This window comes from Phoxinus phoxinus, assembly GCF_949152265.1.
Source record: "Phoxinus phoxinus genome assembly, chromosome: 22".
Taxonomy (NCBI): Eukaryota; Metazoa; Chordata; class Actinopteri; order Cypriniformes; family Leuciscidae; genus Phoxinus; species Phoxinus phoxinus.
The window spans coordinates 11867664-11928611 of NC_136897.1; the positions used below are offsets into that span (position 1 = coordinate 11867664).

Consider the following 60948-nt stretch of genomic DNA (forward strand, 5'->3'; position numbering starts at 1 on the left):
TCTCCCCGTTCAAGCTCCATGCTCATCTTTGCAACTACAGGGTGTTAGTTTCCATAGCAACGCTTACGCCCACCCTGTATGTAGTGTTCAGACAACCCCAGGCAAGACTGTCAGATCGCTGCTGTGCAGTGGATGTCGTGCTCATAGATAAGGCTATTAAAGTGTTTCCCACTTCCCTGAGTCAGCGGTGCCAACACAGGCCCCTGATGCCGCAGTCATGCCGCAGTTTAACTGCTCTAACCATTCAATCATCAAACTGTTGTGATTGATAGTCAAATGCTGCGGCTTTGTGTTGGTATGTGGTTACATCAGTCCGCTCTACACTGATCCTCTGTCACTCTCTTCTCCCTTCTGGGATCTGAAAGTCTTTGTTGGTTGACTGATATGTTGCAGAGGTCTAAAGAGCAGGTCGACCAATTGCTGATATACGTAACGACAAAAAAAAAGTGAACAAAATTAAACGTTTATTATCTATAAACAGTGCTGTTGGTAGATTTGAAGCTGCAAGAAGGTATCTTATCAGCCGTGGGCAATAATATTAAAATGGACCAATTTTGGCTGATATTTTGGGATATCACTACTTTAAACATGTTGCGTTGATGCTGTTTGTTATTACAGTGTCTGGGAATCCAATTCTGCCACTCAATCATTTTTTTAATTAGTGTATTAAATAATGTTATCAAATGTCTAGTGTTATAAAATCAGTCAATAATGTAAGATAAGTGCAAATGATCTGAAAAAAATTACATAATAAAGGTATACAGTTGGAATAAAAATGTATCTATCTGATTATAAGTAATTTGTACTATTTAATATCAATATGGTGTTTAACTTTGTAGTAGATAATACATATTTCATAAAGTTACTAAAACTATCAAATGTATTTCCAGGGTTAAATCCGTATTATCAGACTTTTCGAAATCTGTTTTATTTTTTCACTTTTTATTTTTTAAATTTATGAAATCATAAAATTTTACAACAATTTATTAAGTTTAACAATTTTATTTCTGGGCCCTATAAAATCTTATATTTTCCCCCAAATTCCGTTTTAATGGTTTAATTTGATCAATTGTACTGTCCTACTTTCTGCATCACAGAAATTGTTAACATGCTGTTTCTAAGTTCATCATTTTCTCAAATAATTATTGTATGTCACAATACCCCATGTTAAGCATGGCCCTTGATCATAAATAGATTGTAAATTTTGACCTGGCATCTTTGCTCATGTAAACATAAGGAGTCGGATAGCTTAAAGCTGGGCATCATTATAAAGCTCCGTGCTGCAGGGGCACAAGTCACATTCAAGTCTGAGCTAGAGAGAGAGAGAGAGAAGGAGAGAGAAGGAGAGAGAGAGACTCGCAGCCTGCAGTGCTAAAAAAGGAAACAGTTCATTGTTTTGATGTGACGGTTCGTGTCGAGTTAGAAGCATCCATGTTTCCCTCACACCCCTCTTGCAGTGGCATTTGGCTGTCTGCGAGACATGAGTCACACATCTTATCATGCTATGAGGCTCTTTAATGCTGATTTGAAAGCATGTCTCCCTCACTTTGTTCAGCTTCATCAAATGCATGAAAATGCAGTAATTTTAGTTTGTCGTAGGAGTCGCCTGACCGAGCTTGATCCCTTGTTTACTCAGCTTTTCACCTAAACAACCTTACGCGAGGAGACAGCAGCTCAAGATAGATTAAACTGTTTTATGTGCTCTGTCGCAGACTCTTGGTTTAGGATATAATACCTGAATAATGTTTCGATGTCCTGCTCAATCTTTGGATTTTGCAGTCTAATGCATGTTAAATCCAGATTCAGTGAGAATGCAGAGTTGATTAAAATGAACACAAGTGCCTGGAAAGGATTTGATCCTGTAGCACCAGAGCTTAAGTAGCTCATTACCTCCCACTCCCACATCCCACAAGCCAGCAGATTCCCCTGCACAAACAAGAAATAACATTCCAGTCACTTCGCCAAATACTGTCCAGTGTTCAGGACGGACACAGTGTTCTTGTGTCTTTTGATGACTAGCACAGTATGCCTTATTAAATTAGTTTAATAAGTTTTGTGACATTTTAATTTCCCCCTGAGGTCCACTTATTATGTTAGACAACAATTAATGCTCAAAACAGTCGTACTTTCGTTTTTCCGGTTTCCACCCCGCTTTTTTTTTGTGCTACTGTACCTTTAAGACAAGTAAATGTATATGACCTCTTATGATTGTTTAGGGCGAGCTAAGTAACTAGATACTGAATAGTTATGTACACAAGGGATGTTGAACTACTATTCAACTTTTAACTTTGTTTATAACAATATTAAGCAGCACAACTGTTTTCAACATGGATAAAAATAAGAAAAGTTATCATATTTGAATGATTTCTGAAGGATCATGTGATACTGAAGACCTAGAAAAAAAAAAATATATATATATGTATATTTACCTCAGGAAAGCCTGAGGTATGGCTATAGCTTGTTAGTAAGCTAGTGAGCAGCATTTTGCTTAATATATGCACTATAGTACTTATTATTATTTTATGGATAATTACCATAATTCTTTTATGGATGTTTGAATAAATCTGTCATGAAAACAAGTTATTACAGACACTATTTAGACACTATGAAGTATTTATATTTCAACAAGGAATTGGAGTAGAAATCAGTAAAAATAAGTTGATATAACACTTTTTCTTTTTCCTTGTGTGCAATTGAAATGTTTACATACAACTGTTTTTATGCCAGTGTTGATTATAAAATAAATTTTTGCTTGGCTCTTAGCTGAATGAAAACTTAAGTTTCATTTTTTTGTGTAACAATTTTATTAGTGCGGTTTCGATCAACTTTTTTGGGAAAAATGTTTTTCTTTTTTTCGGCCAATTATGGTTGGCTTAAATTTTGGTGCATCACAAGATATCTCTTACATAGAACTTTAGGAGATCATGCAATGGCCCTTTAATATAGCGTGTGTTTGTCTGTCTAAGGCTCTGGAGCGCTCAGAGAGTGAGGAGGTTTCAGTGATCACACAGCTGGTGAAGAAGATCCTCATCATCATCTCACGTCCTGCACGACTGCTGGAGTGTCTGGTGAGATTCTGCACCTACACTGATTCACAGCCCTCCCGTGAATGTTCCTCACGGCCTGAAACTCCTGAAACTGCTTCTTATTTTTTACTGTGTAGGAGTTTGACCCTGAGGAGTTCTACCATTTGCTAGAGGCTGCAGAAGGTCACGCCAAAGTCGGCCAGGGCATCAAAACCGATATTCCCAGATATATTATCAACCAACTTGGGCTCAACCGAGATCCTCTTGATGGTGAGATAGCCGTCGTTTATCTCATGATGGTTTTGTTTGGAAAGCCTGTCAGTTTCGCTTTAGGCTCATTATGTTGTCTTTTATCTGTTTTGGCAGAAGTTGTGCAGTTAGAGGAGCAGTACGACGTTGGACACACACTGACAGTTGATTCTGAAGAAACGGCTGAGGTAAAAGCACAACAAAAAGATACGGAGCATTAAATAGCCTTTCTAGGTTTCATAAGACGTTACTAACTATACATCTCTTCCTGTTGCTTCCAGCAGAATAAATCTTCTCCCACACCGCTACGAAGAAAACCGCTGGAGAGCGATTTTGAGACCTTAAAACTCATCAGTAATGGGGCTTATGGGTAAGCAAATCACATCATGACTACAGGTAAAAAAGGGATTACTTTAGAGACGGCATGAGGACAATCTCAGCTGGCAAAACGTGATTTGAAGCAGAACCAGTGATTAATTTGAACTGGATCCTGTTCCAGAAAAATGTCAGCTATTGGATTTTTTCGTTCCGGTATTTGTTTTATAAATGATCCGGCATTAACAAGCGCATTAGTCAAGTCACCTTCATTTAAATAGTGCTTTTAACAATATAGATTGTTTCAAAACAGAGAGACTAATAATAGCGTAGACGCCATTCTTCTTATGATGTAACGAGTACATCAGGATTTATGGGAATTGTTCCCGGTTCCGGCTGACCTAATCTATGCAGCCTAACATTGAATTATAGAAGTCTGTAATGTGTTATGTGTGAGTGCTAGGTCAAAGAGATGTGTTTTTAGTCTAGATTTGAACTGACGGAGTGTGTCTGCGATTTTTGATTGAGATTGTGTGCATGCGTGTGAAAATATAAATAATATTCTTTCATGGGCCTAAACCCACCAGTCATCAGGCCACAACTCAATACTTTATTTTAATATATTTGTTTATATGAAGGTCTTTGATGCATCTTGCTGTGTTCTCCATCTATCCTGCAGGGCTGTGTATCTGGTAAGGCATAAAGAAACTCGACAGCGATTTGCAATGAAGAAGATCAACCGACAAAACCTGATTCTGCGAAACCAGATCCAGCAGGTGTTTGTGGAGCGAGACATCCTGACATTTGCAGAGAACCCTTTTGTGGTCAGCATGTTCTGCTCCTTTGAGACGCGCAGACATCTGTGCATGGTCATGGAGTATGTGGAAGGTAAACTCAAACATACATGTTCACAATAGAATTTTGTTAAGTACAAATTGCCATTAAACAATCAGTCAGAAATTAGACCGATTTAAAATCACCATGAAATCAAAATGGACAATTCCTTGTTTTTTTTGGTCAGTGTTTATTATAAATGATTTATCTGTGCAGTGTGCACATCATTATTTTTTGTTAAATTTATGCCCTCGTATTCTTAAAAAAATAAAAAAAATAATAATAATATATATATATATATATGTATAGTTTGAATATATTCTATTGTATATATTCAGTAGTCAACATTTGAAGTGGGTCAAAGCCTTTCATCAAAGTTATACATGAATTTTGAACAATATCTGTACTTTTAACTTTTTTTATCCACTTCAAATGTTGACTTCTGTGTGTATATATATATATATATATATATATATATATATATATATATATATATATATTAGACGCATGCATTAATAATAATAATAATTAATAAAACATTTTATATGTCATACACGTGTATAAATGCTAATATGATCTTCAGGTGGTGACTGTGCCAATGTGCTAAAGAACATGGGCCCACTTCCTGTGGAGATGACCAGGATGTACTTTGCGGAGACAGTTTTGGCACTGGAGTACCTCCACAGTTACGGCATTGTGCACCGAGATCTCAAACCAGACAAGTGAGAAAAGAGCTAAAAACCTCTTAGGCAACTGTGTGTAAATGTAGCTTGTTAAACGGTTCTGTTAACCCTTCACAGCCTCTTGATTACTTCAATGGGGCATATCAAACTCACCGACTTCGGGCTCTCCAAAATCGGCCTCATGAACATGACAACCAATCTGTATGAGGGCCACATTGAGAAAGACACTAGGGAGTTTATCGACAAGCAGGTTTGCAAGAGCACAATACTCCTTGGATACAATTTATGTTGATTTTTAAGAACTGTTATTGATATTAATGAAGAGTCAATCACTATGTTGTAGGTTTGTGGCACTCCAGAGTACATTGCTCCAGAAGTGATCCTGCGGCAGGGCTACGGGAAACCCGTCGACTGGTGGGCCATGGGCATTATCCTGTATGAATTTTTGGTGGGATGTGTTCCGTTCTTCGGGGACACGCCAGAAGAGCTTTTTGGGCAGGTTGTCAGCGGTGAGTTCAGATGAATGTGTTTTTAACAGCTGGTGAGACACATATTGTTCAAAGAAACAGGAAGCTTTACCAACTGCTTTAAAATGAAACTGTGATCAAAGGATTTGATACACGCTGTTCCTTACGCAGATGAGATTATCTGGCCAGATGGGGATGATACTCTTCCTGTAGAAGCCCAGGACATGATCACACGATTACTGAACCAAAGCCCGCTGGAGAGACTTGGAACAGGTGCATTGTCATTCATTCATTCATTCATTCATGCTTCAATTGTTGTTAAGAATTGTAGCTATATATAGTCCGCACAAAAATGCAAATCCTCGTGTTGTTCCAAACCAGACATATGACATTTCATCTGTGGAGGAAAAAAGAAGATATTCTGAGAAATGTCTCAGAATTTTTTTGTTTTTGTTTTCCGCCAAGTCAGTGGTCAGCAAAACCAACATTCAACAGTTTGGTTACCAACATTCTTCAAAATATATTTTATCTTCCACAGAAGAAAGTAAGTCGTATGGTTTCTATGGGATGTCTGGGATCACACAAATTACCCGCATTTACATATTCACGTGTACATGTCAGTGACATGTAATTGTCCTTCACAAAAGTTTTTTGCCACATGGTAGACCGCTTGAGAACATTTGTATTTTTGTGTAATTAAGCTGTTTTTGAATTTTATATATATATTAGTTTAGTGCTGTATTTTTGTGTAATTAACCGGTTTTTGAAATTGATATATATATATATATTAGGGCTGTCCGTTAAACGCGTTATTAACGGCATTAACGCAAACCCATGTTAACGGCGTCAATTTTTTTATCGCGAGATTAACGCCTAGCAAACTTTGTTGTTTTTTTCACATCCTTTTGCAGCAACTAGTAACGTTATTAAAACTACAACGCCACACCGGATCTAGCTAGACCAGAAACAAAACAAAACAAAACAACAGCACGCCGCACACACTTGTTTGGGCTTGCGAGCCGCCAAAGAGTGGACGAGAAGCGCAGCGCCGAGCCGCGTCTAGGACAACTGAGCGCGTCTAGCACATCGGACACGCACTTTCTCCGTTTATGGCCAGCAATAAAAACGCAGAATGGCGCCGCCGGTGTGTGTACACTCATAGAGAATAATGTGTTCGGATTTTAAATACGAGGCGCTGCGCTTCTCGTCCGGTGTGCGACCCGCTTTAACGTTACGTTTTGAGTGGATGAATGATGAGCGCGAGACGCCGAAATGGATGCCAATACGATTCTGAATGGAAAGTTTACTTTTAAAAAGTTGCCAAATGGGTTAGTTGACAAGACCAAAGTGATCTGTGTGTTTTGTCGTTGTGAACTGAGCTATCATCGCAGCACGTCCAGTCTGAAATACCACTTGATGGCCAAGCACACACACACACACACACACCGCTGATGCGATCTCAGCACACTCGTCACTATCAGTAACGTTACCTCGTCAGTATTTCTGTCTCCCTTTTATTGATGGACAGAGTTACATCGTGTGTGAGATTATTTGCTCCAAGTGAGAATGTCAGTGTGGAATTGAACAGTATATGCCAATCTTGTTTTCAATAAAAAACATTTGCACAAAGCAAGCCGATCCACTTTTCCATGTTGATAAGAGCATTAAAATGAGAAAAAATAATGGGACAAAAAGAAATCAAGAGACATTTAGAATAGATAAAAATGTGCGATTAATCGCGAGTTAACTATGACATTAATGCGATTAAATATTTTAATCGTTTGACAGCCCTAATATATATATATATATATATATATACTCTTAAATGTGTATAAATATATCATTTTTAATTTTATAAATTATTAGTGCTGTCATAAAAACTAATTAATCACACATTTTTCTGTAATTAATCATGATTTAATCAGACCTAACATTAAAGATGTCTTTTAAGCTCTTTATCTTTTGTATTATTCAACAAAGACGAGCAATAAATCATCGTATAGTAGTGGTGGGAATCTTTAGGCACCTCATGCTCCGATTCCAAAACGATTCTTGATTACTTTTTTCCCCTTATTAATTCATATTATTTATTACATAATATAATTAAATTCAAAAAAGTCCTTTTTAAAATAATTGCACATTAAAAATGTAATTAAAACAATTGCATGTTTAGAATTTAAAATGTATAACTAATATAGCTTCAAAACATAAAAGCTAGTAAATAATAAAAACATATTACAACCAAACAGAGTGCTTTCCGTATTTTAGAGTAGACCGTATCTGAACGTTTTCTATTCAAGAGCTGTCAGTGATTTTTCTCTTTCTCATCTTGTTGGATTATCACTGATGACATCATAGACAGCGGGAGATCTAATAAGCTGCTTTCACACCAATGCACAGATTTCTCTTGAAATATAAGATGTGGTTTGTCCTGTCTGTTTTAAGGACATAACTGACTGTTTACATTAATTTCGCATCATAAAAGCATTGTTAAAGGATTAGTTCACTTTTAAAATGAAATTCTGTCATCATATACTCACCCTTAAGTTGTTTCAAACCTGTATGAATTTCTTTCCTCTGCTGAACACAAAGGAAGATATTTAGAAGAATGTCGGTAACCAGACAGTTTTTGGTTCCCATTAACTTCCATAGTATATTTTTTTCCTACTATGGAAGTCAATGGGAACCAGAAACTGTTTGGTTACTGACATTCTTCGAAATATCTTCCTTTGTGTTCAGCAGAGGAAAGAAATTCATACAGGTTTGAAACAACTTAAGGGTGAGTATATGATGACAGAATTTTCACTTTAAAAGTTAACTAATCCATTAAGACACAAGTACACATTTAACCACTTACACGGAGTCTCACACAGATGCATGCGCGAGCGCTCTTCACAAAGCACCCGCGAGCATTTGAAATTGAAAGCACACCGCACACTGCAAGCGTAACATTTCTAACAGCACATCCTGTGCAATGACGCCCGTGAATGTCCTTGTAATCCGCTTCAAACTTTACGAAAGATTATTTTATGGTTCATGTGTGTGTGGCAAGCAGAATACGAGTGTTTCTAAATCGTGATCACCATCGGTCACCTGCGGTTAATCCAGAATCCCACTCCTATTGTATAGTATGACCAACACAATATTAGATAGATTAAACATAAACTGTTCTTTCCTGCAGGCCAGGCCTATTATGCTTCCTCTCCAGACTGCTTTACTCTCGCGTGTCACGTGACCAGGTTCTAATCGCATCCTTTGCGGTTAAAAAAAAAATCTTGTTTTATCATATTGCGATATTATTGTAAATGCAATTAATCGTACTGACCTACATTTACCTAAATGCCTATTGGCCCAGTCAGACCAATTCAGATTTGTACTTGCTCTGGTAACATTCACAGAAAGTTGTTGTTTTTGACCCATGTAACCTTGTAAACAGTGCTTTAAGACTTTAAGGTAGGTCTAACAGGTAGAAAATATACAGAAATTGAATAAAGTTATCTAACAGTCTTCACTGCATAAGTATAAATTAATTTGCATTAAAGTTACAAACGTTGTTCAGTCAAGAGCAGTAAGAGATTTTTCTCTTTTTCCTTTTTCCTTTGTTCTTTGATTAACAGTAATGACAGCAGCAGGTTTATTAGGCTATTATTAGACTATTTTCTCAACTCTTTACATACATTTAAGACTTAACTCATTTAATAATGTGCTTGTGAGGATACTCAACAAAACATTTTGGCATAATTTTGTGCGTTTTCGTCAGTTCAAGCGCTGTCTGAAGTGGCGTGTCGTGTGCATGTCTCAGACAGGAGATTCACAGACGTGTGACAGCACCTCACTGAGTTATCGTTTGTGACTTATAACGCTTGAATGGTTTTTAAAGCATATGCATGAATAAGAGCGCAGTCATGCAACGCTAGCCAAAGGATAGCAGGAAAATTGCCTCACATAATTTTAGCGTGTTAAGCTGAAAAAATTTATTGCATGCGTAAACGCGTACATTTAGACAACACTAATAATGATATGTAATTAATTAATAATTTTTTTAATTGTTATAGAATATTTAAGCTTTTTCTCTCTGCATATTTGTGAGACGGTTTAATTTGTCACTCACACGATCATGAGATGAGACAATCTCAGTCTCTGCTGAACTGCATCTGTCACAAAAACACTGATACATTGTGATTTTAAAGAAACAAAAACATCTCGTTTTAATTCAGAGAGTGTCAAAAACTAAAAATATAAAAATATAATTGCTATAAAAATATAATGGTATGAAAAACGAACATTACCTCGAGTAGAATGCAATGACTAATAAAATATGATATGACCTATTTAAGTTCAACAAATTCTTTAGAGTTCGATATCCTTCAAACCTCATTTATACCACTATTTTATGTAGAGATTTGGACAAGTATGACTTCTTCCCGTGTGTTTGTAGGTGGGGCTCCGGAAGTAAAGCATCATTTATTCTTCAGTGGCCTGGACTGGAACGGACTCCTGCGTCAGAAAGCTGAATTCATCCCTCAGCTGGAGGCCGAAGATGACACCAGTTATTTTGACAGTGAGTCCCACTAATTCAACCCTGGAAAGAGGTTCTGCGAGCTTCATAAATGCCTGGAGCAAAGCGCTCTGGAAATATCAGCGCATTCTTGTGCCTTGTCCAATGAGGTGCAGTTATTATTTCTTCATTGTACTTGACTATTACCCCCTAAATCCTTTGGTTTTCTTTCCTCTGTAGCACGATCTGAACGCTACCATCATTTGGCCTCCGACGAGGACGATGAAACCAATGATGAGGAGTCTTCCCTAGAAATACGAGGGTTTTCCTCTTGGTCAAATCGTTTCAGCAAGGTTGGGTCCTTTTGCTGTCTGCGCATTTTGACAATTTTGAAAGCTTTTTTTATTACATGTGTGTGACTGAACAGTCATAATCATATTGTTTATTTCTTGTAATTGCCACTTTCTTTCACTGACTTTTTTTTTTTTTTACTTAATTTTATTTGATGTATAATTTTTTTTGTTGAGGCAGAAACATGCTTCCATAAACCACACATTTTATCACGTTAAATAAAGAAATTAATTGTATTAGAGTAGTCAGACAAATGTTTGAAATGCGCACACATGAGATGAAGGCTCGTATCTTTATCACAAGGGTTTTACTAGGGCTGTCACGATTCCTCCATTAAATTGGAGTACTCATTTAGAAAAAATCCTGGATTGCAATTTACCCGTGTCGAGTAACTGGCAAAATAACAGAAGTGGCGCATTCCACATACGCAAATCCGCAAAAAAAAATTCTAAGGCTGCACAATGTATTAAAACCATTTAAAACCATACTATAGCATAGTGCTATTGTAAATGTGATTAAATTAATGTATACGCTGCGGTTTTAATATGCGTTTTAAAAATTTGCATGCGTGCAGGTTATGTGTGGCTCTGTTCACAGTAAATGCTGCTCCACATGAACTTATCATTTACATGCATGGAGCGCATCTCAAACTCCATCTCTGCATCTGCTGTGAGTTTGGGTTACTTTACAATGTTTATTTGGGAACGCAATGTGCGCCATTTCATTAAGTTTGTAACGCAAATCATTTATAAACATTATAAATATCCGAACTGTTCATAGCGATTTAAAACAAAGTTTAAACCCTCACTCTGAGTTTGCATGTTTTGATGTCCATTTAGTCTTAAGAATCACTTCTATCGTAAAGAAGTGGCCAAACATGAAAGATTAAGTAAACATTTGAATTTGGATTATCCCGCTTATACCATGGTCATTTGCCAGCATTGATAACTTAAAGCAGTTATCGATGTCTGCAGCGTAATATTTAACCGGAAGGGTAAAATTGACATTATTTTCGTCAGTTAAGGCTCGGTAGATCTAGCATTCTGCCCTCTTTGAATCAGACACAGAGATGTAAGTAAGTATGTAAGATTGCATTTATTTGATGAATAAATTATAGCATTTAATTGAATTAATTATCGAGAGACCGATTCATACCTGCGTCTGTTCAGCTTCTCTATTAATAATGAAGCTGTACGTTTAATTACTTAAAAATAGCAATGTAACCCCTAGTTTATGAGAAATATAGTGTAGCAATTCAGCAGCGAAGCTGTTTTATTACAAAAATTGTAATTGCCCCTGTGGGGCAGCGTTAAGTTTCTGTTCTCCTCCCTGAATGATTCTGTGTGTGCGAAGCGTGATGGGTGAGTGGCGTATGTGCCCTTCAATGAAAACCGTGCATTAATATAAAATATGAAACTGACTTGGCCTGTGCATTAAATGTATTTTTTGCACACCTTCCAGCCAATCAGAATCAGGTATTCAGTCAGACCATGGTATAAATGTTTCAAGTCCGATTACTTGATTAATCGTCAAAATAATCGACCGATTACTCTATTACCAAAATAATTGTTAGTGACAACCCTAGGCTATACCTTTTACTATATGCCATACATGATTCATTTATTAATTTTATAATAACATCTGTAATTAAACCTTTTTGCTTTTAAATAGGTTTTTTTTTAAACAAGACCACTGTTGTATTGCCCAGCTAAACATATGGAGAGAAAAAAATCTGTTGTGTGGCCATTTTTCTCTCTCTCTATCTCTGACATTTCTTATCCACAATTGTGTAGGTGTACAGCAGCACTGAGCACCTGGCCACCCCATCCCTGAGCTTCTCCTCTGACCGCAGTCACAGTGAGGAGATAGAGGACCGGGCAGACACTCACTCTCCTGGAGAGATCCGACGGCAGGCCTCCACTGGAGACAAGAGGCTCTCGGCTCAGAGGGCAAGGTGCGTGTAGAGGAATCAAGAAATGCATTCACCCCAAAATAAAAATTGTCATCACGTGCATTTACGAACAGATGGAACATATTATACAATACAGAAAACGTTATAATACATAGACATTAATTCGAAAAATAAAAACTATACCCATTATAGTATTACGTTCTGGTTATAATATTATTCTACTTATTGCATGGTTCTCTGAAATGCTTGATTCTGATCAGTTACGACGTACCGAGGTCAGTTATTCCCCTGTAATGATAGTAATGCTGTATAATGATCTCTCATCTGGGTATGTGAGGCCAGTGCTGCTTTCATTTTCCTCGTATCACACTGCAGACACACTCATGTTATTCAAATGTAGCTGCTGGCATCTTGAGCCAGTTTTTTTACTTTACTTACTTTAAATTAGGATTTCAGTATTAGTAATTGGCATAAGAAATATTTTTGAAGTGTTCATCTTGTTGCCAAAATGATTGTTTTGTACACTCGAATGGATTATAAGAATAAATGGGTAAGATTTTAGAACTGTTTCCCATCCATACAATGGCAGTGTATCACAGAATGATCCATGCGTCAGGTTTCAGGTTGTGTACGATAGGGTTTGATGAAAAACTGAAATTGAATGTATTATTTTTTTTAAATCCTGACTTTGGTCTTCTGTGAACGACTGCGCATTCATGAGAACATATTAGTGCCGCAGTTCACTCCGACTCCCCCAGAAAATCACAAACACGCAGTTGTACACAGAAGACCAGTCTAGGCTCAAAGCTGCTTGTAGGACTGGTTTTCTGTGCGGAAGTGTAGAGTTTAATGAGCTAATAAAATATTTCAACTCAAATATTTTTTCTAATTCCATTGTCTCATTTTTGGCGCAAGTAGCCGTGTAATAAGTAGGACCCTGACATTGTTGCGGTTTACTTTGCGGTAACAACCAGCTGTATGTACATTATTCCTTATGTATGTTTTCATTGAGGCTCAATCACAGTAGATGTTATTTACCAGCATTTTAAATGCGTGTTTGATTATTATTATTATTTTTTTTCAGCCTGCGCCCTCGAACTTCATCCAGCTCCTCTCAGCCCGAGCGTGCCGTGAGCCCCCTAGTGGTGAGCAGCACACACAGCCTAGAGGCCATGCCACGATTCGCCCTGTCCACCGATGATGAGGGTAAGTTGACCACATTTGTGGAGTTTTTTTGTTACCAATTTATTGCCCTTCACAATATTCAAAACACTGGTGGTCTAGTAGTGGATACGTTGAAATGAGGGTTCGATCTGTCATGTTCCAATCCTATTTGATTATTCTTATGCTCATTTAGGATAATCCTATACTCATTTCCTTTTCTCTTTTTGTCTTTATATGAAATGTCAAAAAGGACCCATCAAAGAAAATCTCTTGCTATGATGCATATTCATACAGAATGATATACTGTAGTAAATGTGTCCCCTAGCAATCAAATTCAAGTCCTTGTAAATTATAATAATGTTGTGCTACATTCACTGGGTGGAGTGTTATTTTGATGCAAACCTTTTAATTCTGCAGCTGAAGTTGTTGTATCCAGCCTGCGACGACTCCGACTTCGTAGCAACAGCACAGGAACGAAACACTCGTCGCCAAGGGAACAAGGGACTCCTCACTGCTTTGGAAACCAGCTGGAGACGCCTGACAGACAGCGACTTTCTCCAGGACGCAAGGTCCCCAAGTCTGCATCAGTGTCCACCCTCTCGCTCATCATTACGCCAGGTCAGACCCCAAACATAGTTACCATAGCAGCTCTAAAAGAAAAAAAAAAGGTGGTTCTCTTCACATCTAGAGAGTGGATTTGTAGATTTTATGTTAATGTCATGGTTATGTTTTAAGATGTATAAAACCACGTTTTTGTGACACTTTTTTTTCTTTTCCCCAGATGACGGGAGTGGAATCCGCTCCATTTCCCCTCGATCATTTTCCTCTAATCCATCATCCCGAGACTCCTCCCCCAATCGAGACCTGTCACTCAGTGTCAGCAGGCTCCGCCCCCCAATCATCATCCACAGCTCTGGGAAGAAATACGGCTTCACCCTGCAGACCATTCGTGTTTACATGGGGACCAGTGACATCTACACCATAAACCACATGGTCTCGGTGAGCAGAAAATCACTTCTATCGGAACACGCTCGGTTTACACCTGGTATTAAGTTGCGTTTTGTTAGATCGGATCACAAGTAGACAGGGGAAACACATTCCCATTTACACCTGGTGTTTTAATCCGTCTCTTTTGTTCACTTTCAACCTCTTCTGTCCTGATTTGTTCAAGGGGAGGGTACATGTATGGTTTTTTTCAGATCTTTCGAACTTATTGCGAAATAAGCACACGCAATTTACATATGAACGTGAAAGGAGACAGAAAAACAAACGGGGAGCATCAGCTTCCGTTTCTGCTCCGATAGTTGCAAGACCAACTGAGAGTTAAGAGTTTAGACCCTGTTTACACCTGTATTTAACATCGTCCACTTGTGATCCGATCTACCAAAACGCGTCAATACCAGGTGTAAACGGCCCCAGACATTGCGTTTTAAAGATGGACGGTTCAGTCTGTTTATTCTGATTCCTTTTGTTGTTTTCCTCGGTCAGGGTGTGGAGGAGAGCAGCCCTGCCCATGAGGCTGGACTGCGGGCAGGTGATCTGATCACTCATGTGAATGGAGAGTCTGTGCAGGGTCTACTGCACACAGAGATGATGGAGCTTCTCTTGAAGGTATTTGAACAGCAGCATGCTGGGATTCCCTGAACCATTGTTTAATATTCTGAACTAGAACAAAAACAAAATGTCAGTTGAGGAATTTTTGAAAAAAAATTTGAAATCCTTACTTGAAGCTGCACTTGATAGTGAATTTATTTTAACCATGGTGAAATCTTGAATAAAGTTATTAAAAAAGCCTCAAGTGGCTTTTTAGTTGTATTAAATCGTGGCAACAGTAATATGATAATAGGTCAAATCCAATGTTTAAAAAAAATGAAAATTAATGAAATGCAGTTAATGATATATAATAAATGCTCATAGCGTTACTAGTTAAAATACATTTTGAAAAAAATTATTTATAATAGTAATAATGCAGTTCAAACTACTTTGAATGACTAGCCAAACATTTCTACTAGTAATAATTGCACATTACTAGCTCAAATTGAGTTATAGATAATAACTCACTTTAAATGGAATTACAGATGTCAACATATTTATGTTTTCAGAAAAAAATACATGTTCGAATAATTACGTGTCAAAATTGCCTTAGAGATATCTAAAATAGTAGTTTTGACTAGACATTATTGAATGTTTTAGTTATCTGTAAGGCAATTATGACTAGTAATAATTCATATGGCAGGTATTGATAATGTAATTTGTGAATTGAAAAAAAAAAATCTAACATTTTACTGTGTTATTCTATTCAAGGCATCTGCAACTCAATTTGGACCTGTAAAATTAAATTCTTTGTAGTAAAAATGTCTTTAACTAGTCTAAATAAAATTGCAGATGCCTTTAATTGTTCTTAATAGTTCAAATTGCACTATTACTAGTCATATATTTTTACCAAAATTGAATTCTGACCAGTTAGGGGAGATAAATAGATCCTCTTTTGTGTAATAGATTTCTTTAGTGTAATTTGTCAACTTGTTTCATCTACTTTCATTTGGTCTTTTTAATATACAGAGCGGTAACCAGGTGTCCCTGCAGACTATTGCGCTAGAGGACACGTCTATAAAGATTGGGCCGGCACGCAAGAGCAGCTGTAAAGGAAAGATGGCCCGCCGCAGTAAGAGGAGCAAATGGAGGGACAATCAGGACCGGTCAGGAAAACTCTAGTTTTAAAGCACTCATATTATTTTACATCATTACATTACATCATTAGTGGTTGATTTTTAAATGGCTGATCCCAATACTCCATGCAGGGTAGACTGAGTAATGCAATAATGCAATTTAATGAGCGAAAATTAGATGCACAATTAATTGTTGAAATTGAATTAAGTTCCTGGCTGAAATATTTGTCTATCGCTAATGTTAATAAGGACATTCAGTTTGATGACGCTTGCAAGAGTTTATCATTCATCGATTTTTGCCGTTACCCTGAATGATCTCGTGTTCACCCAGGAGGCGCAGCAGCATGCTGAAGAAGCTGTCCAAACAGAGCACCGTCATGCACAGCAGCCGTAGTTTCTCCTCCGGCCTGCATCACTCGGTGTCCTCCAGCGAGAGTCTGCCAGGCTCTCCCACCCACAGCCTTTCCTCCGGACCCACAACACCCTGCCGGAGCCCCGTTCCCGACCACACCGCTGGTATGGACACACTTATAGATAGAAAACATGAAACTTTGTCAACCAGTAATTAATCAGTTTAAGTTGGAGAATATACAGTCATGGCCAAAATTGTTGGCACCCCTGGTAAATATGATCAAAACTGGCTGTAAAAAATAAATCTGCATTGTTTATCCTTTTGATCTTTCATTCAAAAAATTGCCAAAATTCTAACCTTTCATTGAAGCAAGAGAATTGAAAGTGGGGCTAAATCACATTATGAAATAATAAAAGGGTGCCAATAATTGTGGCAAACGTGTTTTGGAGAAAAACATTTATTTCATAATGTGATTTAGCCCCACTTTCAATTCTCTTGCTTCAATGAAAGGTTAGAATTTTGGCAATTTTTTGAATGAAAGATCAAAAGGATAAACAATGCAGATTTATTTTTTACAGCCAGTTTTGATCATATTTACCAGGGGTGCCAAATATTTTGGCCATGACTGTATAATAATACAAATTTAGGAATATTGAAATATTTTCTTAAAATCAAATATTTATTTTAAACCGTTATATTATAAAATTAAGAAATATTTAAGGACTGGGTTGAAAATTTCTCAATTTTAGTCGATTCTCATTTTGATGAACCAATATCGATTCTTAATTCCCAAGATTGATCTTTTAGTCTATGCTCTTTTTAAGTTGATGCATGAACACAACTTCACGAAATATTGTTTGTAGCGCACTTCCCGTCCAATAAAGCGCAATAAGCTTTGTTACTTTTGATATATGAAACGCACAGAATTTGAACACTGATACTTGATCACAAATGTCATAAGTATTGCTGTGGTGTGACAGATCGCTGTAGCCTCAGTTCAAGCGAAGCAGCAGCACGAAGCACATGTGAACCAATTATCTTACTTTTTACTACTAGCTAGAGCTCAACATAAAAATAAATTAACATCTGAAGATACAAGATACTTACTGAAATGTATCATGTAATTAATTTTTCGGAAAGATGTCAATACGGTTTGTAAACAGTGTCACGCAACTCTGAAAAGCAATTTAATGACCGGAGCTTGATAATTGACTAGAAAAATGTACTTTAGAGAGAAGCATTTTGCTAAATATATGTAGTATATTACATATTCATTTATAGTTTTTATGACAGCTACGGTTTATTAATTTATTGTACTGTACATGATATATAATCTAAATGAATTTTAATTAAACCGAGATCAGAATTAAATCGATTTTCAAGCTTGTGAATCATAATCGAATTGTGAAATTTGTGTCAATGCCCAGCACTACTATTTCTAGGTCACTTAATTCAATCAGAAAATGCCCAAAAACTTTTGCTTATTGTATATGTTGTTATATCATCAAATATGTTGTTTATTAATTATGTTGTTAAAATTGTCACAAAACATTGCAATCTGTTCAGAAGCCAGCCTGCCCCAGAACGCCTCTCCATGCTCCAGCTCTCCCAGTTCACCAGCGGTCCAGATGCGGCCCAGCTCGCTGCACGGCCTTGGCTCTAAACTTGCCAACCAGCGCTACACTAAAGTGGGGAGAAGGAAGTCCACCAGCAGTATCCCACCATCCCCTCTGGCCTGCACCTCCTCGCCACAGGCCCTGTCCCCCCAGCGCTCCCCCTCACCCTTACCCAGTATCAGCAAAACCCTCCACTCCTTCCACGGCAAGACCCTCTCGCCCCCCACGATCATCCGGCACGTGGTCAGACCCCGGAGTGCAGAACCTCCACGTTCCCCTCTGCTGAAGAGGGTCCAGTCTGCGGAGAAACTCTCAGGGGCCTTATTTGCTGACAAAAAGCCCCACGCGCCCCGCAGACACACGTTGGAAGTCCCCCACTGCGAGGTGGATGTACTGGGAGATACCGAGGCAGAGGTGACCTGTGGTGCAACGTATTCGGTGGATCACGGCAGGCTGGGTGTGTACTTTTGCGGCCAGAGAATGAGGGACTGGCCTGGTGACCGAATGGAGCAGATCGTTGTGATGCGCAAGCTGAATCTCTCCGAACGCCGAGATTCCTTCAAGAAGCAGGAAGCCGTGCAGGAAGTGAGCTTTGACGAACCGGATGACAGGGCCGCCCAGATTCCCGCTCAGTCAGCCAAGCAGATGATGGGCGAAACGCAATCGGAGGAGGAGTGCATGGCGAGAAGGAATCCGCTGGTCCCTCAGATCGCCGTGCAAGGATCCGAGAGCGAGGAAGCAGACGATTGGAGGCTTTGTTCAGATGAAGACGAGGAAGAGATAGAGGAAAACGTGTCACAAAGTCAAGCCGAACCTCAGGCTGACTGTGCTGCCAAAGACACCCAACGCTCCTCAGCAACTACACATGAAGCCGGCGAGACCACTGCAGATGCAGCAAAGTCAGGAAAGCATCAGAGTCCCGGAAAAAATGAATTGAAAGAGAGATAAATGAGTAAAGGACTGTTGCAGCACGTTATCCTCCCCGCGGGCTTCACGACGCACCCGGCGTGAGACGTTTGTTGCCACGCAGAGTTCAAACAATTACTAAGTGGAGTATTTTATTAATGTGTAAATGAAAGTACGATAGTCTTATGCAGGGAATATGTATGCTTTTTTAATTTATAGTGTACTGGAGATGTGCTGTTGGCCAAAAAAAAAAAAAACTTAACGGTTGCTAGTACATTTTTCTCACCTTCTGTGAACGGGTTGAGGAGGGGATTTGAATGAATTTTTTTCTATGAAAATGTGCAAAAGCTTCGAATCCATTTCATCCTCCAAGAGCTTTTCATTTTTGCACCGACATTGTGTGTGATTTTAAAAGCTGCAGGTTCAAATGATATTTGAATGGAATTGTCATGTGGCCCTTTTCATGTATTATTCCACAATCTCAAAGGGTTTCCAGAGCGTTTGAAATGCTCCGTGTGAAGGAAAAATAGGATTGTGTGTGTGTCGACCATTTGGGCTTCAACTGTGGGAAAACCCCACAAGTAATTTGAAATGAAGTTACATGTTGGTCAAGGTGTCAAAAAAACTATTGTCTATGTGAATTTTATGCATCAAACCAAATGGATCAGTTTTACACCTTGTTTTATTTTAGCATTTTTGTAAAGATGAATTCAGATTTAGAATATTTTAAATTAAATTCCTTTCCAGATACTCTGCTTAATTAAATTAAGCTAAATTCATTCATAATTCACTTAATTCATGAATTTATAAAAAAAATGTTCTCTACTTAAATATCTAAAAACCAAACATGATCCCTTTCTGGGTTCAATTTTAAGGTAAAACTTTTCATGTATTTTCACAGTTCCCACAATTAGTTTTTGCATGTTGTTGTTTATTTTTTACTTAAATATTCTTCCTGTACTTTTCGTTTTCACCCAGCTTTGTTCAGTTTACCTGCAACCTAAAACATCTCAAATTTTCACAGGTGCTAAAATGAACGGGCTCACAGACACACCTGAAATATTTGAAGAAATAGTTAAGCATGCAGTCACACACCACCTCACACTAGCCGGAACTCATTTGCTTGTGCACATACACAAGAGATCACTGAGTAACAAACCACATCGTCATGAGTTTTTTGACCATTGGCCTGTCGCGAGTGCTCAAGTTTTTGTACTTGGAAAAATGTTTACATTTTATATATATATATGGATTTCTACTGTGCGAAGGTAACTTAATTACAAATGTTTGCAGAACTGGAGTCAGTGGGTGGAGGCTTTAGCTAGATTATTGTTTTAAAGTTCGGTGTGATGTCATCGTTAATAGACACTGCACAGATCAGACTGGATGTTTTTGTTCATATGCATGACTCTTCCAAAACTTTTTTTTTTTTTTACTTTGTTATTATTTGGATCTAATATGACAGTATTTTTATTGCATAGAAACTGCATGAGAAGGTTTAACAGTCAATTGGATGCTATCAGTCAGTCAGGACTTCATTTATATTGGACCTTCAGGAAAAACGGCACATGCTTGACCGATCCAAGAAAACATTTCTGTTGTATTTTTGAGGTTTGTTAATTGTGACCTCTCCCTGTAACTTTATGCACCAGGCTACTGTAGTCGTAAACACTCTGTGTGACACAAATTGGTGTAAATTTGAATGGGCTGTATTTTCCTGGCCGTCAGCCGAACGTTTGCATGCTGCATGTTAAGTAAATGCACCGTTCACTTTGGCATGGCAACCTGAGTGCAATGTTTAATGGTCAAGTATAAACAAGCCTTTGAATTACAGTAATGTTATTAAAAGCTTAATGTTATGCAGACCCAGTTGTGACATTTTTATCCCTCTGTAATCACAGAGTTTAGTGGATGAAGTGTTTGTCTTGTGGATGTCAAACCCACTCTTAAACATGTTCAGACGAGACGGGGTCACGATCTACTGTCCACTGATGTTGCATTCGCACTAATGCTTCACAGCACTGAAAATCCAACATCTATATAACCTGCTGTGCTGATGGTTTCTTCCATTTTTCCAGAATTGTCAGGACTTGGTAATTGGTATGTTTGTAAAAAAAATAATACTTTTTATAAATATTTTTTAATGTTAACTGTTTGTCTGATGATGTTTTGTAATAAATCATTCACTGGTTAAGATGGATTATTAATGACTTTTGTTTTTCTTCGTATTTATATACACACACACACAGACCCCAGACAATAGTCATGTGCTTGTCACTGAAAACAGCATTTGATCACTGGATCTACAGAAATCATTTCACTCTAAGGAGTGTTTTCTCAACATTGCCTATCTAATCAGCTCCTGACAAACACATAAATTATTATTTGAATTCTCACCCAGTAAGTCTGTGTACAAATTCACACCATTTCATAAATTTATATGCAGGGATTTCTGAGATTTCACCAATAGTTCTGCCAACTCTCATGAAGTGCTGCGAATGACATAATCAAGCCGGTCTCCCTACCAAATACTTAAATATTTGTAGTTATGCATATTGCAATGCCTCATGGGATTGTTGTTAAAGGGATAGTTCACCCAAAAATTATGATAAAACTTGTATTTTTAGGTGAACCAACCCTTTAAAAATTGATAATTTCAGATAGAGGGTCAGAATGAGGGTGGAAAATAATACTTTTTCTGGATATACAGTTGTTATTGAAATTATTCAATCCCCATTGCAAATCGGGTTTATTGGCTAAATGTACAGACTTTCAGCTGTTTGCAATGAGCAAATCAAACTAAAGTACTTGAAATAGCTCAAAACAACACGTGGTTTCCCCAAATTCAACTGAAAATGCAACTTTTAATGACTTCTGCAGTCTCAAAATTATTCAACACCTTCATGGCAAGCATTAGTACAGTTTAGTAGAACATCCTTTTGCTGTTATGGGTTAGACAGCAGCTTCTGGGAGAATTTCTGAGGAATATTAGCCAATTCCTCATGAGCAATGGCCTCCAGTTCAGTAATATTCTTGGGTTTGCGTGCTGCAACTGCCTTCTTCTAATCCCACCCGAGATTTTCTATGAGGTTCAAGTCAGGTGAGTGTGATGGCCACTGTAGGATCTTCCAGGACTTCTTCTGCGACCAAGCCTTGGTGGATTTTGAGGTATGCTTGGGATCATTGTCCTGAAGGTCCGATGATGCCCAAGCTTCGGCTTCCTCACTGTGACGGCATGACGTTTTCTCCTAGGATTTCCTGATACTTTCCAGTGCCAGAGGATGTAAAGCAGCCGCAGAGCATCACCGAGCCCCAACATGCGTAACTGTAGACAGAGTGTTCTTTTCAGCATATGCTTCATTCTTCTTCCTCCAGACATACTGCTCCATAGGGACGAAAAGTTCCAGTTTTGTTTCATCGCTTACCAGAACAGAATCCCAAAACTTATGTGGCTTATTTATATGATTTTGAGCACTTATCTTGTGCTTTTGAGTCAGTAGTGGTGTACGTCTTGGAGTTCTGGCATGCGTTTAGTACGTGCCTTACTGTGCAAGCCGAAACCTCAGTGCCTGTGGCCACCAAGTCTTGCTGCAGGACCTTTGCAGTCACTCAAGGGTTTTTCTGAACCTGCCTTCTCAGGAATCTGGTTGCAGCCATTGATAGCTTCCTTTTTCTGCCCCGTCCAGGTAGTGTAACCACTGTTCCTTTAACTTTGAACTTGTGATCTATGCTTCCAACGGTGTCTCTAGGAACATTTAGTACCTTCGCAATATTTTTGTATCCTGTTCCTTGTTTGTGAAGGGCAATGGTATCTTCTCGTAACTTTTTGGACCATTCTTTTGACTTTTGAGCCATATTTACAACATGCAGTCAAATGAGACACTCAATAAACATAGCCAGTTCAGATATTTCATGTGTTCTGGCTCAAGCACACCTTGTGCAACTATTGAAGCCCTTGTTTAGTTGCACCAGCTGTGCTTGAGACAACACCTGTTTTGCAGATTTGTGCTGTTGTGAGGGATTATATTAGGGGGTTGAATAATTTTGAGACTGCAGAAGTCAGTTGAATTTGGGGATTACAACTGTATATTTGTGTTTTGTATGAGTGTGCAAAAATCTTTAACATTATAATTGAACCTCAAGAAACATTAAAATAATCTTAAAAAACATGTCGTTACTTCATGTACATGGCATACAGGAAAAAAATAGTTGCATGAATTATGAATTTGTTAATGATTAATTTGTGCCCACTTTATTAATTTGTTGGGGAGGAATTTATAAATCATGGGAATGGCTCCGTACATTACTGATCTTACCTCATTTTTTTAAAAACGTAGGCCTATGTACTTTATGGATGAGAGATACACACATTTAATAATTCCCACATGGGAAAAACCTACTGGCCTACACAAATGGCTATGCCAAATATCTGGTGTTCTAATCTTTTGGTAGTTACCAGATTCGCAATCGAAATTATGTTAATGTTTAACCTGACTTTGTCACATTGTTTGCTTTTGTACGGATTAAACCGTGCACTTTGGCACTGTCCTTTTTCGCCCATTTCAAAACAACTGGTCTCATTTCCACTGCACTAGTATCTCTTCATGTTCTGACCAACTAAGAAGACCAGAATAAAACATTTTAAACATGGGAAATCATCCCTGCACCCCTACTCCAGCAACTATAGACAGTATTTACAGGGTTGCCCAGGACAACGGGATCCTCCCAGACATCACTCTTGATGGGACGGTGGCAAATCTACTGTCCCTCAATTCCAGCATTGCGCTCAACCTGCAGTATGCGACTGTCCAGCAGAGCCTGACCACAGACCAACTGGGAGCTTTAGACACCAACCTGACCTCTATTTTCGGAGAGAGTACTAATGTATCTTACGGAGGTGTCGGAGTTGTGGCGCTTGCTTTATCTTTCCTGCTTGAAGCTCTTGTGTCCAGTATCGTCGGTCAGACGGATGGTGTGACCACAGACCCATTTAAAAAGGCGTTTGGATCAGATAACTCTTTGGAAATCGGCAGCATTGCGAGTGAATACCTCAAACTGGTGTCTACGAGGGCTAATAACTTTGAGGAAATGGGAGAAATAACTGAACTCTATGACCAGAAGCTGAAATACGCTCTAATCGAGCTCTACGAGAGCATGACTTTGGATCAGCAGCTGAACACGTATAGTATTAAGCAGTGGATAAACGGAGCAGCGATCCACCTGCACATGAGGATTCATGGGATTCGTTTGGCTTCTGTCCCTAAAGGTACAGCGGAATCGCTGCGTTTGTCGTACCGAACAGGTTTGGCGAGGTTAATTCAGCTCTACACTGCTTATTTGAGGCAGTACGTAAGAGAGCGGTCCTCCACGCTAGGTCCTCCGGTAAAGGCGGGATTTTTAATCGTTGAACCCGGTAAGAAGGTTAGACACCGTGTGATCCACAACACCTGCCAATCTCAGGCTATCGCCACTGCTGTAGTTGCCCGAATTTTATCTGCACAGAATATTGGAAAGATAGAAAGGTTTTTTGATGAAGCTGGTCAAATCTTAGACCGCTTGCTTCAACAGAGAGAGACTTTTGAGCCACACAGACAAGAGCAGATTAAATCTTAACTGGATGTGGATTTCCTTCTAAAGTGACTTTTGAGCTATTTTTCCAAATGAAAAAAATGAACATAAAGCAGGATAGAGAGAAAAACAGTCAATAACTGCAGATTGATCAGAGATGCATCAGTAGAAGGGAGACAGATGGCATCAAATATGTATGCCAAGTGATACTGTAAACAGATTACCATGGTAGAGACTGCCACATTACTGTAACTCACCCTTCATCTGTAAAGGTCAACTACAGTATAGAGTCATATTTGGTATACAGTGAGAACATTTACTGTATTGCCAGCTAACTCTATTCTACTGTAGCACAAAACCTCATGGCAGTTTCATGCAGTAACTTTATCACACCTTTTGATAACACACTATAGATACTATTACAAACATTATGGATTTAATTCAGTTAGGTTAGGTTATATTTTCTAATGTTGCAACTGTAGCCTGTATTACTACTGTAATGATTTCAGGTCCTGGGTGAATTGAAACATGTATCTTGCATTGTTTGCTGTTGAATTAATTAATTGTTAAAAGTACTAAATCGAAAGAAGATAATACTGTTGTGTTTCGGTGATTAAACCAATGTTCTCATTACATATTACAATAATCCTGTGTTTGAAACAATGATTATTTGGACTGAAATGTGTATAACTGCAATGAAAGCATTACATCAGGTTTCAAGTGTTACAAGTGTGATTAGTTTGGATTTTTGTACAAAGAGTTTTGAAAATTTACACCTTACAAAATGTGCTGTAAGTGATACTAGACATTTAGCTTTCACATTTCAACCTCACAGAAGCCCCATGTAAGAAACAAATGGTTGTCACGAAAAATTCATGTGCTCAATTTAGGCGTATATATTATTTTTTTACCTTACTGTATAAATACGGTAAGGAATGCATAAACTAAGATAGAAACACATTTACCACATAAATCCCTTGATCCTCAATAAAAAAAAATCTTTGCTTCAACGGAGGATGTGATTATAACTGGACTCATTGGAATCATCATAAGATGTTGGTTGCAATATTTTTAATGAACTGTTAAAACTATCCCCACCCTCAAACAGGCATACCTTTCTGTTTTAGCATGTGGGTTAAAGTTAGCATGAATGCAAAGCATCAAATTAAACTAGAGAAACGGTTTTGTGGTGAAAATCAAGCTTTTAATGTTGTTTATTATTTCTATGTGGTGTTTTTATTATGCTTTAAGACAAACCATGTGGAAATTCATGTCAACACCATTGCTGAGTATTTTCTCCTTAAAACTGCAGTGAACAGGTTTTTCACTTTCAGAGGTTTGAAATCGATGGTGTTTCTGATGTAAACAACCACATCAACATGTGATCATCAAGGAGTGGATCTCTGAGCTGGTGTGAGTGAGTGGAGGCGGGGCTAATCTGCATATTCATAGAACCACATAAATGAGGCAAGGGTGTAGAGTTACATTCAAGCTATTTTAAGGCATGAAGAAAAAAATTATAAAAAATAATTTGGCCGATTAAAGATGATTTTAGGGGATACAATTATTGACGATGGGGACTTTAAAGTTATTCTACGTCAAATTTCAGATTTAAGTGAACTTATTAAGGCTGATCTGAATGATCTGTCCTGTTAGGGTAGAATTGTTCTCTATATGGCCATTCAAAAATATGATAGAAAGATTTTTACAAGCAACATATGAATTTCAAATATTGAATTATACAGTACATGTTTAACCACAGACAGATGTTTGGAGGGCTATTAAAAGCACAAACTGGACTCTAAAACATTTATGCTTTCACTGTCTGCAGCCTCTGAAGTCACAGCTCATGAAAGTCGCTAATGAAGGGTTTGGGATTGTTCACGTTCTTGTGGCGCCATCATTAAACCAGTGTTGTCATGATGTCATTTCCTCTGGCTCCAGAGTGATTAATCATGACATTTACAGCTCAGACTGCTATTTTGTTTAATAGTTTTATTTGATAGTACATAAATACATTCATTTTGCAATGCATACAACAAAAAACAGTTCTAGTTTTAAAATTCAGTGTTGTTAGATTAAGTTTTTTTTTATCAACATATATATGAGATAAATGTAGCCTACTGAAATTATTATTATTTTTACAATATTTATTCAAAATTCAGTACAAATATTTCTGCCAAGAAGATGTTTTAATCAGCCAAATATCAGCTGATTTATTATTATATTTGTCTATGTATCACTAGAAGGACGTATGAAACCCTTCCCTGTGAAATTAGCTGATTGGAGCTCCGGTCGTGACGAGTTTGTAGTACGCCCCCTTCAGGCCCATGAGATAGTCGTGTGCGCCCTTCTCGATAACATATCCTCTAGACATCACAGCTATGATGTCAGAGTTCTGGATAGTAGACAGACGGTGAGCAATGACGATACAAGTTCTGCCTTCTCTTGCTTTATCCAAAGCCTCCTGTACAGTCTGGCACACAGATGAACAAACATAAACTGGATGAGTTCTCACACAACCAACAAACAATGAAAATCCTCTAAAACTCTTGCTTTCTGGCTCACCTTTTCACTTTCTGTGTCCAGTGCTGAGGTGGCCTCATCCAGTAGAAGTATTTTGGGGTCTCGTATGATCGCCCTGGCTATAGCAATGCGTTGCTTTTGACCCCGGGAAAGCTGGGAACCTTGGGAACCAACATTAGTGTCGTATTTCTGCATCATGGGAGGAATAAACAATCAAGCAAATTAACATTTTTGTCACACTCACAAGAAGATTTTTATTAATTTCTCTTACTTTAAATTTGAATCTTTTATTTTTTATAATATTGATTTTTGTACAGCACTTTCGGTCAACTTCTGTTGTTTTTAAATGTCCTTTATAAATAAATGACTTCATAAATGAATAATTTTTTGATCTAAAGATGTGAACAGCTTAGAGCAGAATCTCCGAACTGTTGTTTTGTAATTAAAATAGATTCCGACACTAAGTGAATGCAGCATTAGTTCTAAATCCTTGTAATCCGAAGATTCCCAACTTAACACCTCAGGAAGTGACATGACAAAGTCATGCAGCTGGGCCTTCTTGGCCGCGGAGATGACATCATCCATGCTGAGCTCTCGTTCATTGTCTCCATAGCGGATGTTTTCTGCAATACTGCAGTCAAACAAAATTGGCTCCTGAGAGACGATCCCAATCTTAGAGCGCAGGAAAGCGACGTTGACCCCAGTAGAGTCATGGCCGTCAATGAGCTAAACGATAAAGAACAATGATTAGATCACAAACTCAGTGTTTCAATAAAGATTTTAAAGCAAAAACAAACATTCAAAATATCGGTAAAAGATCTTAACCGTTTTCTTACCACACGTCCATTGTTAGGATCATAGAATCTCTCCAATAGCTGAACGCTAGTGCTCTTGCCACAGCCGCTGCTGCCCACAAAGGCCAAAGTCTGTCCCGGCTTAACACTCACATTCAGACCATTCAGAACCTGAATATCTGGCCTGGACGGGTATGTGAACTTGCAGTCTATAAACTCAATATCCCCTTTAAAATTATCCTTAAAGAATGAGAAAGAGAAAGTGTTATATTCCTGCCTGCTTGTGTAGGGCAGGTGATTTTTAAATTGCTGTGCCAAGAAATAATGCAATACTAAAATGTAACTTCTCCTACATTTCTAGGAGAATGAAATATGACAAATACATGTCAGTCCTGATAATAGATATTGTGATAAATATACTGTATTCTCCAAAATATGAGTCACATTTTGTACCATCACAATCACCGGAATGAGAGGTATTCAGCCCATAAATTTGAATTAAGCCATATTTCGGCTTTGTATAGTTTAGCAAGCTGATCAACTGATTTTCTAACAATATTGCATGAGTTATTCCACTGGACTACACATGGAATCTCTGGTTTCTCTTCCCAAGTTTTTTTTTTTTTTTTTTTTTTGGCAGGGGATTTATCTATATACATAAACATTTTATTTTCCTTCTCTCGTTCACTTTTCCTCAAAACAACAGTAATAATAAATTTATGTTTTTCTAATTCGGTCAATGACATTAAATATTGGTCAATGCAATAAGTCAATTAAACTACTGGAGATTACTGTGGTCTGTTTGTTAGCAAGATCATGCATGTCAAGTTTATTTGAATAGCACATTTACCACACACCTGTAATTCAGTTTTGCTTTAAATTTGGCTTTAAATGTTGTTTATAATAAGTTTTTTTTATAGCTAATGAATGCTACCATAATTTATGCTTAATTTAAACTTTTTTTAATGACTAAAGTACATATTTATAGTGTTTAAAATATATGTAAACATTTCGTTTTATTAACAGGTATTTTACATTACGATGCGACATCTGTGTTTTCTCACTCAACACTCAAGCAATGCAGGGAGCTTGATTGACAGGTGATCTGACCAATCATACTTCGCCATCCGCCATTTTGTCCGACAAAGCAGTCAGGAGAGTTAAGCCGCGTTTCCACCGAAATTACCCGGAACAATTTGTCCCAGGAACTTTTTTCCCAGGAAAATGTTTTGCCCCAGACCGGTTGCTTTCTGCGTTTACACCGCGGTCTAAAGTACCGGGAAGATTATGTAAACTGTGCGCAACTGCTCCTCCCAGTCTGCGACGGACAGTAATCAGTTTTGAGCGCCACATTTATAATAAGTATGGAGGAGATTCAAACTGTGCTGCAGTTGTTTGTGATGATCATGTATTGGTTTACTAACGAGGTAATTAACAAAACGACAGAAAAGAGACGAGCACTGATATAAAGCGTGTTCAGAAAGCTCGTAATGCTATAAAATTAGACGATGCGGACATTGACCGCGAGATGGCTGGGACGAACGCGCAGAAAATGTCCTGTTACACAAATACGCTTAATAGAGCCTGAACCTCGTCGTCGGTCGTGCTGTTTTTTTATTTTATTAAATTCTATATTTGCAGACAGACGACTCTTACTGCATGAAGCCACGAACCGCAATAGATTTTTTAAAATGCCGGTTAAAATAGAATGCTGCGTCATCCAATCAGCATGTTCAGCGTACAAGTCCCACCCCCGAAAGTTCCTGAACTTTGAAAAAGTACTACCTCGGCAGCAGGGACTTTCGGAGGGGGGAATATTTACCCGAAACTTCATTTAGACCCTGATTCCTGCGGTGTAAACACACCGAGTACCAACCCAAAGTTCCTAGTTCCTGGGGAAAGTTCCCGCGGTGGAAACGCGGCTTAAGTAGATTAACATGGGAGGATTTGAACTTGAAAAACAGAGTGTACTGACGCCTTTCCGCGGTTAAAACAACATCCTTCTTGTTCATTAACGTTTATTTGATGCTATAAATTAACTAGAAGAAAGAGATGATCAGTTCACAAGCAGCTTTAACTGATGCTCTACATCGATCTGTCACACACATTAAAGAGCCACAAAACGGTATTTATTGTTTAAATTTCTTTTAAAAAATGACCAAATTTGAAAGGTGAGACTTATATTATAAGTAACCTGGTCTGTCCTGTCTGTCAGCGTGTTGTCGGTGTCCTCTCTGCTTCGCGATGTATTTTTCACTGCGTGACAACATGGTGTGGCGTGTGAGCGGCGTAGCTTGTCGGACATAGCGACAGTAATTAAGTGGGGCGGGTCTTTGCGAGCGGTCAATTTTGACCCTGTGAAACTTATGTAGTGACTTTATTCCAGATAATATGGTCCATAAATGGTTGTTGTTGATAATTGAATTACCCATTTGTCTCCTTCATTGCTGTAGGTGCTAATTTTGGGAATGTGGTCGAGTAGCTTGAAGAATCGCGCGGCAGAGATCTTGGCTTTGGCGTAGTCGGGAGTGTAGGAGGACGCTCGACCGAGAGCAGTGCCGCTGGTTACAATCGCTGAAATTACCCTGTATTGATAGAACCTCTCCAAATTATGAACATTTACTAAACCAGCGATACACTTTGTGGCATTGTTATCTCACCTGAAAACCATACTGAAGTGTAGCCCCTCTTGATAGACCAGGTATCCACCGAATCGATAGGAGGCGGAGTTCGCCATGAAGACCACACACTGGGAAAACCCATAGCAGGCACCGTAAACATTAGCCTTCTTCAGCGCGGCCTGGTACGGGGCCTCCAGCTGCGTGTCGAACATTTCCACAAAACTGCGCTCTTTTCCTAGGCCGGCAATGGTGCGGATGTTATTCAGAGCTTCTCCAGATATCTGCGCTCAGACACAGAGACATTTAAAAAGCCTGATGCAGAAGCTGATGTCTACTCCAGTCTAGTGTGAGCTCACCCGTCCTGCTGTCTCCATAGCCTCTTTGTCCTGCTTGGCGAATCCGGTTAGCATCTTAGCCTGAAACCCTCCAGAGAGAGCCAGGAAGGGCAGAAAGCACAGGATGACCATAGTGAGCTTCCAGCTGAAGTAGAAGGAGATGATAATGGCCACGCCGATGTTGGTCAGAGAATTCACGATCATGCCGATCTGAGAACCTGTGGCCTGGAGTGAGAGTTTTTTACTGTAATTAAGCATTATTTTTAAATGATTGAAATGTGGTGCACATCATCTAGTCGTAATGAAAAATAGATTTTAAAAATGTTTTTCTTACTCCCTGGACTTGTGAGGCATCGGTGGCCAGTCTTGTGGTCAAAGCACCTGGGCTGTTTCTGCGGTCATCAAACCAGCTGATCTCCTGCCCAAGCATTGCATGAAAACCCAGACGCCTCAGTCTACGTGTCAGCAGTTCCCCAGATTTAGAGAATGCATAGCCCTGGGGGGAAAAAGAAAGATAGAAAGAAATAAAAAGAAGAAGTAGCTGGATCAAGATATTTTGAAAGCAAACAAAGGCCCAAGGCACTATGCAGTCATGGTCATAATTAATGGCACCCCTGGTTAATATGATCAAAACTGGCTGTAAAAAATAAATCTGCATTGTTTATCCTTTTAACCTTTCATTCAAAAAATGGGGGGGGGGGGGGGTCACATTATGAAATAAATGTTTTTTTTCCAAAACACATTTGAATGTGCACCCAGCTTAAGTCATAAAAATATGGTAACTATTCATTATGGTGACTGCCAAATATCACATTATACTACTGAAGCTAAAATGGTCCTTTTCCCTTTGTTTGTTTTTTTTCAGTTAGCCTACATTAGAATGCTAACACTTTAGCCTAGTAGTTTAGCATAGCAGTGACATAATCTACATATAGGCTACATATAAGGATAACTTGCACATTTTAAACATTTATTTAGACATTTAGGAAGGAGAACAGGATTCTGTGAAGGGACAGGATTGAGCATGACACTGGCTGCGTCCGAAAACTTTGTTTTCACCAAGTGCAACATGTTCCTGGATCAACATCTTGGTTGCATTCCAATCAACCAATCAGATTTGAGGGACACCTTTACAGTTTATGTCAAGTTTAGGTGTATAACCAGGGTTCCCAGACAGCATTATGGTGTCGGCCCAGATCCTGTGTTGCTGTCTGGGTTAGATGCTTCTACATAAGTGCTATTGACCTATCATTTCCCCAAATGGGATAACTCATAAGTTAGTTTAGGTTTAGGGGTGGGGATATGGTTAGGATTAAGTTTAACAGAAAATTTTGTTCCAGAATCAACCAAATATGTTGACCTAGGAACGCTTCTAACTGCAAAATCAGGAAGTGCTTTTTTGGTGCCTTGCTGCCCCATCAGCCCCATAAGTTAACTGTCACAGAATGGAACGCAAAGGATTGTGGGATATCAAAGGCAGCGAAGGATACATCTATTCTGCCTTCAAAACAAATCGATTGGATGAAGGTATCTCAGGAGACAGGAAGTGAAGCTAACATTGGATTCGGGTCGTGTTTGAAAGTAACTCTATCGCCCCCTTGAGGTTTGTTAACACCAAAGCAATGCTATAATGCATAGAATTTTTCATCGATCTGTAATTGTTTACAAAATCTTTACAATATATATTATAATCAAAAGGCTCAATATGCAGACAAACCTGTAACACTTGTGTGAAAAACGAAACCAATCCAACAAATACAAAGAACAGACAGATGCCATTAATTTCCCTCCGTTGTTCAACAGGATCAGGCATCGAGAATGTCTGCAAGTAAAAAGAAAGAGATGAAAGCCATGCTTACAGAAAACACACGCAGTAGAGGAGAATAGCAGGCAGAAACCTCACCGCCAGGATTTGGCTGAAGAGGAGAGAGTAGACTGGGTTCACCCCTCCATTCACAGCAGCTCCAAAGCTTCCAAAGAGCATGTAGGGCCATTCGGGAGCGTTATATTTCAGAATACGAGCCACTGGAGCTGGTTCCACCACCTCTACATCATCCTCAGGAAGGATGCTCTATATACACATACAGTATGCACATACATGAGATGTTTGCGAGATATGTCAGGCCCATGGAGGTGAAGAGATCTAACCTTTCCCATGAACTCCTGAGGAACGCAGGTTTCAGAGTATGAGCGAGGGCCTAGCTCTCCAGCAAAGGCCACTGAGGATTCGGGTACAACATTCGACAGCTGTGATCGAGATCTTCGGTGAATAGAAGCCCTGCAGGTATAGTAAAAGAGAGAGAGTGAGGTAGAAAAAGTGAAAAACTAAAATATAAAATGTTATTCTTATACACACTTACCAATGGAGCGGCCTACTTGAGTAAAGTAGGCCATAATTTTTTATGCAATATCCCAAAATGCGCAAAAAAAATAGGTGGATGAAAACATAGCTAATGACCGACCACTGAAATAGGAAGTGGACCCAGTTTCCATTTTAAAAATCTGGTCAATTTAGATTTTTTTAAAGGATTAGCTTTGCAACATACCATCAAATTCTACTGGAATCAACTGATCATTAGTTTAGTCTCTTGTGGTTTCATGTAAATGCTAACTAGGGTTTGAAAAAGCTTGAGCGCTCTTTAAAGAAAAGAAAAGAAAGCTTGAGCAATAAAGTTTTTCACCATTTTTACCTCAAGCTAGCTCGATAGCTTCCTGCCCTGTTGAGACTCTTTCTCTCCGCATCAGGATCAATACTTTCAGCTTCCTCCATGTCTGAGAAGAGTGAGAGATTAGAAGGACATTCACTTCAAATCCTTTTCGTTCATTTGAAATAAAGCTGAAATAAAATAAAACATTAATATTAAATGAAAAACTTTAAGTGAAAAATTCAACGGAAATTAGAAATGTATTCAAGATGATTTTTGCTTTTTACTCCAAAAGATTTGAGAGTCATTGACAGCAAGTAAAAATAGGATGTTTTTCAGGTCGGTGGCAATGGGTTCAAAGTTAAAATAATTTGAACTTTGAGTACCACGTGACAATTCAGGGTGCTTTGCTCCACAGAGTTCAATGCATTGGAGAACATTGACACTAGTCATGTGAGCTGATCTCTAGTAGTAGAGAGTGTGTTACCCTGTTGGGCTTTCTGATTGAGGGCTTTGTCTCCCTGGCTCTGAAGAGTGACCAAGGTGAAGTAGACACCCTTTCTATCCAGCAGCTCCTCATGTTTTCCTCGTTCCACGGCACGGCCATGCTCGAATCCCACGATCACGTCTGCATTCTTTATTGTGGATAAACGGTGAGCGATGGAGATGGTGGTGCGACCCATTCGTACCTTCAACAGAGGATTGATGGTTGTTCAAATCTTCTGTGATTTCGACGTACAATATTTTATTCCTGTTTTTTTTTTGCAACTGCTGACCTTGTCCAAAGCCTCCTGTACGACGGCTTCACTCTCATTGTCCAGAGCTGATGTGGCCATGTCAAGCAGGAGGATTCTGGGATTCCTCACAAGTGCCCGGGCTATTGCGATTCTCTGTTTCTGCCCGCCACTCATCTGGCCACCACCCTCACCGACCGAAGTGTCAAATTTCTAAAAAGAAAAGATCAAAAAGTTGAAGAAACATGTTTACTATTATACACTATCGTTCAAAGGTTTGGGGTCAGTAAGACTTTTATTTATGTTTTTGAAAAAAATATTTTATGCTAACCAATGCTGCATTTATTTGATTAATAAAACCATAAATGTTCTGCAATATTATTACAATTTAAAACTGTTTTATATTTTTGTAAATATATTAAAATGTAATTTATTCATGTGATGGCAAAGCTCAATATTCAGCAAGCATCATTACTCCAGTTTTCGGTGTCACATGATCCCTCAGAAATCATTCTGATATGATGATTTGGTGATAATAATAAGAATAATTTCTTATTGGTATGAATGTTAAAAACAGTTGTGCTGATAGAAAAAAAGTAAAGTGAATAGAAAGTAAAACCAAAACAGCATTTATTTGAAATTGGAATCTTTTGTAACATTATAAATCTATTTTTGTCACTTTTAAACAATTGAATGCATCTTTCCTGATTAAAAGTATTAATTTCTTTTAAATACAAATCTTACTGAGCCCAAAGTTTTGAAGGGTAGTATAAAGGAGGGATTCAAATGTAATTTAAACCTAAAAAAATAAACAGAAACCTTCAGGATTTTGAAATATTTGAAACAAATAGATATAATATAATATAATATAATATAATATAATATAATATAATATAATATAATATAATATAATATAATTAGGGCTGTTAAACGATTAATCGCGATTAATCACATCCAAAATAAAAGTTTGTGTTTACATAATAAATGTGCGTGTACTGTGTATAATTATTTTTTATATATAAATACACACACATGCATGTATATATTTAAGAAATATTTGCATGTATATACTGTATATAGATGTATATATAATTTATATTATATATAAATATAAATATTTTATATAAAAATAAAAATAAATCTTAAATATATACATGCACGTGTGTGTATTTATATATACAAAATAATTATACACAGTACACGCACATTTATTATGTAAACACAAACTTTTATTTTGGATGTGATTTATCGATTCACAGCCCTAAATAATATAATATAATATAATATAATATAATATAATATAATATAATATAATATAATATAATATAATATAATATAATATAATATAATATAATTGGGATAGGATCTAGGCCTCCCGTGACCCTACAGAGGTTGAGTGTTATGGACATGGATGGATGTTATGGAGAATGGATGGATGGATGGATAATATAATATAGAGACCAAGATGGTCATTAATTATGATGTCTATGTATGTTGGACATATTTGGTGGTCTCCTGCCTGTGGTAAATCCATGATGAAGTTATAGGCATTGGCCTCTTTGGCTGCTGTGATGATGTCGTCGTTCGAGACTCCAGGACGCCCGTATCGAATGTTCTCAGCAATGGTGGTCGCAAACAGAACCGGCTCCTGCTCCACAATCCCAATCAGAGAACGCAGCCACTGGATGTTCAGGCCCCTGATGTCATGACCATCCAACATAACCTGAAGTGAAAGAACACTTACAAGGATTTCTGAACGATGTTCACCAAAAAACACGGCAGCGTGTAAGAGAGATGTTTCGTTACCATCCCTTCTTTAGGGTCATAGAACCGTTGAAGGAGCTGGATCGCGGTGCTCTTCCCAGCACCACTGGGACCCACAAACGCTGTTGTCTCTCCTGACTTCACCTGCAGATTAAGCTGATTGAGGATCTGTGAGAAGGAGGAGAGTAGAGTTCATCTAAAGTAGGAGCACCGCAGATCTGGTACTGGTGCTGGTGTACGTTTCAACTTTACCTTCACTTCAGGTCGAGATGGGTAATGAAAAGTTACGTTATGAAACTCCAGATCTCCTTTCACTTTGTCTAACTTATATCCAGCCTCAGAGAGACAATCGATCTCTGGTTCCTGAAAATTCGACAATATTCCTGTCAGTCCATCACTCGGGAAGGTGTGCTGTCTCAGATAGATGTCAGACATGCAATAATACAGCTGTTGTCTTCTGACTGGCACCTGCTTGGAGCTTGCTGGGATTTTTCATTCTGTGCATTTTTCTACACTTACTAGAATCCAGCACAGATTTAACACTCATTTGCTATCCGTGTAAGATCATATTTTCGGTGCTCATGGGATTGACATCTGTCAGATTTTTTTTTTTCTGTATACAAGTGGTCCAAAGTAGACTTTTTTTATTTAATAAAATGATTGAATTTATTTAATTTAACAAATATTTTCAGCATAACAATTAAAGTGAGTTTGGAATAAAAATAAATAAACAACAAATGAAATCAAATTAATTCAAAAAAATTTTTTAAAACAAGTGATTTTAAAAGTCACTTTACTCAAAAAAAACTGTTTACTTACAGGTTTAAATAAGATGTTGAATATAATGTTTTCGTAATGTTTATCTATTTTTGTATTTTATATCTATTTTGCTTTCATTTAAATGTACTGTACTTTAGTTTTAGCAACTGTAGTACTTTAACTTCATTTCAATTAGCAACAGATTTTAAGTTCATTTTAAGATTAATTTTAAGTTTTTTAAGTTCAAGATTTCATCTAACATTTATGTTTGTTTTATTTCAGATTTATTTCAAAAATTGTAATAGTCTAATACTTTTTTTTTTGTTTAGTTAACAATAACAACACCGGATTTGAGACAAATATTAGTCTTTTCATGTGATTTTTGTGATGTCCGTTGTCCGCAGGGTTCTTACGCGGTCTATGGTCTCAAAGATAATGGTGGCGGCCCCTCTTCCAGCAGCAAAAGCCTCCAGACAAGGAGACGCCTGGCCCAAATTCAGCGCAGCAATAAGCACTCCGAAAAATACCTGCAAAACAAAACGTGATATCTTTTCTGTAATGTGAATAACAAAATTAACCTTGATGTGTGGGTTCTTTTTCATGTGCTTGCATGAGATCATGTGTGTGTGTACCTGTAGTAAAGTCCCTGGACTGTACTCTTGTGTGTCCACTACTAAACTGGACCCATACCAGAAAGCTAGTGCGTAACACAGGAAGATGATGAACCACATGTACCCTGTGAAAAACCCCATGATCAGACCTTTCCTGATGCCCCATCGCTGAGCAGAGATCAGATTACGGTCATACCTGCAGAAAATACAACGTGTAAAGACTGTTGAATTATGGTATCAGTTCGAAGGAAATAACAGAGTCAGTACATTTCTGATTACAGTGCAGTGCGGGAGTCATTATGTGTAAAGATGATGGTTAGTTACCTGTCCACTTCTTTTTTCTCGCCACCGAATGCTGCCACAGTACGAAGAGAAGACAAAACCTCATCTGCCACAGCACCTGCTTTAGCGTACGCCTGCAGCTCCATTCCCGTCAGTTTTGCCACAAACTAGACAAGCACAAGCAATCAAAACAAGTGTAATATATTGTAATTAACTTTATACAACAGTTTGTTACGGCCCTCGGACGTGATAGACAAATGGAGTGTCTTGTAACTCCACTCAGCCAATGTTTGTTCCAGACGGACTAGATCAAATTCACCATGAAATCAAAATGAACACGGCCTAATTTTTATGGAATATTGTATAATAGTGTGTATCCATGCACATCATCATGGATCTCACATGACATCACCAATAGAAAACCACAATGGTCCAATCAATAGAGCGCTGAGGGGAGGAAGTCAAAACCCAGAAGACTAAACTGGTGCAGGTATGACATCACTTTGTAGGCCAAAACGCAGAAACGAGTTAGCATTTATCACTTTCGGTTCCATCGTCCCGAAGTCAATGGGGTTTTGAATGGGATTTATGTTAAATGGCTGAAATAAGGTCTGCGGTTAACACAAGCTCTAGACATTTTTACCTTTTATTCTACGACATAAAATACATAAGTATTACCCCACTCGTGATTTTTGAAGCTGTAGCTTGTCTTAAAAAAGACGGTTGCTAACAAGCTAAATGGGACTAAAGAGGCTGTCGAGGAGATTAAACGTCATCACGCTGAACAGGTAAACTCAGTTCGCTTTTACAGCCTCTTTATGCTTATAGTTACTATTATAATAACTATTGTAACTCAAACTTTCTGGGAAAATGTTTATAGATAAAAATTGTCGGAAGCTTAGTGATGGTGATGTTGAAGTCGCAAGTAGTTTGTTTGTTGCCTAATAGCTTTTTACTTCTGGCGACACCATAGGCTTCAAATTATCTTAATGGACAAAATGTGTAAGTATCATAAACTTTTGTTGATCACAGTACTTGTTTTTTGCGATAATCCACAAAGCCTACGTAAAAATCCCATTGGGTGTGACGCTAGCCGCCGGTTGGACGTTTTCTTACAGGGTTTTATAATGCGTTTTTTCAATTTATGAGATACTTGGTCTAATCTAGTTACTTATGAGAAACATACATTTTATAAAACATAACAGCTTCAAAATTCACATTATTGGTACGAGGGTGTGAAGGGCTTGACATTCACTTTTTTGCTTACCAGTCACTGTGGCTAGTGGTTTTCCAAAGTTACTAGCCACTCAACATTGTCACTGGCCACAATTCGCCATCGAGACCATCTGCCATATAGATATTTAATATTAATCATCATAATTTGGCAGCAGGTATATTACCTTATAATACCTGCTGTCACTTTAAGACCTGACGCACGGATCCATTACACTGTTACACTGGCATTTTCTTTCTCAACTGTTTACGTTCAACACTTTTGACTGTTTAAGAGCAATAAGCTGCAAAAAAGAAGTCAATTTAATACTGAGAGGCGGATTTATGTGCGCAAACTTTTGTGGGAATGAGTACAATTATGGGCAATACAAGCAATCCCAAGCCGAAACTCAAGCCCTGTAACACCAACAATATTCATCCGGAGCAAATGAAACGAGTGAGTGAGAGGATGGGGGTTTGTGTGTAACTCGCTGTCGGAGAGATGAGAGAGCGAGAAAGCACAGCTGGTATCGTGTGTCCATTCTGCGGAAAATTAGTGATGGAAGCGTTTCAGTATTGAAAAATTAACACTACATTGCACGTTTTTGAAAAACTAATTAAAAAAATTCTATATTATTTAGGCCTATAAAATTCAACCCAAAGTGGCTCGTAGGAGTGACTGCGTTACACGCCACTGCTGAAATCCACCAGCATTTGGCTGGTTGGCGGGTGTTAATGCCAAGCCCTGGGTGAGTGTGTGTAATTTACATTCTTGAGTGAAAACGTTGAAGTATCATCAAGTTATGTTTACCACAGACCGTATTTTGTTCATAAATCCCCATTATAAAAACCCATTGGAAAATCTTGAGGGAACCGGGTCAAATTGGTCTTCCGGGTTTTGACGTCATTCTTTTCATTTCATGCCGAATTTAATGTTGGGGATTTTTCAGTGACTCTTTCTGCAGGTTAGGCCTACATGTTACACCAGTAAGGTGGCAAAAGTCAGTGGCGCCTCTGTCTGCGCTGGCCGTGATAGATTTAGCGCTTTAAGTTCAGGAAAAAACTAAATGCAGTTCACACAGAATGTTGTTGTTTTTTTACTTTTAAATAGGACCTATTATGCACGATTCACTTTTACATGGTGTTTGAACATAAATGTGTGTCGGCAGTGTGTGCACACAACCACCCTATAATGGTAAAAATCCACCCTCTCCTTTTTTTTTTCTTATCCTCATAAATCATAAGCAGTGTCTCAGAACAAGCCGTTTGCAGGTTGTAGCTTTTGTGACGTCACAAATGTTTAGGCCCCGCCCACAACTGCTGACGGACTCTGCCCTATTAGCATAGCCCCGCCCTCGGTGGGAGCTGAACACAGTCCCACATGTTTATCTCCTCGCCAGAGCATTCAAGAAATGTATTCTTATTAAAGATACTAAATTCAATCAAGAGCAGTGAGTGATTTTCTGTTTTTCTTTTGTTGTTTGATTCATATTTACAGCATATATAGCAGTAGGTACTGTATATTACCCTGCTTTCACTTTAATGCACAGATCTAAAATACACATTCAATTTCTACTTGCTGTTTACATTCACAGACATAACCAAAAGTGTTTGTGTGAACTGTGTGTTTTTGACATAACTTTGTGTATTTGACAGTTCAAACTAGAAAGAGAACTTAGTTTAATACTCATGGGGCGCTCCATCTGACATCCAGCTTTCTGTGAGCATACTTCAGATGTGTGCGCTCAGAAAACCATAGGCCTATATCAGAAGTTTAGACGGATTTGGCTTTAAAACACATGCAGATAATAACCTTTCATGATGATGAAGAACTGCAATGTCAAGTGAGCGTGACCGCGATAGAGATGATAATCAAAACCAAACAGATCACATATTTTAGTGTTTGGCAGAGTATCAGGGGAACAAGCTGTAGTGGCTCCGCCCTCTTCTGGAAAGCAGCAGCTCATTTGCATTTAAAGGTACATGCCCGAAAACAAAATTTACCCTTCTACTCAAAAATGGGCATTTACTGATTAAATTATCTGTTGGGTATTTTGAACTGAAAATTCACAGATACATTCTGTGGACATCAGAGACTTATATCACATCTTGTAAAAAGAGGCATATTAGGTCCCCTTTAAAAACAGGCCGTTTAAAAAAATGTGGGACTGAAAAACTCGGTACACCGGTCAAAGATGACAGACTCTAGCATGTTGATATAGAAAAACGATTTAAAAGGAGCAACGGAATGTGCCGGGCAATCCGCAGGTTTCAAACACTCGTCTTTGATTAAAAGAGCTGATGACATATAAATCTGTTAATCGAAATCCACTTTGATAGTTAACATTATCTTTATCGTTGTCGTTCTTGGTGTGAACGGGCCTGTTGTGTTTAAAATGTGAGATGCATGAAATCTTATGTATGAAAAAAAAGATGAAGAATTTTCTTTTCTCACCAGAGCCATGAGACCTGCTCCGAGCCCAATCAGAGGAGACACTGAGACGATGACCAGCGTTAGTTTCCAGCCCTTTGCGAAACCCATGAGGAAACCACACACGAATGTGGTGAAGCGCTGGATGAAGATCCCCACCTGATCCGCAATGGCATCGTTTATCTTGTTGATGTCACTAGGATCACATGAGATGACACACACACACACACACACACACACACACACACACACACACACACACACACACACACACACACACACACACACAATGTTAGGTAACTTGTTTATTTAGCATTTGTGCTCTGGAAAGTGTTTGAATGTGTCTTACTCAGACATGCGTGTGTTGAGCTCTCCCACAGAGGTGCAGTCAAACCAACCAATCTCCATCCTCATGACCTTCCTGAAATACATCTGCCTGATGATCTGAATCTGTCGAGCCGCTGCAGTGATCCACAGAGAGATCTGAAGGAAACAGAATGAGAGAGAAAACCCTTTAATGGATACTATAAGAAGGTCATGCAAAAATGATGCACATTATTTAAGTTTTTGCAAGTTTCGTATTGCGTTTACAAAACAAGAAAGAACCAACTGTAATTAGTTGAAAAGTCTCACTTGCAGGTATCCAAGAATGAAGACCCCCGCTCCAATGCCGACATAATAGTAGGCGAAATTGGTCATTTCATATTCAATGTTTAATAGCCTGAAGCAGAAGAGCACACCAACATTAAAAACATTTTTGAAAAATTGAGAGAGAAAAAATAGGAAATAATTTTCAACTGTAGAAAGTTTTATTATATTTATATATAAAAAATGTTTTATATATATATATATATATTAGGGTTGTCAAAAGATTAATTGCAATTAATCACATCCAAAATAAAAGTTTGTGTTTACATAATATATGTTTGTGTACTGTGTATAATTATGTATATATATAAAAACACACACAATCATATATATATTTAAGAAAAATTGCTTATATTTATATATAAAATATTTATATATAATATAAATGATATAAATGTATATACAGTATATAAATGCAAATATTTCTTAAATATATACATGATTGTGTGTGTATTTATACATAATAATTATACACAGTACACACAAATATTATGCAAACACAAAAATCACGATTAATCTTTTGACAGCCCTAATATATATATATATATATATATATATATATATATATATATATATATATATATTTTTTTTTTTTTTTTTTTAGCCAGACAAATACATTTGATTTGATTGAATATGTTTTTCTAATATTGATCAGAAAATAAAATATACACTGTTCCCTTGATACAAAGTAAATAATTTCAATCATTTATTTTGGCTTTAATAAAATGACTAATCATTTTGGAAACATCACGTTTACTAATTTCCTAACACAAAATAAATGAGTCTTTATACATTCAAATAAATAGCTGCATTTGATTTTAGAGTGAATCCATCACAAGGGAAAAAATAAAATAACTGAAAACCCCTGCTTGTTTATTCTCACCCGCATGATCTGGTCATGTTCAGTGCCAGGTTTTCTTCTTGTGTCAGGTTTCGCCACTGTATAGTGTTGTTCACACATACTTTCTCCGGGTCAGTAAGCTCATTGAGCTCGATGTCATAGTCTATGAAGGTGTCCGTCAGCATCCCGAACACGAGCAGCATCAGCGGCTGCGCTGAACCGTGAGCAATCGCACACAAGCTCCCACAAATCATCATCCAGATCTCCCGGCAGCTGGCAAAGCGAAACTGCAGGGGACATCCATTTACATGTTCACCAGTAATGGGATTATTTCTAATAATCAAAGTAAGGACTTAATTGCAGTAAGATGTTTATCTCTTCACTCCCATTTACATGTCATTTTCATTATTCTTATTATGCTAAGAAGTGTTTTGTGGTTATTTTACCGCCGTGTTGGCTTACCCCTGTGTGTTTGTGATGAACTCATACAGTATGTTACTGCCCACTGTTTTAATCTACTTTCATCAAATGCAAAACACATTTCTATGTAGGCTTAGGTAGGCTAATAATATGTAGTAGTGTACAAACTTTTCATCTTTTGTATTTGTTTGTACAAAATTGGCCTACTGCAAAACTGTACAGAACAGCTAAATTACACTGACCGGCCTAAAGAAAAGTTTCGGATTGGATTTAAATAATGCTTAAGAGTCTATGATTGGATCATTATTGCAGTGATTATTATGTTTCTATCGTGTTATATGTTTGGCAACGGTTCTTCTAAGTCTAATTGATGGAGTGTGTAGCTTTTTATTTCTTAAACAACCATGTAGACACATCATGGCCATAATGGAAGAGGTGTTAGTGAGGCCAGTAGGGGGCGCTCACCCTGTGGTCTGTGTGGGTCCTAATGCCCGGTATAGTGATGGGGACACTATACTGTCAAAGAGCACCGTCCTTTGGATGAGACGTTAAACTGAGGTCTTGACTCTCCGTGGTCATTAAAAATCCCAGGATGTCCTTCGAAAAAGAGTAGGGGTGTAACCCCGGCATCCTGGCCAAATTTGGGCCTCTGGCCAAACCCCTTGGCCTCTGTCCATCATGGCCTCCTAATTATCCCCATACACTGATTGGCTTCATTACCGTCTCCTCTCCACCAATAAGCTGGTGTGTGGTGGGCGTTCTGGCGCAATATGGCTGCCGTCGCATCATCCAGGTGGATGCTGCACATTGGTGGTGGTTGAGGAGATTCCTCCCTTCCATAATGTGAAGTGCTTTGAGGTCCCAGAAAAAGCGCTATATAAATGTAACAAATTATTATTATTATTATTAATATAATCAACGATGACAACCCCAAGATTCATCAGGCTCAAATTGTGAAAGAATGGTTGTGAGGGAGCTTGAAGAATAGTTTTCACACATGAAGTGGCTCTGAGTCCAGTCCATAAATTCATTGAAAGTCTTTGGGATGTGCTGGAGGAGACTTTACAGAGTGCTGGACTCTTGCATTGTCAATTTAAGATCTTGACCAAAAATGTATGCACCTCTTCATGGAAAAAATATCACAACATTTATTTCCATCAAGAGGTGCATCTATTTTTGATCCAACCATCTTGGCATTGTCATCCTGTAATATGGCTTTGATGTGTCTTCCTGCATGATTGTTTAAGAAATGAAAAGCTACACACTCCATCAATTAAGGTTAGAAGAACTGTTGTCAAACGTATCGTGCTATAAACAAAATCACTGCAATAAGTATCCAATCATAGACTCTTAAGCATTTGCCTATTTAAATCCAAAAAACAACTTTCTTTCTTTTCTTTTTCTTTTTCTTTTTTGGGCCGGGCAGTGTATATTCAGATGAAATTTTCGATCCACAAAATCTTGATTTTAGAACACTTTTGGCCTTACAGGCAATACTAACTGGTCACTCACAACTGTACGTTATGCAACAGGTGTCCATCCATGTAACATAATTTTGTTTGTTCAATCAGAAAACATATTACCCCTAACAACAGAATTCCTCTCAGTGTTATAATATATCTCAGAGGAATTACCAGCTGAAAGAAGCCAACGCGGATGGCCGATTCTTCTTTCTTCCCGTCTTTGGACCTGTGAATGAAATAGTTTGTGGTGCTCAAAGTAAATGTGAAAAAACAAGCTTTCGTCATCAAGGAAAATAAGAAAAATATGACTTACTTTTTATCCTTTCCCATTGTCCTGTATTAACACAAGTTTAGTTTAGAATCATTAAAAAGAAGCAATTCTCAATGCTTTATTTAAAATAAACAAATTTAGATTAAAAAAAAGCAGAACTCACATGTAATCACCATTTGTCGCTGTAACAGAATCAATATGTTCATTCGTGTCTGAATGGATTGTGCTATAGATTTGAGATGAGTTTTAAAAGATTAATTTTTGAAACCCTTTACCCTCTCCTGAAAATTCATAACCATCATTTTCCTGTCCAAACTTCTTGATGCTGCGCAGCTTTACGGTTCCTGGCATCGTTCTGCCTGTTCTAATGCCATTAAGAAAACAGATGCTTCAGGATAATTGCATCACAGAGGAACATAATGTATCATTTCAGACTTCAAACCAACACTGCATGTAAACTTACCTGGCTGATCCAAAGTTACTCTCTTTTTCTAAGATTTTAAGTTTTACAGTGAAAATTCTTCCTTGGATGCTCCTAAAATCCAATCATTTCCCTAGCAAGTGTCTGGATAGACTTCTTTTAAGCTCCGGGAATGTGTCGGTTGTGAATCTCTCGATTGCTGCCAGCAGTGTGTGTTTGTAGTTAAATGTCTTGGTCAGTTTGGCTCAGGTGAGGTAACTGTCCGGCAGGTTTGTTCTGTCAGGGAGGGTGAATGACCTCCGTATACAAACACTGACATGAGATAATTGTCCCACAAAAATCAATTCAGGCACATGTGCTTACAAGATGATTATTATGATACTGACATTCAAACTCAAAATCTCATTAAAGTCCCCCTGTAGTCTTTTAACCCCATAAAACTCATCTTTGATCACCAAAATTTCATATTTTTCCTTGAAAAAAAATATTCAAGCCTTAAAATAGCTTGAATGTAACTCTACACCCTTGCCTCATTTAGTATACACTGTTCTATGAATATGCAAATTAGCCCCGCCTCCACTCACTCGCACCAGCTCAGAGATTCACTAGTTGACGATCACATGTTGACATGATTGGTTACAAGGAAGTTTGTTACGTAAGAAACACCAGCGATTTCAAACCGTGTTTTTTGAGACTGTCTTTGGTTCACTGCAGTTTTAAAAAGAAAATCAGCAATGGTGTTGACTTATGAATTTGCACATGGTTTGTCTTAATATTAATTAAAAACATCACATAGACATATAAACAACATTAAAAGCTAGATTTTCCCCACAGGGGACTTTAAGGATAAGATTAAGATGTTACAAATTTTTCAGGAGCATCCAACCATTTGTCATGCAGTCGTTTTATACAAAATAAGCCATGATTGAGTGACTGTACTTGAATATTTTACAGGCCTGAGATATGGGAGATGTCTAAAGATGCAGATGCATTCGGAGAATAACTGTTTCTGAATCAAGGTAAAAGCTTGCGAGGTCATTCACCTCAGCATGTTTCCGTCCTGCAGGCACAGGACAAGGGGGTAACCCATCATGCACTGCAGAATCAACATGTTTTAAAGGTACTGATCTACACCGTTTTATAAAACACTTTTATATAGTAGGCTACTCTGATGTCATTTTAAGTAAGTGAAACACCCATCTACTGTTGTGGTCAGAAATTTTGTTTTTTGTGTGCAAAATATTTTGTATTGCGGCAGAACAAGCATGAGTGCGCTACACAGAAACCAAATACACAGACAGAACTGAATCATTAACTCAGAGGTCAGATCCTTCTGTAGCGCTGCCTCATTCCACACTCAGATTAATACGGTCAACACTCTATATGTGATTGACCTGATAAACTCTATTCTTTACTGCACTTAATCATAAAAATCAAACAGTAAGTTTTCTAAATCTTTTAAATAATTGGAAAGTCAATTCAAGTCAAAATTCAAATGGAAGTATGTTTAAAAAAAACAAATGTACTTTTTTTATTTTTATTTTTTATAAAATGAGCTTGTTTCCACTTGCATGCTGGATTGATGTACTTTCACTGAACCAAAAATGACTCTAAAGTCTGTATAGGGCAAAAGAGGAAACTCTACTTGGTAAAATATACCAGTGTAAAATACAGATGGGTTACGTGGGATCTAAAATACACTGAACTGAATAGTTCCAAAAAGCCTTGCAGTTTATTTCCACAGAAAAGGAAACTAAAGTAAATTTAGGGGAATTAAAGAATTTTACATGTTAGTTTGTGTAATCATGCTAAGTGGAGCATATCCCATATGGCAAAACATATTCTTCTTTAATATATTATAAAAGAGGTTTAAAATACAAATTTAAATTTATTCATTTAGGCTTTTTAAATTTATTCATGTACCTTATATTGTTTGTTTCTGGTGTACTTTTTTATGTGTTATTATGTAATAATATTAATAATAAAACATTTTATTTGTAAAGCACTTTTCATAAAAGAATCTCAAAGTGCTACAGAAACCACATTAAAAAAGAGATAATAAAAAAGAAGTGATAAAATACATAAGAAAAGACAGCTAAAAGAGGAGTTTTTAGTGCAGAGTGAAATTAGCAAAGCCTAAGGACAACTTACAACAAAACAGTTTTAAGCTCTTTTTTAAAAGTGTCCACACAGACTGGTGTTTTCTCAGATGTTCAGGGAGGGAGTTCCAGATGCGAGGGTCAGCAGAACAGAAGGCTCTGTCTCCCATGGTGCGGAGTCTTGAACGTGGCTGATGGAGGAGATTTGTGCTTTGGGACCGGAGGTTATGGGTGGATGAGTGAGGGGTAAGGAGGTCTAAGAGGTATTTCGGGGCGTTGTTATAGATGCAAAGATGGGTGATGAGGGCAATCTTGTATTGAATTCGTGATGTTATGTGAGCCAGTGGAGGTTCTCAAGAATGGGAGTGATGTGTTCGTATTTGCGGGTTTTCATCAGAGTTCGGGCAGCACAGTTCTGAATGAATTGAAGTTTTTGAAGGATTTATTTGGTATACCGATAAGCAGGCTGTGACAGTAATCCAGCCTGGAGGAAATTAAGGCGTGGACGAGTTTTTCTGCGTCAGAGAAAGTGAGGAAGGGGCGGAGTTTTGAAATGTTTTTGATATGAAAAAAGCAGGTTTTGTATTTTTGATGTGATTTTCAAAGGTCAGTTGTGGGTCCAGCTTCACACGAGGTTGGTAACAGTAGTTGAGAGGGGGATGTCTTGACCGGAGAAAGAGATAGTGGTTATGGGTGATGACTGGACCTGATGAGGGGTGCCGATTTGTATGGCTTCAGTTTTAGAGCTGTTCAACTGGAGGAAATTATAACTCATCCACGCCCTAATCTCCTCCTGGCAGTTTGAGAGGGCTAGAGATGATGTTGAAGAGGGAGCAGAAGCTGATGAGAGAGCAGATAATGATGAAAGGACCGGGGTAGAGCATAGGTTTGAGTCGGTTCGCAGGTATAACTGGGTGTCATCAGCATAACAGTGAAAAGAGATGCCGTGACGGCTGATGATACATCAGGGGTCCTAGGATAGATCCTTGGGGGACACCACAAGTGACAGGGGCTGTTCGGGACCTGGCTGATCCCAGGTGGACGTACTCTGTCCTGTCAGCTAGGTATGAGGTGAACCAGTCCAGTGTGGAGTGACGGAGACCAATGTCAGTATGGAGACGGCTTAGTAGGATATGGTGGTCGACAGTATCAAAGGCCGCTGAAAGGTCAAGGAGAATGAGCAGAGAGGGGGATCCAGAATCTGCAGAAATGAGAAGGTCATTGGTTACCCTCAACAGTGCTGTCTCTGAACTATGAGCAGTACGAAAACCAGATTGAACCATCTGATAAAAAAATCTTTATGCTGGATAGGACCAGCGGTGACCAGCTGGGTCCAGCTGGGTCAAATTACTTGTCTGGCATGCATAATACAGCGTTTTTAGTTGTTTCCGCAGATCCGTGTGAATGGGTATCATTTTGATAACGTTTTCATCGGTACAGAGGAAAAACTTTTGTCTGGGAAAAAAAACTTGTCATGTCGATGAGGCCTTCGCAGGGGATAGTCTTGTGTTTAGTCTAGATTTAAACTGACAGAGTAGCCGTTTCTCAATGTCAAGGAAGGATCCTCAGAAGCCGGAATTTCGAGGATGCTACGTCATCGACATCCGTCGAAGGACTGTTCCAATGTCGAGGATCCTCAGAATTTCAACCAAGGGCGGAGTCCTTCGTTCGGAAAATATCCCATATACAGGAAAGGGTGCATATGTGTAGACTTCGCGCTCTTCGCGCTATCACATCGCCCACAATCCTATGCGCGCAGCTTTGCTATCTTGTTTAAAAAATAAAATAAAAAGTCGGATGTTAGCGGAGTCGGAGCAATAACGGGGCAATATGCTTTTAAATGCAAGTAGGCTATATTTACGTTACCATACATTTGTTATAACCGTCATATAAGTAAAGTTTAATGTTTAAATGCCAGTACAAATTACTACCGTATTGATATTACAAATTACGTTATGGCTAACCTGTCATTTTAACAATTGTTAGCTTTGCCGTCACCGGCATTTCACATATTTTACCATTGCATGTGTTTTAACAGCTAGAATGTTGCTATGGACGCAGTTCTTTTCACTCAGGCAATACACTTATTTTTAAATCAATAAACTCCTTTTGAAATCAATATTTTGTCTCAAATTATTGATTTATTATTATTGACTTATTTTGTTAGGTAGGCAGCCATGTAATAAGCGGGATAGCGAGCCAGTTTTTACAGCGAATACAACCCTTTTAGGTTTATTCAAGACCCCTCCGCTTCGCGTTAGAGTTCGCGGGGTTTCACTGACGGACGCAATGACGTGCACTTGCTAGAATGTTCCATTTACGTGTTCTCTCGAATCCTAAAGAGGATCCTCGCCTAGCCTCTGAATGAAATGACTTGGAAGGACGCGTCCTGCCAAGGAAGTATCCTTGACATTGAGAGACACCCAGTGTGTCTGCCTCCCGTACAATGCTAGGAAGACTGTTCCAGAGTTTAGATGCTAAATAGGAACAGGATCTACCGCCAGCAGTTGATTTTGATATTCTAGGTATTCTCAACTGGACAGAATTTTGAGATCACAATAGATGTGAAGGACTATAATGGGTTAGGAGCTCGCTCAAGTACTGGGGAGCTAAACCATTTAATGCTTTGGAAGTAATTTGCAAGATTTAAAATGTATGATTTTTAATAGGGAGTCAATTTAGTGTTGACAGAACTGGGCTAATATGGTCATTCTTCCTGGTTCTGGTAAGATCTCTAGCTGCCGCGTTTTGTACCAGCTGGAGTTTGTTTAATAAGCGTGCAGGGCAACCACTGGTATGGACGTTGCCGGCTCACACTCCTGGTCAGACTTGTGATGGGTTCAGGCTTCGGGTCGGCATGGCTGCAGGCTCAGGCTCCTGCATGGGCTCTTCATTACCCCCTGCTCAGGGTCCATTGTGGGCTTGGCCGCGTGACAGGTGCAAGTTGGGGCTGGACGATGGCGATGGTCTCTTCTGCTTTACCCACAGTGAATGAGGAACCATCAATCCATAGCATGAAGTAGATGTACTCCTCCAGTGTGTATCAAACATAACACAAACAATAGCTGTGCTCGTTAAATTAATCTCCATGATATCAGATAATGGCGGGAAACTAGAGCAAAGGAAATACAGGAAACAGGTAAGTAAGGAATACAAACTAAAAGTCCATGAAAAAGTGTAGTAATTTTAGTATATGTTAAAAGTACATACGATTTAAGCAGCAACATGGCCTTGCTAATTCCATGTTGGAATTAATAGAAAAGGGCTGTTTGATTTACCGGCTTTGTGTGTGTAAATTACAGTTTTAAATGGTAAAATGTAGGCTACAGGTTGTTCTGTAAATGTTTACATTTTTACTGCATTACTAGATTTTATTTACAGTGTAGTACCTATTGTGTTTAAAATGATTATTTATTTATTTTTTTTATTTTTTTTACAATTGGTTTATTTAGATTGTGCCAGGAGCTTCAGAAAGTTTGAGTCCGTGGCAAGAAGTATGTTTTCATTACAGGCTGTGACTGGCTTCAGAACGCTCCTTGCAAGCCATCTGGACACGAGCGGAGCCTGTTCTGCGGCAGCATGTCTGAGAGGAGGAGCTGGGACAATCATATTCATCAAGAGTGTCCACAATCCATCTGGAGAACATGAAATGTGAGAGCATTGATAAAGCATAGGCTACACTTTGTTTAAAAACGTGCTAATAAAGGCAATAAATCACACTACCATTCAAAAGTTTGGTGTCTGTAAGATTTTGTAAATGTTTTGAAAGCTGTTATGGTCAACAAAGCTGCATTTGTTTGATCAAAAATACAGTTAAAGCAGTAGTATTGTGAAATGTTATAACAGTTTAAAATAATATATTTTAAAATGTAATTTATTAATTTGATGGCAAAGCTGAAAACGTCCATTCATTCTAATATGCTGATTTTTTTGGTGCTCAAGAAATGCTTCTATTGTTATTAATGTTGGAAACAGTTGTCCTGTTTTTATATATTGTATATAGCCTAGTCTATATATATATATATATATATATATATATATATATATATATATATATATATATATATATATATATATATATATATATATATATATATTGGAAACCGTGTAAAAAAAAATTCCGTTTTCTTTAATGAATAGAAAGTACAAAAGAAAAGCATTTATTTTAAATATAATTTTTTGTAATAATGAAAAAAGTCTTTACTTGTCAATTTAATGTGTCCTTGCTGTCCTTGCTGAATAAAAGTAAGCCTATTAATGTCCTGCTGACCCCAGGAATTTGAACGGTAGGCTATGTATATTGTGACCAGTTATTAGATTTATAAAAAAACTAAAAATGAACATTCGATTGTGATCTGCACAAAGCCTTAAATTCTTCAAAACTTAATTTTAAGATAGTTTCACTTTTAATGATCAATTAATGACTAGCTTCCTGCAAAAATCACATGTCTTAATGGTAGGCCTACAGTATTTAAATTTCATGGTTATATAGGCTAGTTTATTTTTTTATTCTTTTATATTTTAAGAGCGAGCATATTCATTCTGGTATTACGTTCTTGTGCATGAACCAGGATTCTTCAAGATTAACGTGAGTGTGGAAGATATTCACATGTGTGAATATATTCACATATATTCTTCCTATAGGAAGCATATTATTTTATTGTGAACACCTTCCAATGTGTTTAATCTCTGGAAAGGTTATGAAAGCGAATTTCTCTGAGATGCCAGATGGTGAACTGCGATGTGGATTGAACATGCCGGCTCAGCTGTGCAGCTCGTACCTGTTACTCCCCAGGGTGAGATGAACAATTCACACCTGCATCTCTGTCTACTGCTAAAAGTGCTGTTGTAACAATTACATTGAGTAGATTACAGGTTCCAGATTATAGGCAATAATTTCAGAGACTAAAGACTGAAGATGTTTCAGTCGCGATTTCAGTTAATACATGCATATCGTTTTGACCGAGGTCATTCTCATATGGATATGGACCACCACCATGGACACACTGCTGATTTAGAATATGATTTGATTTTGACAGCAGTTACACCACATTCCTGCTTGTAGCACAATGGCTCCACCATGTGGCCAGTTGTTAATTTGGCTCATGGTACAGTCAGTTCCTACAAATTTGAACTCAGCAGATCCAAATTTAGACTGTTGCACCAAAACTTTTGCAAACAGGAATGTGGAAAATGTGACTTTACCAGAACATCCAGTCAATTTCAAAGGCCTTGCTATTTAAAATACATATATAAGGTTGCTAAATCTAGACTTCACTTGCTGAAATTGTGGTAGTTGGTTTTCTAAACATCTCCATTCGTAATATATGATGCGCAAGATTTATTAACACTAAATGCCGATACATTATCAGTTATGTCAAACACCAAAAATACTGTTGTGCGAAAATTTGTGGTAAGATATTAGTCTAACAGTGTTCTAAACTTTGCTTGTCAACTATTATCTCATGGTATCCAATTGTCCCACCTCTATGAGAATGGTGTTCTAATGACAATGAAAGAATGTTTTTTTTTTTACTGTAAATAATTATTCCACTGTTTTATTTCAGCAGCTGCTCCTTAAAAATATAAGATTTGAGCATATGAAGCTCATTAAAAAGAAATAGCTTATGATAATCAATGAGGTAACAGACTAATATGCATTTAAATAACAGTTGTCATTCGGTTTACCAAGGTCAAAGTGGCTCAGATGAACATGTAAAATATTGACATGTTTCTTATGCTTACTTAAAGGTATAGCGGAGGATTTTCTTTTTCCGGGTGGGTAGCCTATACTATTGGTCCACCTAAGTGTCAATCATTCTGGTGATATGGCGTGCGCTAAAAGCACAGGTTGTGCTTCCCACTGATGCTGCAGTCGCGAATATTCTACTAGACAGGTAAAGTTTGTCATGCTATTAGGAGAAATCCATTTAAAATCACTGCTAGTAGGCGTTCCCTCTCAGGAGCAAATAGAGTGTTGCGCAAATGCATTTTTAAAAAAAATTGGAGAGGGCGGGTCTTTTCTAAAATTAGGAAAGATCCTCCGCTATACCTTTAAGTATTCATAGCAAATACAAAACTCTGTATTAGAGCGCAGAAGGCACTTTAAAAAAAGTTGGTGATTTAGGGGCCTTATAAATTCATGAATCATATGTACCGGTAGTAAGTTTATAGGACAACAGCCAACTTCTTAAACAAATCGACAACGAAACAGTTCACGGTAAGACAGTTTTATTTCCATCATTAAATATAACTTCAGAAATGACCAGCGATAAACATACAATTTGTTTTTGAATGTGACGTTACAAACCAAGTGCTTCTCCCTTTCATTCAACCTGCCCTGACATTTAAACACTCATTGACGCCCCTCATGCTCCTCAGCCAGTTTCTCTGCCTTCAGGACGACCTCCTCGATGGGGCCCACCATGTAGAAGGCCTGCTCGGGCAAAGGATCATACTCACCTAGGGAAAAATAAACACCATGAGCAACACTGAATAAAAACAGCATTATATTCCCAATAGATTAATAAAAGCAACCAAGACAAACAGAAGGACTTGCCATTCAGAATGGCCTTGAAGCCCTTGATGGTATCTTTCAGGGGCACCAGCTTGCCCATGTGTCCAGTGAAGACCTCAGCGACTTGGAAGGGCTGGGACAGGAACCTCTGGATTTTACGTGCACGAGCTACTGTGAGCTTATCCTCCTCAGACAACTCATCCATACCCAGAATAGCAATGATATCCTGCAGGGACTTGTAGTCCTACACAGAAGAGCAGGAACAGGAACAAGGTCATGGATTGGAATACAAAATGGAGTGAATTGCTCCAAAGAAGCCTTTACTCGTTGGCGCTCACCTGGAGGATCTTCTGGACGCCACGGGCAACATCATAATGCTCAGATCCCACAATGTTGGGGTCCATGATACGGGAGGTGGAGTCCAGTGGGTCCACGGCGGGGTAGATGCCCAGCTCAGCAATGGCACGGGACAACACAGTGGTGGCGTCCAAGTGAGCGAATGTTGTGGCAGGAGCAGGATCAGTCAAGTCATCAGCAGGCACATAGATGGCCTATGAGAAACAATGAGATTGAAGAACATGAAGAGATCCAGGAAGCGGGAGTGTGTGTCGTGCAAACAAAATGAGGCATACCTGTACAGATGTGATTGAACCCTTCTTGGTTGTGGTGATTCTTTCCTGCATGGTACCCATGTCAGTGGCCAGAGTTGGCTGATAACCCACAGCAGAGGGGATACGACCCAGCAGGGCAGACACCTATGAGAACAGAAATAAAATCTATAAAACGCTCATTTCAAACTAAAAATGCAAGTTTAGACTTCTAAACAAGTCGCAACACTGACCTCTGATCCAGCCTGGGTGAAACGGAAAATGTTGTCGATGAAGAGCAGCACATCCTGCCCCTCCTGGTCACGGAAATACTCTGCAACGGTCAGTCCAGTCAGAGCCACACGGGCACGGGCACCTGGGGGCTCGTTCATCTGTCCGTACACCAGCGCCACCTAGCGGGAACCAAGAGGACCTCGTAACTAACCGCAGTTCTCAAGATGGACCAAATTTAACTACTTTATCAGAATATTTAGATCTACAAGTTACCTTTGAGGTGGTGTCCTTCAGGTTGATGACACCAGACTCAATCATCTCATGGTAGAGATCGTTTCCCTCGCGGGTTCTCTCTCCGACGCCAGCAAACACTGAGTAACCACCATGAGCCTTGGCCACATTGTTGATCAGTTCCATAATCAATACAGTCTTTCCCACACCAGCTCCACCAAAAAGACCTGAAGAAATGAGAAGGTGCCTTTAGTCCAAAATCATAAGACATACATCTGTCACAATTTTAATTTTAATAAATAAAAACCATTCAAAAGTTTGGGGTCAGTAAGATCTTGAACATGTTTGAAGAAAAAAAGAAAGAAAAAGCCATTTTAAATAAAAATGAATTGCAACATTGTGAAGTTACACTACAACTTAAACTTAATATCGTAAAATCTTATTCCTCCAGTCTCCAGTGTCACATGATCCTCCAATCATTCTAATATGCTGCTCAAGAAATGATTCTCAATGTTGAAAGCAGCTGGGCTGCTTAATTTTGTGGAAACGGTAATACTTCTCATGATTACTGTACATTAGATTTACTGTACATTAGATTTAGTTACATTAATAACTTTAGATCAATTTAATGCATCCTTGTGAAATAAGTATCCATATAAAAAAAACAAACAAAAAAAAAACTTGCAGACCCCAAACTTTTGTATGGTAGTGCAAATATACACATACCAATCTTGCCACCCTTGGCATAGGGGGCCAGCAGATCTACAACCTTGATTCCTGTGACCAGAATCTCCTGTTCGACACTCATGTCTGTGAATTCTGGTGCCTCAGCATGGATGGGGGCAGTCCTAAAAAAACAGAGCACAATATTAAACTTTTAAAGACATTGCCACAAAAATATCTGCATCAATAAATGGACAATTATATACTTTACAAGAGGCATAAAAGCCATAAAATTAGCTTGCAAAAACAAGGTTGCCAAGTGCGCTTTATAAATACTCACTGTTTTGTGGAAATTGGTCCTCTTTCGTCAATGGGCTCACCGATGACATTCATGATCCTGCCAAGCGTCTCAGGTCCCACAGGGATTCTGATGGGGGCACCAGTGTCAAGAACTTTCTGACCACGCACCAGTCCCTCAGTACCATCCATAGCGATGGTACGAACAGTGCTCTCCCCTAAAGAACAGCAAAAACTGTCATTTGCATGTACAAATTCATCATGACTTTACGGGTTCATATTTTTGCATTAAACAATCAGTTTCGGTCCAGCTTTAGACATGTTACCCAGATGCTGAGCGACCTCCAGGACTAGCCTGCTGTCACGGCCAGCAACTTCCAGGGCATTGAGAATAGGGGGCAGACCCTCGTCAAACTGGACGTCCACTACGGCACCGATGACCGCGACGATACGCCCGCTGGCGGTGGCAGCAGCAGCGGCAGGAGCGGCATAATCCCTGCCTGAAGGGGAGGAAGAGAAACAGCTGAGTATCACAAGCAATTTACATAATTAACCTATTTGTAATTGAAACCTAAATTTAAAAAAAAAAAAAGCTCTTCTGAAAGTCGTGTCGATGTAGTTTGTTTATTGACCTGAGAAATCAAAACAGGCTATTGAATGCACCTAAACAAGTCGATGTTCTAGACATAAAGCCGTTAAAAATCTGCTGGGACCCGCCTGCAATATGCACTTAAAACTTGTGAAGGTTCATAAATGAGGTTGCATTGACTCGTGATCTTATTCCACGTTTATCTGAGCCATGACCTCGCGAGCTGCGAACACAGCTAGCAGCGCGAGCCTCCTCTCCATGACACATAAAGGTCATTCCTGTTTTCCTACCAACTAGAATTAGTTGTTGTCATTGAATGGAGTATTCCATTATAGCAGCATATATCTAACACAAATCAACATGCATGCAGAGCATCAGGCGAGAGCAATCATTGAAAATATTCCAGTAAAAACTTTGCGGCCTGCACTAGCTTGTCCGCATGCTGCCATTTAACGTTAGCAGTCTCGCGCTGGCGGTGACGTTTGCTGTCAGAAGAGCTGCGTTAAAACAACCATTCTAAAAAACAATTATTTCTACTTACGAGAAAACAGTGCTGCTGGAGCTCCGTTGAGTGCCTTCAGGGGGGTCACCCCGGGCTTAAGAGCTTGCAAAGCCCCGGTGCAGCAGCGTCCCACAGCTCCCAACATCGTTAAAATGGCTGAAGGTGGAATGGGGCAGAGGCTCGCGAGCTTATATACGGTGCCGCTTGCGCCTCACACTGCGCATGCGTTTCAGACATGGCGACACGGGAACTGAGCGTCTACGCATGCGTCAGTGCTGAAGGACAGAGTGGGCATCGTTACAATGAACTGAAATAGCATTATACATGTATGTGCAGTGGGGGACCGGACCATTGAGAAATGATTTGGAAGATTTTGGCCAAATGTAATACCATAGTAGCCTATAAATATATAAGAGTGCATTTACACAAAATAATGGATCAATAACAGACCGCCTTGGTATTACATTTAGTACGCAGGCGTTTAAGACGTATCTACACACACATCTGTTTTAGAGCACAATAAACATGCAATGCTTTTGAGCAGGTTAGTTATAATCGTAAATCGAAATATCATTTTTTTTACAAACATAAACCCAATGTCAGTGACGATTCCAAGCCTATGTTAGCTATCTTGTGACCTCTAGATGTCGTTGTTGTGTGAACGTTTATTGACTGAAGTTTTTGAAATTTTGTCAGAAGTTGTGTATGAGTTGCTGATTACTCTTATTAGAAGGTGAATGGCCAAGCCCATTATGATTTGTTCTGACAACAAAATAAAACTATATAACATAAAATATGGGAATATTAAGGGGAAAACAGGGTTACAAAAAAGTATTACAAAAATGTGAACTGTTTTATGTCCAAAACCTAATATTTTAACAAACTTTTAACAAAACTCATTTTTAACGATAGTTGAAGGGATAGGGACAGACTAGACCTGCTGTGAGCTATATAGCCTAGTACGAGGTTGTATGGATGTTTTTATTGAAGTCATTATCCACTTCTTCAAACTTAAATATTTGTATGCATATTTATTCAAAATATGGTTATTTCTGTAGCTATAGCCTACACAATTCAAAAGCATATTCAGAGTAATTTTAATTAGATTAGGTCACTCGCAATGCTTCATGGGATTGTTTGTTCCGTCATAAAAGCAGTGCAATTTATTTTCAGTTCTTGCACACATTTTTGTACATTTTGTCTTTTTTTGTTTGATTTGCAAATACACACGATTTGCAACCACAGTAATTATCCGATAAATCGACCATGAATAATAATCAATGTTTCCAAAAACTTTTCCAAATATATTCACAGTATGACTGACAGCAAATATTGTAAACATACGAACTTACATCTGCAAACAAATGAAGTGAATGCAAGTCATTTAATAATGTTTTTAATGAAACATACAAATTAGGCCTATTAAAATAATTGTGTTTGTGTACACTGCTACACATATAAATATAAAAGTGCATAGCCTATATTCATATAGGCCTACAGTCTAGTCATGTCTTAAAGGGGTCATGACATGTTTTTATTTTATTTTATTATTATGTTCCCTTAGGTGCAATTATAGTATTACTATATTTTTTTTTACAAAAAACTTTTAAAATGTAGTGATTTATGACCTTTCCCCACCCTATTTCTCATCCTCTGATTCAAACAGTCTATTTTGGGGGTGTTTCCCCTTTAAGAGTTCAGTGTTAACGCCCACTGTTATGATTGGCTAACGTCAGTGCCTATGCATCAATTATTAACGCCCCCAGCCAGAACATTTGCGGATTCGGCGTATTTAAAAAGTAGTTTAAAGTTTTAAATACATTACTTACAGTTTGCGTCGTCGTCGTTGAGCCCAGAATAGTCGGCACGGACTTATCTTTGAGCAACAGTTTTCTGGCAAAGCCAGCATCATTTGGGGATTTGTTCTCAAAACAGTCATCCTTCAAATGTACAGAACAAACGCTTAAACTAACACTGCCGTGACTGGGACGTCCGCAAAAAATAAAGTGTATCCATTTTTCCCTGACGACTGGATCTTTCGCAGCGTATTCAAAGATGTTGTTTGTCCACAGCCAGGAACAGCACATCTGCGTGGCATCGTAATTTCCCTGTACACAGACCCACTCGCTGTCCGTCGACTGAACACTTGTGAGGCGCGCAGCGTGCGGGCGCGACAATGATACGAAATGAGCGTAGTTGCCTTGCGCTTAAAGCGTAGTTGTCTTGTGCCTGGAGGCGGTCTATATGCAAATGCTGGTACGTCACTTCGTACCGTGACGTCACTTCTTACCATGGATCCACAACGAGCTGTATTTAGAGCTTGATTAAATAAATGATTCGTTTATAATGGGGAGGAAGTCTTAAGCTATGAAACTTGCAGGACGTTTTAATGGTACAAAGACCTCTTATATACCAAAAGATCAAGGCAAATTTGGTTTCTCATGTCATGACCCCTTTAAGTGTCTTTCTCTGTCCTTCTAGATGGCTGTTTTCTAAGTCATTCTGTAGCATCCGTTTACATCAGTAATGACAGGTAAGTGGTGCTCTACACTCTGCTCTACACTGTTTTCCTCACTGAAGAAAAGTTGACGATTTCTTAACACATATAAGTTTTCCTCTTCTAAATTCTTTGATAACCAATTCATTGAACATTCTATTCATTGCTGGTAGATCACAACCCCGAAAAGCTGCAGGTCGATATACAGTAATGTTTAAATCTGAGTGCTGATTGTGAGTCTAGCACAGACATCGAAGGGATAGTTTAGTAAAAAAAATAAGATTCCATCCATGTATTCCCTACCTCATTTAATTCTCAACCTGTATGACTCAAAACTCAATGTAGAACCTATGTAGAACTCTTATGTAGAACTCTTATGTAGAATTCAAAAAAGATTTTTGGAAGAATTTTTCAGCTGTTTTTGTTCACACATTGAAAGTCAAAGGGGTCCAAAATGTACCGGTAAGACCACTTTGACTCAATATGGACAGTGTTGGGTGAACGATCCCTTTGTATATTGTCTTGATTTATAAAAATATATAAAAATATTATCAGACATTAGAAACCATACAAAATAACTTGAATTAAATTTACATTTGTATTATTTTCTTATATATGCGGTCAAATAACGACACTCCAACACATGGTTATTATAGTTGAACTTCTGATATTGTCAATATTCGGCAATATTATTGACTTGAATGCACTGACACAATTGGATGAGAACTGAACTGATCTGATCTGACATCACAGTTTTCTCCAGAGCTGCTTTATAGCTGAATTGAACTCATTCCATAATTGAAGAACTTTACACAGTCATTGAACCGAACTGAATCAACAACAGTGAACTGATTGCAGCTGAATAATGACTGTCTAATATTGTCTTAATAGAGCAGCTTTACAGCAGAATTGAAGTCTGTTTGCATCACTGAATTTTCCTGTTATCTCTGTGTAGTGGCAGTTTTTAATCTTTTATTTCTTATTTTGTTTTCTCAAAGATAATATATGAATGCCACGTGTTCTGTATTTGGAATTCTCCTGTTGTAACGTTGATACAGGGTGTGACACTGAGAAAGACCCCAGGCTAGGGAGGGGGTTCCTTTGTTCCTGCCCTATGGGGTGGGTGCAAGAATGCCTTTGAGGAGAACATTATAAGACTCCAGAAAGAACACCTATCTTGGTCTCACTCTGCCTGCAAACTGGGCTGTTAGGGTTGTTGGGTTTCACCCTCACCCTGCAGCTGGCCTGTGTGGCTAGAATGGGAACTATTCTGCAGAATAAATGTATATTTTCTTTTAAATACAATTTGAATATTGACGTCTCTTTTGCCTGGGAATGCTGCGT

General features: G+C 38.4%; 3 protein-coding genes across 10 annotated transcripts in view; 1 reads left to right on the forward strand and 2 right to left on the reverse strand.

The window, feature by feature from the left end:
• mast3b (microtubule associated serine/threonine kinase 3b) overlaps positions 1-21244 on the forward strand; it is a 41497-nt gene extending 20253 nt beyond the window's left edge. For 4 of the 8 annotated variants that reach the window (XM_079598488.1, XM_079598490.1, XM_079598494.1 and 1 more), the window contains 19 exons: positions 2967-3068; positions 3164-3296; positions 3393-3463; positions 3557-3645; positions 4270-4478; positions 5008-5146; positions 5225-5357; positions 5451-5616; positions 5746-5847; positions 10013-10135; positions 10313-10425; positions 12217-12377; positions 13420-13541; positions 13917-14117; positions 14281-14498; positions 14988-15110; positions 16062-16198; positions 16500-16684; positions 18087-21238. In XM_079598488.1, coding sequence (XP_079454614.1) covers positions 2967-3068; positions 3164-3296; positions 3393-3463; positions 3557-3645; positions 4270-4478; positions 5008-5146; positions 5225-5357; positions 5451-5616; positions 5746-5847; positions 10013-10135; positions 10313-10425; positions 12217-12377; positions 13420-13541; positions 13917-14117; positions 14281-14498; positions 14988-15110; positions 16062-16198; positions 16500-16684; positions 18087-19084 — 3525 coding nt within the window. In that variant the 3' untranslated portion in view covers positions 19085-21238. Of the gene's footprint in view, positions 1-2966; positions 3069-3163; positions 3297-3392; positions 3464-3556; positions 3646-4269; positions 4479-5007; positions 5147-5224; positions 5358-5450; positions 5617-5745; positions 5848-10012; positions 10136-10312; positions 10426-12216; positions 12378-13419; positions 13542-13916; positions 14118-14280; positions 14499-14987; positions 15111-16061; positions 16199-16499; positions 16685-18086 lie in introns of all 8 variants that reach the window. The other 4 variants (XM_079598491.1, XM_079598489.1, XM_079598495.1 and 1 more) reach the window with 2 other exon arrangements.
• Positions 21245-26603: 5359 nt separating this feature from the next.
• Positions 26604-45637, reverse strand: abcb11b (ATP-binding cassette, sub-family B (MDR/TAP), member 11b). Its single transcript, XM_079596509.1, has 29 exons — positions 45431-45637; positions 45243-45331; positions 45131-45149; positions 45010-45030; positions 44868-44922; positions 42856-43100; positions 41958-42045; positions 41674-41807; positions 41349-41520; positions 37724-37848; positions 37421-37595; positions 37202-37315; positions 36282-36392; positions 36072-36197; positions 35785-35988; positions 34308-34478; positions 34019-34220; positions 33577-33658; positions 33035-33164; positions 32790-32957; positions 32604-32708; positions 31221-31382; positions 30908-31111; positions 30591-30832; positions 30359-30515; positions 27973-28170; positions 27656-27862; positions 27179-27325; positions 26604-27086 (listed from the first exon to the last, which is right to left on the reverse strand). Exons 2-29 carry the CDS (start codon positions 45316-45318, stop codon positions 26886-26888), a joined length of 4041 nt encoding a protein of 1346 aa, XP_079452635.1. The 5' UTR covers positions 45319-45331; positions 45431-45637; the 3' UTR covers positions 26604-26885.
• An 8064-nt stretch (positions 45638-53701) lies between these two features.
• Positions 53702-57770, reverse strand: atp5f1b (ATP synthase F1 subunit beta). The gene is made up of 10 exons (XM_079597169.1): positions 57147-57770; positions 56343-56516; positions 56060-56234; positions 55783-55904; positions 55099-55283; positions 54846-55004; positions 54637-54759; positions 54343-54555; positions 54047-54248; positions 53702-53949 (listed from the first exon to the last, which is right to left on the reverse strand). The coding sequence occupies exons 1-10, from the start codon at positions 57250-57252 to the stop codon at positions 53843-53845; spliced, it is 1566 nt and encodes a 521-aa protein (XP_079453295.1). The 5' UTR covers positions 57253-57770; the 3' UTR covers positions 53702-53842.
• Between the last annotated feature and the right edge of the window lie 3178 nt (positions 57771-60948).

Excerpts from the sequence above, each read along its gene's own strand:
- atp5f1b (XM_079597169.1), bottom strand. The coding sequence starts at position 57,252 with ATGTTGGGAGCTGTGGGACGCTGCTGCACCGGGGCTTTGCAAGCTCTT. Across the intron at positions 56,517-57,146 it reads TCCAGCAGCACTGTTTTCTC|GCAGGGATTATGCCGCTCCT; the intron begins GTAAGTAGAAAT and ends CCTCCCCTTCAG. Across the intron at positions 54,760-54,845 it reads TCACCCAGGCTGGATCAGAG|GTGTCTGCCCTGCTGGGTCG; the intron begins GTCAGTGTTGCG and ends CTGTTCTCATAG.
- abcb11b (XM_079596509.1), bottom strand. The coding sequence starts at position 45,318 with ATGCCAGGAACCGTAAAGCTGCGCAGCATCAAGAAGTTTGGACAGGAA. Across the intron at positions 31,383-32,603 it reads TTTTCACACAAGTGTTACAG|GGCTATGCATTCTCTAAATC; the intron begins GTTTGTCTGCAT and ends TTTTCCCCCCAG. Across the intron at positions 27,087-27,178 it reads TGGACACAGAAAGTGAAAAG|ACTGTACAGGAGGCTTTGGA; the intron begins GTGAGCCAGAAA and ends TCTGTGTGCCAG.